This window comes from Trematomus bernacchii, unplaced genomic scaffold (assembly GCF_902827165.1).
Source record: "Trematomus bernacchii unplaced genomic scaffold, fTreBer1.1, whole genome shotgun sequence".
NCBI lineage: Eukaryota > Metazoa > Chordata > Actinopteri > Perciformes > Nototheniidae > Trematomus > Trematomus bernacchii.
In genome coordinates, this window is record NW_022987641.1 from 116,170 (window position 1) to 188,258 (window position 72,089).

The 72,089-nt window shown below is 40.6% G+C and overlaps 2 protein-coding genes and 3 non-coding genes across 6 annotated transcripts in view; 2 read left to right on the forward strand and 3 right to left on the reverse strand.

Annotated features, from left to right (window-relative positions):
• Nucleotides 1–8,938: 8,938 nt before the first annotated feature.
• Nucleotides 8,939–10,693, forward strand: LOC117484841 (5-hydroxytryptamine receptor 3A-like). Its single transcript, XM_034133277.1, has 5 exons — nt 8,939–9,010; nt 9,374–9,584; nt 9,694–9,852; nt 10,008–10,090; nt 10,424–10,693. The coding sequence occupies exons 1-5, from the start codon at nt 8,939–8,941 to the stop codon at nt 10,691–10,693; spliced, it is 795 nt and encodes a 264-aa protein (XP_033989168.1).
• A 6,390-nt stretch (nt 10,694–17,083) lies between these two features.
• Nucleotides 17,084–17,156, reverse strand: trnak-cuu. Its single transcript has one exon. It is a non-coding gene; the product is annotated as a tRNA-Lys (tRNA).
• Nucleotides 17,157–17,407: 251 nt separating this feature from the next.
• trnak-cuu lies at nt 17,408–17,480 on the reverse strand. Its single transcript has one exon. It is a non-coding gene; the product is annotated as a tRNA-Lys (tRNA).
• Nucleotides 17,481–17,790: 310 nt separating this feature from the next.
• On the reverse strand, nt 17,791–17,863 carry trnak-cuu. The gene has a single exon. It is a non-coding gene; the product is annotated as a tRNA-Lys (tRNA).
• A 51,010-nt stretch (nt 17,864–68,873) lies between these two features.
• The window catches only part of zgc:113263 (uncharacterized protein LOC503753 homolog), a 20,232-nt gene continuing 17,016 nt past the window's right edge, over nt 68,874–72,089 (forward strand). For both annotated transcript variants that reach the window (XM_034133652.1, XM_034133653.1), the window contains exons 1-4: nt 68,874–69,155; nt 70,344–70,546; nt 71,420–71,524; nt 71,765–71,860. In XM_034133652.1, the coding sequence (XP_033989543.1) occupies nt 69,128–69,155; nt 70,344–70,546; nt 71,420–71,524; nt 71,765–71,860 (432 nt within the window). In that variant the 5' untranslated portion in view covers nt 68,874–69,127. The remainder of the gene's footprint in view (nt 69,156–70,343; nt 70,547–71,419; nt 71,525–71,764; nt 71,861–72,089) is intronic.

The window sequence follows — 72,089 nt, forward strand, 5'->3', positions numbered from 1 at the left end:
ATAGGGATTATTTTATTAATGGAGTGATGTAATTAAACATAAAGAAAAAAAACAAATACCAGGGGGTCATTAAGATCTTTAATTTATTGTCAACCTCTTCAGAGAGACTTCGTTGCAGTTAATACTAGATTACCCCCTCCTTTCAATAAGAGAGCCCCTTACAGTTAGTAAAGTAATTAAACATTAGTTCACAATCCGTACAATTCAAGAGAGCATCCTTAGTTATTAGCACAACTCATATTTAAAAAAAAACGGTCTGGGTAGGAGGGGAATACGTGTATGTGTGTGTGTGTGTGTGTGTGTGTGTGTGTGTGTGTGTGTGTGTGTGTGTGCGTGTGTGTGTGTGTGGTGTGTGTGTGTGTGTGTGTGTGTGTATGTGTGTGTGTGTGTGTGTGTGTGTGTGTGTGGAGGGAAATCTCTCCGGTCAGAATGATATCCCCTTTAGCGCAATACCGCATCAGTTGCACCACTTATGTGACATACAAGAATAGTGTGTGACAGACAAAAGATGTCCTGTATGGGTTGATTGCGCGTTGATCTGCTGGTAATGCCTCGGGGTTCCGGTGGGCATGTAAACAAAATGCATAATGCTGTACTATACTTTGTGGCCTCAACCCGTTGCATAGTGACGCTTATTGTTTAGGTGTCTTTTAATAAGCAGGTAGTCATATCATTAGCTAGAACTAGCTAGATCTGATCGATATGGACATAAACGCGAGTAAAGTCTAATCTGACGGGAGAGACCAGCTGTTGCTGACGAGTCGACACGTAGCTCTGCATGATCCCCTGCAGCGGTGAGCGGAACAAAACACACGCTTCAGGTTAGAATATCACACGCAGCTATTTTAATTACCTCTCAAACTACCTAAACTAGTTATAGATATGTTTAGTTTTACTGTCGGGTCACTCATTATTGGATCCGCGAGCTGCATGATACTGGCGTGTTGTCAGGACAGGGGGAGAGCGCTCCGTTTATTATTCCCGTGTTATTGTAAATTACTGTACACGTTTGAATAGTTAATTAATCTACTATAATTAGTTTGTTTAATATCGAATCATATCAATTTGTTTCAAAAGCTCAATAAATAACATAGAAGACCTTTGACCGGCACTTTTCTAATTTTGTCCGTAAGATTTAAACTGTAACGGACATGTTGACTGGACAGGAGGGGGGAGGAGGAGGGGGGTGGGTTGAGAGGGGTGGGGGCTGAGAGGGGAGGGGGCTGAGAGGGGTGGGGGCGACAGGGCGGATGTGACACCTGTATGTGAGGGGGAGGGGGGTGGGCTGAGAGGGGTGGGGGCTACCGGGAGGATGTAACACCTGTACGCGATAACACCTCAAACAAAGGGGCTCATTAGCATATCAAAGGGGGGATCATTAGCATAATTAGGGGGCGGGACTTAGAAGGTGTGACCTGTCACTTTTGTATGCATACTAATGTGATTGAAAGGGGATTGGTAATACTACTCCTTGGCACTCAGACTTTAGAGGGGTCATTTTGTGATCGTGGGGCATCACCCTTGTATACAGCATCAGGAAAATATCATATGGAGTCAGACACTGGAAGTGTGCTGGAGGCGTTGACTGGGACTGATGGAAGGATGAGGCTGAAGAATCTGCGAGGAACGAACTAGCGGCAGAGAAATAATTATATATTAAAAGACAGCAGCATCATAAGAGGCCAACCAGAGTGACAGAGTGTGTTACTTTGCTGAAGGATATTTGTGACCAGCTATCCAGGCCAGACTCTAAAGACTTTCCAAGGTGTAAAAATGCTGTTGCCGGAGTACTGATATCATGTCTACCATCCTCTTAAAATACTCTGTCCAACAATATCAGTCTCAGGAAGAAATGTTTTTTAACGCTTAATAAAAGAAAAATATGCATTATTGTAGTCGGGAGGGGACATTGACAGAGGATTACTGGAAAAGTACACAATAAGTACTTCATAGTACTTGTGGGGGTAGTTTCAGTAGTACTGAGTCCCAGTGGCGAACCGTCAGGGCCTTCAAGGTATTCAGAGAATACCCTGGAACACTCAGATAAAACAAACAAAAAATCGATTTAATTATATGAATAAAATGTAATAAAATGTATATAACAGGGGTCGGCAACCTTTTTGATATGAGGTGCCATTAAAAAAAAAAATTGTTATCAGCGTGCCAACGATCGAGAATTATCAACGGGGGGGGGGGGCTGGGGCTTGAGGAGCTTGACGCTGGTGAACGATCAACAGGAGGGCGGGGGGAGCCTCGCTGCGGGGAAGCAGTGTGTGTGTGTACCTGTCAGCACAACTTACATGATGCCGAATTTAACAAACACATTTAAATATTTGGTTTAAACGGCATAATAATAAGGACGATCGTCCGTTCTGTGATTCTCCAGAACACACATGTTATGATATTAGGGTCATGCAGAGTGAGATGAGATCGCTGTCCCTTTAAGAGAGAGAGAGAGAGGGGTGTGGCGTGTGCATGTGTGTGTGTGGATGGTAGAGCGACAGTGAGGGAGCGTGTGTATGTTTCTGGAAGTGAAACGAGGCAGCAGAAAAACAGAGGGTGATGTATTGTGTGAAACAGAAGAACAGCTAAATAAATGCAACGGCCTCCCAAGAAGAGCTCGCCTCTCTCCAGTCATTTAAGCTAAAGTGGGTTATTGAACCTGAAGCTTGTTGCTTCTGCCCTCCTCGACTACGGTCTGGGAGCCGACAGGAAAGTTCAACACACAGATGGCCAGACCGCCCCTTTGTAGCATATTATTTCAATGAGAGATGAACAGATCGCCACTGGACTTTCAACTAAAGACACAGCCACGCAAAAACTGCGGCATTTGTACAGCTCCTTATGGGTACTGCAATTTGTGCTTTCCTCCGTGGTGAAACGATCAGCACTGCACCACGGAGGAAAGCGGCAGAAAGTCACCTGGAGTTAAACAGAGCGGGGCTGCGTTGCATGCATGGCTTCCTTCTGTAGGTAACAGGGAGACGCGCTCTGGCGGCGGTCTCGTTCAGGATCCGAAAATACAATTTAAATATTTTGCACACTTATTCCACTTATTCCTAGTGTGCCACTGGTTACGGAGCCGCATGCCAATGCTGGCACGCGTGCCAGGGGTTGCCGGCCCCCGGTATATAAAATGAATAAATGAGAATCGTATCTGTGTTGTTGATCTGTAATATTACAGTGTTATGTTGATTTGTTTGTCCTTCTCGGACCATGCACTACGCATTTCAGTGGTTTTGTGTTAGAAAAGAAAGCAACCAATCACATCTTGTTCTGGGTCTCTGGGTAGAATATCCTTCAACAAAGTATTCTATATCCTTGATAGAATGCCCTGGCCGTTGCACTGAATGAGAGCGTTTGGACTGACAGTTTGATCAACCAATCATATATTGATTTGTAGCCAATGGGCGTATTCTTTCAGAGTTTCCCTCGGTTCCAGGGTATTCTAGAAGACCCGGTAGTTAACTGTCTCGAGACAGAGGATCTAGATGAATGCGACGAAGCAATTCATGCCGTTTTATTGTTTTTAACGTTGAAATGACAAGTGCAACCGGTGAAGATGAAGTTGTTGCGGAATTGTTGTGAGTACCCTTTTCAAGACGACAATTCAGTGAAAAGACGGACATTATAACGCCGGGGGCGGCGGCGGGGGGTGTGTGTGTCTACAGAAGGTCCAGTTGTGATAGACACAGTTCGCCACTGCTGAGTCCAACAGGATCAATCTCACGAAGAACTAATGGCAACAAAAAATAATCCCCTCCTCAAAATTGGCTTGATTTTGTTCTCAGCAGGGGACTTTGACACAGTATTTCTCAAAAAATACACAGTAAAAGTACTTCAATGTATTGTTAGTAGTAGGCTTACTAATACAAAGTCAAACCGTATCAATTTCATTAAGAACTAATGGTAACATTTTATTTTTATCACTCATCAAAGATAGCAGAAAACATGCATTATGTACTACGGAGGGGACTCTGACAGAGGATTACTCACAAAGTACACAGTAAAAGTACTTCCTTTTATTTCTGGTAGCATTCAACTAGTACCGAGTCCAACAGTGTCAGTTTTATTAAGAACATGTGGTAACAAATATTTGTATCACTCATTGAATATAGCAGGAAAGAAAATGAAGAGCAGCTGATTTGAAAAGACAAACTCGAGAGACGGCTGAGTGACCGCAGTGCAGAATCGCTGTATAGTTTAAATCTCCTTACAATGTTGTCCATTTTACCCATAGGCTTATTATATTTACAGCCCTTAATAACATTCATTTTCTGGGTTCAATGTGTGTCTTGGCTGTTTTCGTTGTGATCGCTAAATTCACCTTATAATATTATCACTATAACACTGACCCAGATCGCTGGATCGCTAGAAACACCTGCCATCAGACTGGCAAGGGCTGTTCCATGCTCTGCTCAACCTCCCGCCTTCCCAATGGACTCAGTAGTGCCCCCTGCTGCCGTGGAGCATGTGTGAGTGAGCATGTGTGAGTGTGTAGGCTTGTTTGAGACGAGCTGTGGCTCGCCTCGAAAGTAGACGAGAATAGCCAATTGCCGCCGGGGGAGATCTCAAAAAGCTCGCCTGAAGTCGGACAGCTCGGAGTCGGCTTCTTCTTCTTCTCTCGGTTTTTGTCCTGTTTCACTCAAATACTTAAGAATGGCCTTCCTGGTAGCTCTTACCCCCTCACCTTCTTTTCCCAGTGTCCCCATCAGGCTCCACTCCCTTCCTGCCTCTCTGAGCTGTCTCTTAGTTTTTCCCTCTCTGTTTTGTACATGTTGCAGTGTAATATGATGTGTTCCACATTTTCTTTCACTCCACAACCCCTGCATTCTTCAACTTCGCTTTTTACCATTATACACATTGTGCCGTTTAATCCTGTATGATCCAGTCTGAGTCTAGTGATGATGATCTCCTCCCGTCTGTTCCTTTCTGTATAGATCTTTGTGATGACTGATTTCTGTAACTTGTGGTATCTCCTCCCTTTCTGATCTTCCTCCCACCTTTTCTGCCATATTTCCATACCCTTCTTCTTAAGTATTGCTTTTCCTTCTCCTTTTCCAAGTGAAACTGGTATTGCTATTTCCTTCTGTAACGCATCTTTTGCTAACTTATCAGCATGCTCATTCCCTTGAACCCCCTCATGTGCAGGCACCCAGCATAACTGCACATCTATTCCCCTCCTCTGAAGTCTCAGTAAGCAATGGTTAAGTTCAATAATGAAATCTTCTCTCACAGTTATTGTCGACTGTATGCTTTTCAAAGCAGATAGTGAGTCTGTGCATATCACCACCCTATCTGACTTCTTCAACCTATTGTAGCCCAATAATTGCTGCTAGTATTTCTGCTGTATAAACTGATAAGTTATGTGACACTCGTTTTGAGATTTATATTTTGAAATCTGGTATATACACGCCTATCCCCATGCATTCTTGTTTCTTAGATCCATCTGTATACATTTTAAGTAATTATAATACTTTTCGTTCAGGTACTGTTGTAGCAAACACCGTGGTGGTGGCTTAAAGCCCACCTCTGCTACGCGCCGTTCGTTAGATGAGCCTGGTTAGATTTAATAAAAGAAGGAATTCAAAACACCGGAATAAAGGTTATAACAATAATCTGATTTTACTGGTAAAAAACAAAACACTTATACAAGTTTACAGAGTACTCTGGACTTCCAGCTCTACTGCCGTGCGATACAGGTATCGGGACCAGCCAGTCAGAAACAGGAAGCATTTTGCATGAATAAACAACAGTATTCATAGACATTTTTGGGGCGGAGATGTGTTCACTCTTCCGTCCCATTTTACTCCGAAGTGAATCAGAGAGTCCGTAGGGAGGAGCTGTGTGAGCTGCTCACTCCCCCAGGTGTTTTTACTGGTTGGATTCACTTCTGGTCGGGTCCAATACAGCGAATCAGAGTTCTGGGAAAAAAGTATGTTTCTTCTGAGATCTTCGGAAGTACACAAGGACAGAGTCAAACTTTATCTCTGCACCTGTATTCACTCCTTTACTTTCCCAAGGAATATTTCACACAAACTATTCTTTCCCAGACAACCAAACATTGTACACAGATATATTGATGCCCAGAAAGGACCTTGAAAAGAATATGTGTGTGTGCTGGTGGGAGGAGGTGTATGTGTGTGTAGCAGGATATCTGGGTCAGTGGGTGTAAGTGAGAAGAGAATATATATAGGATTGCTTAAAACAGTTCAAACAATACATGTTCACTAAAATACAGTTCAAAATAATACATGTTTACTTCAATACAGTTTAGAACCATATCTGTTAACTTTAGTACATACTCGTTTTAATTCCCACTTCATTTATTTGCCACTCTTTTTTCCTTTCTATGATACTCATATCTATGTTAGCTTCTGGGAAAAGCCATGGGGGAACACTGCTAAATGGGGTTGCTTTGGCAAACGTTACGGTCTCCACTCCATATGTCCTCGTTCTCTCCTTACTCGTCCAGCCAAACCCACGCCCCTGGAAGTTTGTATATTCCCAGCAATCCTGTAGTATTCTGTTTGTGATATTTTCCTCTCCACTTCCTTGTAGCCTGACCCAGTAGGCCTATGACAGAGCAAGTTTCTCTCTTCTAAAGAATGCACAAATGTGTTTAATCGTTAATGTCAGATATGTACTAAGTAAATACATTTGTTCCTGCTCAAGATTAGATTCAACTTTATATTATACATATTACAGGTACTGAGACAATAAAATGCAGTTTAGCTTCTAACCAGGAGTGCATAAAGCAGTAAAGTGAAAAGTAATGTACACAATCTACAGAATAAAATATAGAATGAATTGAATGATGAATAAACAGTGAGGGGTATGAATACACTAGATATACACAGTAGCCTATGAGCAGTATGAACAGTATTAACAGTGTGTATGAATATGCAGTGTATATATAAAGTATGAAAACGGTAAGCAGTGCAAGTATAGTATAAAATATATAGATATTAATTTCATGATAAACATTGTGGAACAATGATGAAAAATGTGAATGGAAGTGGCGACGTAAAACTGACACAAAACAACAACAAACCTTTGCAGAGCCAATGGAGAGTTTCATCACCAGCACGGGGTAAAAACCACCAATGAGCGCTCAGCTCGAGATACCAGCGAGTCGTTTCCCATCAAGCATTTCGTTTCCGCAGCCCGTGGAGAGAAACTGCGCCGCCTCGCCGCGCCTCGCTCTCAAGTCTGCGGGCGTCTTTTTCCCGCGAGATTTCAACGTCTCATGTAGGCGAGCCTCCAGAGCAAGTCGGACAAAATGACTAACCATCATGCAACGCACTAGCAAGACGTTGATCGCAATTGCGCAGGTCTGCGTCGGTCTCGCTTGTCTCAAACAAGCCTTGTTTGAGCACAACCACGGCAGAATATTACTGCCAAAAGTCACGTGAGTGAGTCACGTGACTTTTGGCAGTAATATTCCGCCGTGAGAAGAAAAAGTTTTGTACTTGTAAAACAAAGTGTTGTAGTTGTAAAAAAAAGTTGTGTACTTGTAAAAAAAAGTTGTGTACTTGTAAAAACCTATGCTGAATTTGTCTCTGAAACATGATTTATTAGAAAAATGTTATGTGTTTGTTTGATAGATATGTTTTTTTTTTTGCAAAACTAAATGCATTAGTTTGTAGATGGTGTTTTGTATTTGCAAACCACATTGTGTTTGTTAGTGAATCATGAGGCATTTGTAAAACCTGTTTAGTTTGTTTGTGGAGTTATGGCAGGAAATTAGCTCCATATGTTCACAACATTTCTTCGGTTACAGAGGGAGATGGACCAGACTTTATTTTCTCTCATTCGGATTTATAAGGTGAGTTTGTTTTGAGAACCAATTTGTGATTTTCCTATACTGTTTATTATACTGTAGGTTGAAATGAGTTGCTGCAGATTGCATCTTAAAGCTCTTTATTTATATATATTTTCTTCCCTTCTTCCTTGTTTTCCTGTTTAGCAATGGGTTGATCCGCTTATTCATTGGGACCCAGATCACTTTGGTGAACTTAACATGATGAGAGTTCCTGCTGATTTGTTGTGGAAGCCAGATGTAATGATTAAAGAGATGTAAGTTGGAATGTTTGTGCATACTCACAAATCCACACACTCACAACAGTAACTGGTGATGGAGCCTGTTATTAAGGACATGCACAATAATTCATATGGATGTAAAAAGATGATGCAACAAGGTTTAAACATATTGTTTTTGTACACCTATGTATTGTGTGGAAAGCAGCTGTTGTTAGAATGCAATAAACAATTAAGCAGATACCCCAGAACTGACTTGAGCATATTTAAGATACAGAGATGTGTGATATTGTTATACTGTGTGGATAGTATTTCTATATTTAAAGTAATGAGAGTACATTTTAGGAAAATACAGACTTAAACAATAGTATCATAATTTAGATAAATGTTTCATTGTATTAAAGTATTACACAATGTGAAAATCAATTTGAAGCATAAAGTGTTTACTATAATTTGTACACAAGTATGTTTGTTGTCATACAGGATAGAGAATAACAAGGCCGTTCCAAATCACTTCATCACCATTCACTCGACCGGTTATATTGAACAAACCAGGGACCTTATGGTGGTCAGCACGTGCAAGATGCACGTTTACAAATTTCCTTTTGATACTCAGAGCTGCAACTTGTCTCTCAAGTCTATCATTTACTCAGGTGAGCTTTCAGAAGTTTCTAGACATTTTTCTAAAATATGTATGTTGTGTGTTAGATTGCACGTTTGTGGTAATTATCTCTTTAAAGGCTAATTGTCACATGAGCACACACCAGCACATGCGTTTATCCTGTGTTGACCTGATAAGACATCTCAAACTTGTATCTTCACTTTCACCTTAGAGAAGGAGTTGACATTTATATTCTTAAATGACAGTGAAGACATAACTGAAATTACTCACCAAAGCATGAGGAACCAGTTGGAGTGGCGGTTCATCGGCATGACAGTCACCAACCAATCAAGCGTTGTCATTTATACTGTAAGTGTGTTTTACATTTTACTTTTATTTATTTCTGCAAACAGTTGCATGAAAATGTCTGCAGCTCCACTTGCTGGTTTTATTTAGCTTGTATTCTTAACAGCAGAATGAAAGAGAGCAAACCCATTGACATTGTTGTTCCTTGGAAACATTGTAATCACACGTTTTTGATGGTGGCCACTTAATCATCCTTAACCACTGTGACAAAATATAAAATATAAATGAATTATATAAACAGGAAACTTCATATTTCAGTGGAGCGATATCTTTCATATTGCATGCAAAATAACTTAAACCCATAATCAATAATGTTTTTGATCATTGCAGCATTAGTGAACACTGTTTTTCCATCTTGGATCACAGATCAGGATGGAGAGGCATCCTGGCGTCTTCATCGCCAACTTCTTAGTGCCCATCATGTTCTTATACTGTCTGGACTTGGCCTCCTTCCTGATGTCAGACAGCGGGGGTGAGAAGGTGAGCTTCAAGGTCACTGTGCTGCTCGCTGTCACTGTGATGCAGCTTCTTCTCAATGAGATGCTGCCTTCCACTTCAGAAGACATACCGCTTATAGGTAAAGCAGCTCTGACTCAGATTCTTTTATTGGAATTTCATTTAATTCAAGCAGGAACCACAATGGCTTACCTTTCGTCCACTTTAATGACGTTGCCTTTTCTCTTCAGCGGTGTACTGCATTGGGATATTTTTTTTGATGATGATCAACCTTCTGGAGACGATTTTGGTGATGTATCTGATTGAGAAAGACTCTACATCTGAAGAAACAAAGGCAGATAAAAACCGCAGCCTGAAAGAGGACTGTGGAGACAAACAGGATGATGGAGGTGAGACTGAACACATTCTTTAAACCTGTGGGTTTTAACTATTGTTATATTGTATTCACTCATACTGTATGTTTGGAATACACACAGCAACATCTACAATTAATAATACATTCTTTTGAACATGCTACTGTCCGGTGTCAATAATTTATTTTCAGATGTGAAGAAATGGACTCACTGTGCTTGTGTGTGTAAGGTGTCTGATGAACCGCCATTTGAACTGCTGTCTGTGTCCAAAGAGGTGAGAGTTGGGTTCATCTGTAAAGGGAATGTTTTTAAAAAAACAAAGAGAACTCAAATTAGGGAAGTATAAAAGCAGTTCACAGTAACATTTTAAGATTACTCAAAGTTTCAGAGATTTTGTTCTGGAAAGAGATACAGTTGATTTATTTTAGATGAAACCTTTAAATTCTTTAAGCACTATGGACATTGTAAGTGAATATGTGTGTCTGATGAACTAACACTTTATTCTCACCATAATGGACACAAATAGGAATAGTACATGTGAAACGGTTTTCAATTTGATGTGGTCTATAAACTTGTTAATGATCACTCCACTAAAAAACTTCTGCAGGAAAAAAGAGGCGAACTGATGGAGGAGTCCAATTCCCCAGATGAGTTGAGTGAGGCGGTGAAAGGACTCTCTCTGTTCCTCAGCAGGAAGGAAGAAAGGAAGCGCAGGAAGGAAGAAAGGAAGCGCAGGAAGGAAGAAAGGAAGTCCTACTACTGGACCAGAGTGGCTAGAAAATTGGACATAATTTTCTTTTTTGTCTATGTCACAGTGTCCGCTGTGTTTTTGGTTGTCATCTTTTCAGTATGGACCGAAGAAGACGAGGAGTGGTAACTAACTAGGGGTAAATGAGTGGCGGTCCATTTTAAGAACTTGTTTTTCTTAACCCCCATAAAAGTCTGCTTTAACTCATCCAACTTGTATCTCAGCAAGTTTGTCGCTATAGAGGAAATTAGCAAGTAGATTAGGTACGTCACTTATTCAAAAGCCATCCAATGTTAAATAGGCGTATGCCAACCCATATCCCCAGGTAAACCGTCTTCAACACCGCAATTATATTAAACTGCAAGCCCAACGCAGAGCTCAGCGCCGCCATGTTGATGCACACTGAGTCAGCATAGAGTTTTATTTGTCTTAACCCTTGTGTTGTGTTCGAAAGCTGTCAACGTTCATGGTGTTCGCGGGTCAATTTTGACCCATGATTTATTTCATTCCAAAACACTCAGAAATAATGACTATCATCCAATATATTTTAAAGGGGACCTATCATGCAAAATGCACTTTGTGATGTCTTTTATACATACATATGTGTCCCCGGTGCGTCAGGGAACTCACGCAGAGTCAGAAAATAAAACCCTCTCTCTTTTCCTCCATACCCAAATCTTTTAAAAACGGGTGTACAACGAGCGGATACAGATTCCTTCCGAACTGACGTCAAATCGGCAGCGGACCCACAGAAAGTTGCTATCAGAAACAATGCCTGACGTGCTTTGGACGTAATCTCGTCTTTGTTTACATTAGCAAGCCTCGCTAACACTCAGAGCTAACCTGTACTGAAGAGCACATGTGTTTAAAAAGCAGGAAATAAAAAAATAACTCACCTTGTGATAAACCTGCAAGAGAAAAAGCATTTGAGCTCCATACTATTTCAGAAATAATCCTTGACGTGGTTTAAACAGGATGGCGTTTTATCACAACCGAATTTAACTTTATCTCCGGTAGAATTCTGATCAGGCATTAGCTCCGCCTCCTCTTCTTTCTTTTTTTTCAAGCTAAGGACCCAAGATCCGCGTTTCTCTAACAGGGCTTCAAAAGAGGGGTATGAGCAGTATGAGGGATTGCTACAATGGGTGATCTGTTTGGTATTTTGAAAAAAAAACTTCACAGACATGTTTTATATAGGTATGGCCCTACAATATATGTTTCAAATATAGCATGATAGGTCCACTTTAAACTACATCATAACTAACTTATAATGCATTCATAACCTTACAATCCTCTTGTTATTTTATGTTATGGCCCAAAAACACATCACACCACATATTTAAGTAAAACATTTTATTAAATTCACTCATTATATTCCCTGTAGTGAAGACAGTGGATAATGATGTTATCTGACTATAATAGACTTAATAGACTTACAATTATTGTTACAGTGGATGAAGGGGGTGGGGGGGGGGGGTGTCTAAAGTCAAAGATGAATCTTGATTGGGCCAAATTTGACCCCGAGTCAACCAAAACAATTCTGCTGGGTCTCCCCAGACCCCAACACCAAATTATACACTTTCTTTTAGAGACCTTCAGACTTGGCTAACATTGTAAAAATGAGTTTTGTAGTGTTTATAAAGCTGTTAGAGGATATCATGAAGCCTTGTTCAGATACAAAGTTTAAGAACTCCTGATTGTTTTATATAGGCCATAGAGTTCACAATGACTTGTTCTGGTATATACAGTATGGACCCTTAGGGAGAAATCATTAAACATCATTTATTTCTTAAGAATTACAGCAAGTCCTGCTACGCACATAACGGGTGCATTATGAATGTTAGAGGTCCCCTCTTCATCAATATATCACAGGTCCCCTATCATCTTCCTCTTCATCAATACATCCCAGGTCTCAGATATATCCAGAGCCTGTCTCTGATTGGCTGAAACACCAAACAGATCATTGCAGCATTACCCATAATCCCCTCGGTTTCAGCCCTGTTCCCAGAGTGCTGATTTTCTGTCTGGTACTTTAGATGAAAATAAGGAGCCCCTCCCCACGCCCCTCTGAGAGATATTTGCTTACCCTAACCCTAACCCTAACAATCATCTAAACTTTATATTGATCATAACAACACATTTTGACAAACTTTCAAACCTCTCTCAAGGCTGACTTGATTAGAACATTGCTTCAATGAACATGTTCTTTAACGTATCTGTAGTCAGTCGGTTGGTCAGAACCAAAGTTTTAAACAAAACTCATTGTTATTTTTAAGAGGGGGTCGAGGGTTGAACTGACTTGTTAGGAATCAATACATGAACCCCCAGGGGGAAATCATTCATCATAATGTATTTCTGATTAATGAGAGCAAGTTATGCTATGCTCAATAAAGAGTATGCAACCATATATTACTATTATAAATGTTAACTTAAAATGGGCAGACACTATGCATTGTAATTAATCTACTACATTGTGCTGTGTCACGTTACACATTTTAATCTGCCTTTAATGTTGATGTTCACTCATAACACTGCATGGATCACTTGAACAGCCATGGTGTAACCCTGAACATTAAGAGGTTTTCCAGTTCTGCAAGTGAGTGTTTCTTGTCTGTAGATCTTGTGAGAACTGTGTGCGCTCCCTCTACCTGTGCTGTCCTTTTCCTGTCAACTATGCACTCTTATATACAACCTTATGCATCTAATCACCAATCCTAAGTGTCTAGTGTTGGGGAAATAATTTCCAAGGCCCATAACTGTGACCCAGTTTATCAGTTCATGCTGTCCTGACTGAGCTCAGGCACCTGCTGTGCTCTCAGTGCTCTGTTTCCCTGTTCCTGCCTGTTGGATCAGCTGATAGAGGTGTTATGGTTCTCTGTTCCTGCCTGTTGGATCAGCTGATAGAGGTGTTATGGTTCTATGTTCCTGCCTGTTGGATCAGCTGATAGAGGTGTTATAATTATATGTTCCTGCCTGTTGGATCAGCTGATAGAGGTGTGTTGTAGCAAACACTGTTGGATGGTTGGCTTAAAGCCCCCCCTCCGCTACGCGCCGTTCGTTAGATGAGGCTGGTTCTATTTAATAAAGAAAGGGATTCAAAACACCGGAATAAAGGTTATAACAATAATCTGATTTTACTGGTAAGAAACAAAACACGTATACAAGTTTTACAGAGTACTCCGGACTTCAGGTTTCTACTGCTGTGCGATACAGGTATCGGGACCAGCCAGTCAGAAACAGGAAGCATTTTGCATGAATAAACAACAGTATTCATAGAAATTTTTTGGGCGGAGATGTGTTGACTCTTCCATCCCATTTTACTCCGAAGCGAATCAGAGAGTCCGTGGGGAGGAGCTGTGTGAGCTGCTCACTCCCCCAGGTGTTTTTACTGGTTGGATTCACTTCTGGTCGGGTCCAATACAGCGAATCAGAGTTCTGAGAAAAAGTATGTTTTCTTCTGAGATTCGGAAGTTCACAAGGGCAGAGTCAATCTTATCTCTGCACCGATATTCACTCCCTTACTTTCCCAAGGAATATTTCACACAAACTATTCTTTCCCAGACAACCAAACATTGTGCACAGATATATTGATGCCCAGAAAGAACCTTGAAAAGAATATGTGTGTGTGCTGGTGGGAGGAGGTGTATGTGTGTGTAACAGGATCTCTGGGTCAGTGAGTTGTAAATGAGAATACACTATGTATATATGTGATTACTTAAAACAGTTCAAGCAATACATGTTCACTAAAATACAATTCAAAATAATACATGTTTACTTCAATACAGTTTAGAACCATATCTGTTTACTTTAGGTGTTATGATTCTATGTTCCTGCCTGTTGGATCAGCTGATAGAGGTGTTATGATTCTCTGTTCCTGCCTGTTGGATCAGCTGATAGAGGTGTTATGGTTCTATGTTCCTGCCTGTTGGCGTCAGCTGATAGAGGTGTTATGATTCTATCTTGTTATGCTCAATGTTGATTATTCTCTCTGAACTAGCTAAATACATGGGTCTTCAGATTTGATTGTGGCATCTCAACCGTGTGGTCAACTCGTGGCCCGTGACATGCCTTGTGAATTCTCCGGCCGAAGCTCCAAATAAACCGTGTTTGCCATCAAAGCTCCAGCTCTCCTCGTGTCTCTCTTTGAGTCCTGACTCCAATTGCTTCAGAAGTTTCCCCCACATCTAGAATAATACTGCATATATCTATCATAATAATATGACATGCCAACAATTAACATAAATATCTCCTACAGTAAAGTTCTAGTAATATATGACTTTATATTATATATTGAAAACTGTGAGTGTAGCTTCTTTGTGGAAATGCTATGGAAACACTACTATTGATTTCTCCACCATACTAAACAAGTATACTTTTATTAAGGCTTTACATTAGTATTTTCTTCCATAGTTCAAGTCATTTTAGCTTGTTGTGGTTTTAAGTATATCTGCATGTGCATTTCAGTACATAATGTATTTACATGAAATATTAATCATATTAATATTACGTAACACTGCCATCTTGTTCTAAAACATGTTAGACTTCCTACTAATCAAATACAAAATACATACAAAATGTTTTCATCTATCTGTGTATGTGTTCATTCTTTGTTTGTTAGTGTGTTTGGTTGTGTGTGTCCTGCAGTGAGTATATTTAATGGTGCAAGAAAAATACTGGACCCAAAACAACCAGCTGTCCCATTGAATCTAAACCTTTATTTAAAGGAACCTTTCATTCGTATGCACAAATGTGTTGGATCGCATCCAGTGATCACCGTGATTCCTTCTCTCTTTTATAATGTGTTACGCCCAATCAGGAAACACTTTGAGTGATCGGCATTGCAGTACTGTTTCTTGGCTAGAAGCGGTCTCTAATACAACAACGCCCACGAATGGCTCTAGCCTGGAGTTTGGCATTTTGGCTATAGATATGTTTTTTTGATAGGTTACACAAGGGTGGAGCAGATTGCTGAACGACACATTTTGAGTCAACCAAAATGTAACAACTAGCTTTCATGAACCAGAAACACACTTTAAAAGTGTCAAAGTTATAGGATGGTTATGCTTTTACAAGAGCCAGTACTTAATTGATTAACATTTATTGGTGAATTGGTTTGACAAGAGATAGGAAAGAGAAGAAGAAGGGGCTGGACACACTCAATGACCATCACAGATATATTTTACTGTGAGGTCAAAACGCAGACCAAAGTCCCTGTGCCTAATCCAGGTAAGGTTTCTCTTGTCTTCATGCCCACTCGTTCTTGATAACGGACATCTCAAAGCATTGACAAATTAACTAAAAACGGCCTGAATAGCTGCAGCTGAGTTATTTTTTTCTTTTCTTTTGTTGGACAAACTGATGATACAACCCAGTCTCACGGCATTTCGTGTTATTGTCACGAAATTAATTGAATCTATTTATTCGTGTTCGCCAACACGATTTTCTCATTTTTTTTTAAAAGCAATGTATTTCTATCGGTAGTATGTTTCGTGCCTGCACCACGTCTTTTTGTCCAGTCGGGTCTTGGAAGACCGGAAGCTGTGGGGTTCATAAAAACATTTTCTTACTCAATATCTTACCCTAAGCCTAACCCTATCCCTTTTATTTTAAATTGTATAATGTCGGAGTTTTTTTGAAAAAAATACAGATTGCAGTATTCTGAGGCTCTGAGCCCCATTTCTTTTAAATCTGTTTTTCCTTCTAATTTGTTATTATTTACATTGCTTTTAAAATCGTTCTGTGTGACACGAAAAAAATGGGGAAATCGTGTTGGTGAACACAAATCAATAGATTAATTTTGTGACTATAACACGAAATGCCGTGAGACTGTGTTGGATGATATGGCTTGTTAACTGATTGTTTATTTTGAATTTAAGATAGACACATGATTACATAGTTCTAATAGTTATTTTACCGTATTTTCCGGACTATAAATTGCAGTTTTTTTACCTGTCTGGCTGTTCCTGCGACTTATAATCCGAAGCGATTTATATATTGAATTTTGTCTGACTGCGTTCAAATTCTGGCCAATAGATGCCACAATATACAATCGTGATAACTGAAAACTGCTGTACCACCGAAGAAGAAAAAAGTCACGGCAACTGGGAGGATGCATCACGTAACTTTCCAGGATGTTGTGGGACGGATCGACACGCTCTTATTATACATCCATGATCGACACAGCATGGACTTCAGTGACGACCGACACCATCCTGTCGTGATTCAGTCGGTCTAATCGGAGCTGATTCTGGTGGAGAGTCTGACGACAGGACAGGACATGCTGCTTCATCGACACCGGAGTTGGCAGAAGTGTTAAACAATCCGAAACACCCTTCTCTAGGCTTTCTCATTTTGCCCTAGAGTTTGATTGAAGGGCAATCCGAAACACCCTTCTCTAGGCTTTCTCGTTTTGCCCTAGTTCTGCCGTGTTCACATTTAGCCAAACCTGGAGGTGAGAGGTGAGAGGTTTTGAAACAACTGGTCTGATTGGTCTAGGATTAAGACACCCTAAAACACTACAGCCCAACGTGGGGCTCGAACCCACGACCCTGAGATTAAGAGTCTAATGCTATACCGACTGAGCTAGCCGGGCTAACCACAATGCTAAAATAGGCCAAAGTTTTGAATTTCAGATGGAAGGGCCGATTACATACCGCTTACAAAAAAAGGGGTACAGAGTTTGAATGAAGGGCAATCCGAAAGACCCTTCTCTAAGCTTTTTCGTTTTGCCCTAGTTCTGCCGTGTTCACATTTACTCAATGAACCAAACCTGGAGGTGAAAGGTTCAAGGTATCGAAACAACTGGTCTGAATGATCTAGGATTAAGACACCCTAAAACACTACAGCCCAATGTGGGGCTCGAACCCACGACCCTGAGATTAAGAGTCTCATGCTCTACCGACTGAGCTAGCCGGGCTAACAACAATACTAAAATAGGCCAAAGTTTTGAATTTCAGATGGATCGGCCGATTACTTTCCGCTTGCAAAAAAAAGGGGTACAGAGTTTGAATGAAGGACAATCCGAAACACCCTTCTCTAGGCTTTCTCATTTTGCCCTAGAGTTTGATTGAAGGGCAATCCGAAACACCCTTCTCTAGGCTTTTTCGTTTTGCCCTAGTTCTGCCGTGTTCACATTTACTCAATGAACCAAACCTGGAGGTGAAAGGTTCAAGGTATCGAAACAACTGGTCTGAATGATCTAGGATTAAGACACCCTAAAACACTACAGCCCAACGTGGGGCTCGAACCCACGACCCTGAAATTAAGAGTCTCATGCTCTACCGACTGAGCTAGCCTGGCTAACAACAATACTAAAATAGGCCAAAGTTTTGAATTTCAGATGGATTGGCCGATTACTTTCCGCTTGCAAAAAAAGTGGTACAGAGTTTGAATGAAGGACAATCCGAAACACCATGACAGAGCAAGTTTCTTTCTTCTGATCTCCAGAGGTGTCTCTCCTGCTTCTATCAGAACTGCATTGATAGGGGATGACTTTATCGCTCCAATACACAACCGCAATGCTTTATATTGTATTCTATCAATTTTTAAAAGCGATGTTTTTGCTGCTGCTCCATACACTATACAACCATAGTCTATTGTGGACCTCATAATTGATCTGTAAATGTCTATTAATGCTTGTTTGTCTGCGCCCCAGTTGCATCCAGCTACAGCTCGCAATAAATGTAATACTTTTTTGCATTTTGTTTCCACTTGTTTAATATGCATTTTCCATGTATATTTGCTATCAAACCACAGTCCTAGGTATTTGAACTCATTCACCTTTGTCATTGGACAATCATATAGTGTTAGCTGTTGGCCATCAATCTTGCGTTTCTTTGTAAATACCATGTAGCATGACTTGCTTTCTAACATTTTGACTCCCCAGTTATATGACCACCTCTCCACTTTTTTAATCGCTCTAGCTATATTCTCCATTACGTATGGGGCATTTCTTCCCCTCATCCAAATAGCCCCATCATCTGCGTATAGAGCCGATTGAATGCATGTGTCTAAACCAAGCGGCAAACTCTGGGGAAGAGCCGGGACGCCAATACGGAAGTGCCACAAACTGCAGTTCATATATTGGCCGATAGGCGATGACTGCAGAAAGGAGCAATTTCCATAGACCCCCATGTTAAAATGCCCAATTTCACAGCAGAAAAAAAACGTTTCTAGCCCTGGCTGCAATACATTTTATTATGTATATAGTTAGATTCCACCTTCATGATTATGGATCTGTGAGTGAATTGTTTTCTAACATGACCCTTTTATTTATATTAGGTCTTAAAGTTTTTGCATAAATTAGGGCGTGGTCACATTGAGTGACAGCTCTGTCAAGTGACTGCTGCTGTTAGCTTCTTGTCTCTCTGCTAGCTGCTCCGTCCGTGAAGCTACAGGGACTCTGCCTGCCCAGTTCATCCAGGGAACACAACTTGACCCCGGCCGTGTTTGTTTGTTCTTCATGCTTATATATCGGACTATTGTGACTCGCTCTGCGGTTAAAACAGACGGTGCATGAATGCCGTTTTACAGTAAGTGAAATTCGAGTACTTATGTGTTTATGATTTTAATCAGCTACGTAATGAATGTTAAGGCTTGGGTTAGCGTGTAAGCGAGTGGTAGCTACATCGGTGCTAACGATGCTAATCGTAGCCTCCAAGTTAACTTAAAACCATAGACCGTATATATAAAGGTTAAAACGAAATAGACAAGTGTTAAGTGGGATAATACTGGAGAACAAAAGGCTTCTGTTTGAGGTTGATAAAATAAGGTCATCCTTGTAACTTAGAGAGATATTTTATTATGTAGGTAGGAACTGTATGCATGCTAAGGTTAATTTAAATTGGCTATGCTCGAGTATGTAGACAAGCTAACGTCGAAGTAGTGTATGTGAAATCAACCTCACAATAAGATGTGTGTATATTACAATTATTAATGTCATATTTCAAGATGATTACTTAGATATTACAATATGGTTGGTTGAGCTGGAGTTCATTATTGAGCTTACACATTAACATCACAGTCATCTGAAGAACGAACCCAAACCTTGTTTTTATTAATTGCATTACCAAATTGGTATCAAATAAACAGTAAGCATTGGTAACACAACTTCCAAAGTTACAGTAAAATAAAAAGGACCCTGACTCGGACAATACACAATCCAACATGTTCAACAGAAGAGAATAAGTTATATTGTTTGTACACATGGTTCTTTACATATATATCTGTTTGTTTAAATTGTGCAGGTGATGCAGACAGGCTGGACCAGAGAGTGAGAGACAGAACTGGACTCCTCACAGCAGTGAACTTCAGCACAGGTACAAATACTCTTTTTTCATACTGTACAAAGAATCAAGAAAGATATTTGTTTAAATAAATGAAGTATTGACTTTAATACACTGATATACATTCCATTAAACAATACTAAATACTAGATCACCTACACATCAGTGAAGTTGAGGGTTTTTTCCATGCAAAGGGTTACATTTAGATGTTAACAAGCAATATGACTGTCAGCTTTCTAATTTAAGGTATTGAAGGCAAAGATATTTAACGCATAGTGAGAACTGCTATTTATCTCTCAATATTGTCTGTGAAAACGTGGTAAAAGTTATTCTTTCAGTGAGACAACAGAGCAAGCTTCTACAGTTGCACTAAGTTTTGATAACAGTTAAATATTATTTTGATAATAAAATACATTTCAATGTTGATGAATTTCATACTGTTCATTCATAATCTGATTGTCTTTGTAGCTCACTGTTGAAATAAAAAAAAACATTACAATTACAAAATAATTATATCTACAGCCCCTAAACACACAAACACACCTCTTTCATAAATAACACACTTGTTCTGCAATAATATGTTTTATGTTTCCTGTAATTTTTTTAGGAAAGGACATACCTGAAAGACACGACTCAGCATCTCCTCTTTCTCCGAGGCTCAAGAAAAACATCCAATAGGAAAATTAAAAGCTGATGTTATGAGATGTTAAGACCAGTACAGGACATTCACGAAGAAACAATTTTTATTGTGAAAACACAGTCAGCTGATCGAATGCACCTATTTCCACATCTACACTCCATCAGCTGATTATTTCTATTTGCCTCACTTTATGAGCTTCACAACATGTACCTTGTACCGCAGAGTTTGCAACGCAAATAAATGGGGCCAATCTTCAGTCGGATGTGAATGTGTAATCTAACATTTTCAGTAAGAATAATGGACAAAAGGAGTGTAAATTAAATGTATTGAAATGTGAACCAAAAGTTAATCAAACATGTTTTAAATAAAAAGCACATATGGACAGAAGGTGTAAACCTATTAAATGTATAAGTAAACACATTTAGTCAAATAAAGTGACAGACAAGGCCTGTGCAGGTGGTATCAGCTATGCATGGGCTTCTCCATCAGGTCTGATCCTCCTCACAGAGGAAACACCCTCAGTCCTCTCCAAACCAACAGACAGGACGTCCATCACACGGAGGTTTCTCCCTGAAGTCTCTGCAGCTCTCTGGACACCACGCTGTCTCAATCCGTCCACACTGAATATGAGAGGGGAAAAATGAAAATAATAAATGCTTTAGACAATAAGAAATATAAAAGTGAACCGTTGAGTTGCTCAGTTTTTTTAGATTGTCAATACTATTACTGTATAACTAATATCTCAGGTTAAGAGGCACCTTCAAATAAAGATTGGTCTTTAAATACATTTTGTCTTTTGAATTGTTTGTCTAAAGTCAAGGATCTAGAACTGGTACTTATAGTTTTAATGATACAGTCTGGTTATAATGCTGTTTGGAGGAGGCCTCACAGGTAAGAGCACTAACTAGCTATCATCACATGCACCTTAGCTTAACTTAAATGTATTAAACGTATAATTAAGTGATGGCAAAATATAAATAACTAATGTCATGCAAACATATTAATATTTGCTTGATTCCAGTGTTGCATTTAGCACATTGCATACAAACGTTAAGGGATTTTAAGATTCTGAAGTATTATGCTAAAAACTCAACTTAGATTATTATTTATAGTTTTGCTGAATAGTCTCATGTACCTTAGAAACGTACAATGCGACGGCAATGTGCAGATGGGGAGCATGTTAGCTTAGCTTGGTAGCTTGAGCTAGCTCTGGAACTTCCAGCCCGGAGGCAGCAGGTCCCGCCTCGGCTCCGCCTCTTTGCCCTTATTTGGAGCAGGCTGGAGCAGGCGGGAGTGGAACTCTGACGCCACTGTCGAGCCGTTAGTGGCCGACTCCGCCTACTAAGGGCTTCTCGGCAACTCTGCAGAATCCTATGGGTGACGTCACGGACCCTACGTCCATTTATATATACAGTCTATGGTCTAAACATGTAAATATATCATTAATCATGATGTTAAATAATATTGGACTGACTGCACTCCCTTGGGGGATACCATTTTCTATTTCAAAATAATTGGAAATATCTGCTCCAACCTTTACTCTATCTATCTGTCCTGTCTGTTAAAAAGGCCCTTACCCAATTGTACATTCTCCCTCCAATACCCATTCTACTCAATTTGATCAGTAACCCATCCCTCCACATAGAGTCATACGCCTTTTCAATGTCAAAGTACACTATTGCCATTATCTCTTTCATTTTCAATGTTTTTTCCACATCATTACTCACTCTTACTAAAGCATCTATTGTGGACCGCCCTTTACGAAATCCGCTCTGAAAACTACTCAGCAGCCCTTTCTGCTCCAGTACATGTGAGAGCCTACGGACAATGATCTTTTCCATCCATTTACATAGGTGTGTTGTAAGAGCTATTGGTCTGTAGTTACTAGGGTTAGCTGTATCTTTCCCTGGCTTATTGAATGGTAGCACGACTGCTGTTTTCCACAAACTTGGCATATCTCCTTCTCTCCAGATTTCATTGAAAAGACTCAGCACCATTGTCATAGTTTCCATAGGTAACTGTCTAAACATAGCATAACATAGCTGGTCTTGTCCTGGGGCTGTATATCCTGTACCTTGTAAGGCTATTTTGAGTTCTGACATTGTAAATTCCACATCAAGAGCTGACCTATTATCCTGTCTCTTCTCCTTCACGTTTTCATTCTCTGCTAGTAACTGCTGTTTTTGCTGCCTATGAATATCACTGAGATGTTCCCCGCTATGTACTGCTGCAAGTGTCCTTCCTAACATATCTGCCTTCTCTTTATCTGTCACTGCTGTCCTCTCCCCATCAACCAAAGCTGGAATTTTAATGGATTTCCTTTTCCCACTCATCCGCTTAAACATGGACCAGACATCACCTAATTTTACTCCTCTGCCAATGGTAGAACAAAATTCTCTCCATGTTCTCTTTTTTGTAGCAGCTGCCCTTTTCCTTTGAAACTCTATAACATTATTTTGTGTCATGTTTTTCTTTAATTCTCTAAATGCATTATTTCGCTCTTTAATAGCCCTGCTGCATTCCTCATTCCACCATGGCACCACTTTCTTCCTACCCTTGGTTGTTGTTTTGGGTATACTGTTCTCTGCTGCATTTAGAATATATTGCGTTATTTGGCTTGTAATTACCTCTATGCTTCCCTCTGATGTTAGCAGGTGTACCGACTCCTCACACCATATCCTACATTTCCCCCAATCAGCTTTAGCAAAGCACCACCTGGTTCTTTTTTTTTAAATTTTTTTTTACCTTTATTTAACCAGATTGGTCCCATTGAGATCATGGATCTCTTTTTCAAGGGAGACCTGCAGCATATAGGTTCCACATGAAACATAAAACAATAAAGGACATCATACATTATATTTACAGGATACATTTACATAGTTATAGACATTTACAAGTACCCATAGTATCAACGAGCATTTCATTTAGCCTAGCTTTAAAAACATGCAGAGGAATGAGATTGCTCAGTTTCAATTCTTGCTGAAGATTGTTCCAAGCAAGTGGAGCTGCGCACATAAAAGCTGTCTTACCTAAGACCAGGGGTGGACATGTTACGGCCCGCGGGCCACATCCGGCCCGTTGGCCGGCCTTGGCCGGCCCGTGTGAGGTTGATCATAAATTATAACATAATGAAAAAAAACAGCAACCTTTTCAAAAATAAAAGCAACACAGCTGTATTGCTTGCATGGCGTAAATACTTTTCTAACTGTGTTGCTTTTATTTTGAAAAGGGCGCTGCTGTTTTTTAAATTTATTTACGTAAACGCGCATGCCGTGAACAGCTACGAGTGATGCTGGCCGGCTAGTCCTCGAAATGTCCGCTAAGGACAAAAAAAGAAAGATCGATACTGAATGCCGCGTTTTCAACAAGACATGGACCGCTAAGTATTTATTTACAGAAGTGAAAGGTAAAGCTGTGTGTTTAGTTTGTGGTGCGCAGGTTGCTGTGTTCAAGGAGTACAATTTGAGTCGCCACTATGCTACCAAACACGCAGATAAATACAAGAACCTGTCTGAGGAAGAGCGGGCAAAGGGGTCGGATGCTTTGCTAGCTAAGCTGCAAAGCCAACAACACATTTCCACAAAACATTCCACATCCAGAGATGCAGCTGTCAAGACGAGTTATGTCTTATCCCACACAATTGCAAAAAAAAGTAAACTGTTTTCGGACGGAGAGTTCATTAAGGAGTGTTTGTTGGACTCTGCCGCACTAATATGCCCGGAGAAAAAGGAGGCATTTGAGAAAGTGCCGCTCTCGCGACGCACTGTTACGAGGAGAATTGAGGACATCGCGTGAAATCTGGAGCTTCAGCTGCAGAACAGAGCGGTCAACTTTGACTTTTTTTCCTTGGCTTTGGATGAGAGCTGCGATGTACGTGACACTGCCCAGCTACTCATCTTCCTACGTGGGATAACTACAGACTTCAAAATCACGGAGGAGCTGGCAGCCATGCAGTCAATGAAAGGGACAACAACAGGGAGTGATTTGTTCACGGAGGTAAATGCATGTGTGGAAAAGTTGGGACTGAAATGGGACAAGCTGGCAGGCGTGACAACGGATGGTTGTCCAAATCTGACAGGGAAAAATGTTGGACTATTGAAGAGAATGCAGGATAAATTGACAGAAATGAACCCTGAGCAGAAATTGGTATTTTTGCATTGTATTATACATCAGGAAGTGTTGTGTAAGTCAGTGTTAAAAATTAACCATGTTGTTGATGTTGTAACTAAAATAGTTAACTTCATCAGGGCAAGAGCATTGAATCACAGACAGTTTGTTGCACTTTTGGAGGAAAGTGAGACTGAACATCGTGACATACCCTACCATGCAGCTGTCAGGTGGCTCAGCCTCGGCAAAGTGCTGAAAAGAGTATGGGACCTGAGAGAAGAGATTCAAGACTTCTGTGTGAAGAAAGGAAACGACATCCCACAGCTTTCAGATGCAGACTGGATGGCAGACCTTGGTTTTGCTGTAGATGTGACTGCACTAATGAGTGAACTAAATGTCAAACTGCAAGGCAAGGGCCTTTTTGTGCATGACATGTACAGTGCAGTGAAGGCTTTCATGAGAAAGCTGCAGCTTCTCTCAAGCCAAATGGAGGACAACATTCTCACGCACTTGCCAACACTGAAGGAAGCCACACCATCAGCTGATCACCTCCAGAGGTACTCATCCATGTTAGAAGCACTGCATGGTGAGTTTTCAAGGCGATTTAAAGACTTCAAAACAGTTGAGAATGAAATGAACATGATCTTTTCCCCATTTACATGCCATGTGGATGATGCACCCAGTGATGTTCAGCTTGAACTCATTGACCTGCAGTCTGACACACTTCTGTCAGAGCACTTTAGGTCAGTCTCACTGCCTGAGTTTTACTCTTCCCTGAAAGAGGAGAACTTTCCACACATCAGGAGACGTGCTCAGAAGATGATGGTCCTCTTTGGATCTACCTACATATGTGAACAGACATTCTCAGTGATGAAGTTCAACAAATCCAGATACAGATCCTCTATCACTGATGATCACCTCTCAGCTGTCCTTCGCATATCCACTTCAGACATTGAACCAGATTTCCGTGCACTTGTTCAAGCCCAAGACAGACTGGATTCTTTTCACTGAACAAGTAAAATTAACTGAAAAACAAAAATCAAAAGCACTCATTTCTTTTTGTATAAAGCTGATTCATTTCTTATCTTTAACATACTGTAAAACACCTTTTCAGTATTGGTATATTGAGCAGAATTAAGTTCAACTTATTTTTGATTCGGCCCCCCAACACAGCTCGAGTTTCTGAAGTGGCCCCTTGTAAAAAATAATTGCCCACCCCTGCCTAAGACAGTCCTTGCTCTTGGCACATCTAACAATACTACATCATGCGATCTCAGACAATAGCTGCTTGCAACTCTCTGTGTTATCAGAGAGCAGATATAATACGGGAGTTTACCCAACAAAGCTTTATAAATAAACGTGTACCAATGACTGAGCCTCCGTACAGTAAGTGATGGCAAACCTGCCTTGGCATACAGGGTACAGTGATGTGTAAGTGCTTTACAATTTGTGATAAATCTCAGTGCGCTGTGATAGGCGGCATCTAACTTGTTCAGGCAATGGGCAGGTGCATTCATATACAACAAATCACCATAGTCCAGCACAGGTAGAAAGGTCACAGTGACTAGCCTTTTCCTGGCCTCAAGTGAGAAACAGGACTTGTTTCTGAAAAAGAAACCTAGTCTAACCCTCAGCTTTTTAAGCAGGTTATTGACATGAAGTTTAAAAGTAAGACAATCATCAAGCCAGATACCTAGGTATTTATAACAGGCAACCACTTCTAGTACTTGTCCTAGTAACAATATCTAAAATAGGCTCTGGTGTCTTTTTAGCTTTTGAAAAAAGCATTACCTTGGTTTTATCAACATTTAAAAGAAGCTTAAGCTCAGAGAGCTGAGTCTGAATAATATTAAAAACAGCCTGTAATTTAACAACCGCCTCCTTAATGGAGGGACCTGCACAGTACATCACGGTATCATCCGCATAAAAATGCAAAGTAGCTTCGTCCACATTTTCACCTAAACTGTTGATACATTACACCTCCTTCCTGCATATATACATTAGTATTCATTTTAGTAAGCACTGGATAATGGTCCCTTCCTACTGTGGAGTTATTCAAAACAAACCATTCGCATGTATGAACCAAACAGTTTGACACTAATGTCAGATCCAGGCATGAGACTTTCCCCCTGTGTACATCTACTCTTGTGCCATGTCCATCATTAAGGCATACTACTGTTCTTTCCTCCAGCATTTCTTCCACTATATTTCCGTTACTGTCTGTATGGTTGCTGCCCCATAGACTGTTGTGTGCATTGAAATCACCACACCAAACTTCCTTCCTATGTTTATTGCCTGCTATTTCTTTAAATATATCAGTGGTTAGATGTTTACATGGGTTGTATAAATTGATTATCCTAATGTTATCTTGTTTCCTAGGGTTGCAGATTTCCACTATAATACACTCTATATCATCAGGAGATTGCACCTCCCTACAGTATATGCCACACCATCTTTGAGAAACGTGGCACACCCTCCACCATTTTGATTATTATCTCTATCATGCCTTATACAGCTGAATGACAGCTGAATGACAAAGTCTAATTGAGGTCGTAACCAGGTTTCTTGCACACATATTACCTCAGGGACTACCTCTAGATCATATATATATTTCTTGAATTCTTGACCATTAGCTATGAGGCTTCTTGCGTTCCACTGTAGTATGTGCAGCACCATGATTAAGGATCTAACCCTCATCCTGATTTTCATTTTCCCCAGCTCCATTTATAGTTAGCATTGCATGTATCTGATCTGCTTTCATATCTTTCATGTCAAGGAATTTTCCAGCTGCCTCCACAATGGCTTTGATTCTATCACTTTTCTTTTTGAACTGTAATGCAACATTTACAGTATGGCATATAAATACCACAAAATTCACCTTTTTCACTCCTAGAACATCATCATCCTCTTTACTCTTGGTGGCGCTGTGGGGTTGGATTTGAAGATTACTTTTTGGTGTGTTCCTGACATTTTGTATTGTAATGCTCTGTTCCATTCCACTAGGGGTCTTATTGATTGTTACTGTTCCCCTTACTTTCTTTATTGCTTCTGCATATGACACTTTGTTTGTAATCTTAACTCTCTGCACCTCTCTGGCCTCTCTCTGCACTTCACAACCTCCAAACGCAGCACTGTGATCTCCTCCGCAGTTACAACATTTAACCTTTGCATCCTTTTCACATTTTCCATACTCATGTTGTCCTCCGCATCTCGCACACCTTAGCTGTCCTTTACACTGCTGCGCTGTGTGCCCCATTCGTTGACATGCGTAGCACCTCAGAGGTTTGGGGATGTACTCCCTAACCATGAAGTTCAAATATCCCATTTGTACTGCCTTAGGTAAGGTTCTCTCAAACTGAATGAGAACTGATAATGTTTCTTTGAGTGTGCCATCCCGTTTGCTTTTAAGCCTTGTGACTTCCACTACTTTGCCTCCTTTTAATTCACTTTTAACATCTTCCATTGACATGTCCAATGGTACTCCTGAGATTACTCCTCTCAGTTTTGCCATTGCTCCTGGGACATGCGCCTTCATTTTCTACTTTAGGTTAAGGTCTTCTTTTGAATAAGCAAAAAGCTTTGGGGGTATAGAAGATGAATATGGAGGGATGAAACCCTCTTTGATGGTCACACATGCAGAGCACACAGCACACACAGTGAAATTTGTATCTACAGATAAATATTAAGCCTGACAAAGTACTTAACGTCTAATATATTGCTTTCCTGCAATGTTAACTATGTTTAAGCACTTATTTTAACTGATATTATACATATGTATTATACTCTTATAAGATGTATGTAGATAGTATAAGAAATGTGGAGAATATGACAATGTAATGGTGGAGGTACACACATATTGATAGATGTCTTGTAATGCACTGTTGAGGAACCTGCGACCCAAGTTTTTCATTCATTGCATAACTACACCGTAGTTGTGTATAATATGATATGTCAATAAACCTTAGAAAATCTTGAAATCTTGAATGGGATGTGCAAAATAGTCATTATATACAGTCTTTAATTAACTATTAGTAGAGAATAACGACGAGTAAAGAATATACTTTATAGGGATCCTATTAATATCTGATAATACAATTATAAAATGCAATAACGTGCTTTAACCAGTAGGTGTCCCTTTCTATCAGCTGTGCACCGTTATGGCGTAAATACAGCATATCTACCAATTGGATCAAATATAAAAGTCAGCCGAATTAGTGTTGATACTGCAAGGAGACGTATTGTGTGAAAAGAAATGTAAGATGTTGTTTAATTGCTTATATATTTAAGATCCACGTCAAGTTTTCAGTTTTGGCGGCAGTTCCTGTTTGTCTAGAAGTCTTGTCATCAGGACAGAGTTAACTACGGCAGATATGTCATATTTAATGCAGCCGAAACGTGTATTACAATGCCGTTATGTGATGACTTTCAAAGAGAAAAGCAAGCACACTCGGAATAATGTATTATTTAATTTTTGTATACAGTCTATGGTTGCTACAGAGGATTGTGGGTAATGTAATGTCTTCGGCCATCCAAAACTCATAGAAAACTACTTGTTTCTCAGAATTGAAGGGGAAAACGTGACAAAAGCATTGTACACACACTAAAACCTATCAATGTCGTTTAATTAACAAGGATAATCTGGTGTTTTTGAGTTGATGAGTAGTGGAGATATCACTGTCAAATCAATCGACAGTAAGGGGAATACTTACTTCTGGGTGTACAATTCTCCGTTATCCAATGGGAATGGACGCTCACATTGCCTTTGACAGCCTCCGACACAAACGAATGCCGTGCTTCCCTAAGCGTCAAATACCGCCGCCGATGGGAATACATTGCAATCAGTTGAAAGCTCTTTGCGTCCGTTTATGAAGCTGAAGGAGCCTCGGCGCGTCACAACTGGACGCCACGGGACCCTGACCAAGCGTCGCTCCTGGACGCTTAGGGAGTGAGAGTGTGTTGGTTTTGTATATGTTTAACTTTTGTCCAGTTTCTGAACAGATATGAGGAGCTGGGAGCTCGGAGTGTGTGCTAACAGCTAACGGCTGATGTGTTGGGACATGTTGCGCTGTCGGGTGCTGACCAATCACAAAGCGTCTTTTCTTGACTGGCAGCAAAAACAACCAATCACAGCAGTGCTTCTCTGGCTGGCTCTGTCCAATCACAAACAGCAATCAATGCTGTTGTGTTTTGTGAAATGCTGTGGTGTTTTCTGAAATGCTGTTGTGTTTTGTGAAATGCTGTGGTGTTTTCTGAAATGCTGTTGTGTTTTGTGAAATGCTGCGGTGTTTTCTGAAATGCTGCAGCGTTTTCTGAAATGCTGTTGTGTTTTGTGAAATGCTGTAGTGTTTTTTAAAATGCTGTAGTGTTTTCTGAAATGCTGTTGTGCTTTCTGAAATGCTGTTGTGTTTTCTGAAATGCTGTAGTGTTTAGTGAAATGCTGTGGTGTCTTGCACTTCAGGGCCACCGTACAAACCTAATCAATATTACAACAAAATGCACCCCTCTGTGAGTTGATTCATAATAATAATAATAATCCTTATATTTATTATAGCGCTTTTTCAATGACTCTCAAAGCGCTTTACAAATACACATTTCACATACAGATCATACATACATGTAATGGGCATCTACTGTGGACAATACCCACAGGAGCAAGTTCAGGTGAAGTGTCTTGCCCAAGGATTCATGGCTCGTTCAGGACCATTTATTAGTGAGGGTTCGATCAGTTTTAGGGTTAATTATTTTTAGATGTTTGCTGGGCTCTATACGTTTCTGTACAGTACATGAACGCTCCAAATCAAGATGTGTAAAATATGTTGAAAGTACTTTCTGTTTAAGGTCTGGGCCCTTATTCTCCTCTGAAAGCTTAATAGCGGTTTCCCCGGTTTTCTGTGCCAAGGAAGCTCTTAACATTTCACGGCAAGTGTCATAAAAATTTGACGTTGCAAGCTCTGCTGATTCCTTTTTGGCTAATTTGATGGGCAGAAAAATGGTGGTGATATCAGAGATATGACAAACCATCACTGTATCAAACTGCCACTATTCCTGCCTGATCATAATGAAGAAGATACAATATCAATATCTGCTAATTCACAGCACCAAATGTCTGACCAGCAACAGAAACTGCACCTTTTACCCATCTTACCTCAGAATGTACATTCCCAGTGATATTGATATTGAAGTGACTGTTATTTTGTATATATTGATTGTTGTGCTTTTATCTTAATGTGTGCATATGTGTAAATGTGTATATAGGATATACATATTTTATACATATTTGTATACATACGTATATTGTATGATTGTATTTTTGTATTCGGGATTGTTGGAAAGTAATTTCGATCTCCCTGTCTGTACACACTAACTGAGTAAGATTGACATTAAAGTTGACTTTCACTTTGACTTGACTTTGACTTAACCCAACATAAAACCAGATTGCTGATATCAGTAAATCAAGCTGAGTTTCTTTAAGCAGCTATCTGAATGACTCCTGACTTATAATACAACAATAAACGGTAACAACAGTACTGTAAAAGGTGATCAGCATGTGAAGGGATGGTCAGGAGCACCATATTGTAAAAGCACCTCTGAACTAACTCCATCGGCATGTTTACATCACACTGAAACTTTGGTAAGGCAAGGCAAGGCAAGGCAAGGCAAGTTTATTTAGTACCATTTTTAGTACCAGTATTTAGTATTTAGTACCATTTAGTTTATGGTAGACTTTTAAGTGGAAGAAAACAGATCCTCTGTGATTCAGTTGAACAAATAAAGTAGTAAATAGATTGTATTTATATATAACTTTGTATCCAGTCTTTAGGACCCCTCCAGCTCTTTACATTTACAACTCATCATTCACCTTTTCACACTCCAGAGACTTGCTCAAGGAAGCATTCACACACATTCACACCGCGTTGGCAAATTGTGGTTCAGTATGTTTCCCAAGGACACGTCAACATGATGACTTATCCAACCCACAGTAATGAACTGTTAGGATGCGTGGAAGGGTAGGACCCAAATGCAGACTATCAAAAAAGGTAAAAGGTCTCGAAACAAAAAGCGAGCTTTATTTTAAAAGCTGAACAAAAACATGGCATGAAACAAATAGGTTGTACAAAAACTGACCGTGACCAACATGGAGGGAGACAGGAGAGACAACCGTGACTGACATGGAGGAAGACAGGAAAAACCAACAATGAACCGACAGGGGAACAAAGGAAGAGACAAGACTAAATACAGGGAGAGGTAATCACAAGACAAGACACAGCTGGGGTAAGGGAGGCAGAAACACAAGGGCAACAGGTGAACACAATCAGACAATCAGACACACCAGGGAAACTAACGACAGGAAGGCAAACACAGGAAGAAGGAACAGAGAAGACACAAGGAGGAAACATTTCAAAACAAAGGTGGAAAAAAGAAAACATAAATACAAAACCCTAACATGAACTGCAATAGAAAAGGTTGTTATTAAAGTTTCTGGCATTACTGTTAAACCCTAACCATCTTAACTTCTGAACAGCTCATTCTGAAACTCTTTTTTACATTTTCCAATAAAAACGTAATTGAATCAATGTCAGGAGTTTCCCATCATGCACCATTGTCAGTGGAGAGAAGCTGCAGCCTTTAATAAGTGACTTCAATATAAAGCCTGAGGGACTTAAGTATAATGAAGTATTGAATGATATCCCCTCAGTGCAGAGTTCATGTTTTATCTGACACGATGCTGATCTTATTTCAGAATCACAGTTGTTACCAGAAGCTTTCTGTCCTTTTCAGGTTTTTAATATCTACTAATGCACGTGGAATATTTGGGATGAATTCAGATTCATGGGTCAAGAGGAAGTTGAAACCTTAACATAATATAATAATAAATAGCTACCGTTATCTTTCCTGTGAGTCTGCAACAGAAAACATGATTCACTGAGAATTATTATTTTTTTATTTTATTTTTTTACACCTATTATGCTATTTTTAGGCATTTGTATATATAAAAAACATGTCTATGATGTGTTTTGCTCAAAATACCAAACAGATCATGCATTTTAGACATCCCTCATACCTAGGGATGCATGGGTATCGCTAGGATTTTATCGATACCGATACCGATACCGATACCGATACTGCTTATCGATACCGGTATTTTTCGATACTCTTATCGATACTTTTCAATAATTTGGTGCTCAAAATTATAGACATGATTACAAGATGTGAAGATTAAACAACAGTCATTTTATTGTAATTTATTTGTATTTATTATTTAATGTAACTTTTTCAATGTCATACCAAGCAGGTATGAGTGTGTTTGACAGTGTGTCTCTGGAAGGGGGGCGGTAATTAGGGGCAGTTCATAAATCCATGTAAACATGACCATTATTCAGTTAAAACAAGACGCTGCGTGCGCACCTCCTAAACCGGAAGCTCAGGTCGGCTAACCATCATTGCGTTTATTATTTATAATTGTAATGATGGATTATCAGTAATCATTTTAAAGTTACACAGAGACATTGGATTAACTGTTTTTATGCCCTTAAACACAACTTTTGATCACAAAACAGCAAAGGTAAGACATAACTATCATCATGGCTACGTAAAGTGAAGATGTTTTCTTGCTCTTTCCTGGCTGCTAGTTCAGTGAGTTTTGGTCGTTCAGTGAGTTTTGGTCGTACAGTGATGAGACTTACACCAATGGAATCAGCTTTCATGTGATATGTTGTTTGTGCAGATAAAATGACGTAGAAAAGATCGCTTTTGCCAGTTATGTGCTAAAGTAGCCGTTAGCCCTGTTAGCCCCGTTAGCCCGTTTTGCTAAGTGTTGATTTAGACTCTTGGTGTTGGACTTCTGTTCCGTGTAGGTAAAATGGTTAATATCGTCTGTTAGCTGAGTTTTTCCCGTTAAGTGGGTATGCATCATTAATAGGTTGTTAAATGTTAAGAAGCCTTGAGACGCTGTTTCTAGCAAGATGTTGCGTCTGCCCCTATGGTCTGCCCCGGGAGTCTCACAATAATAAGAGCGCTGTTAGGAGAGATGACGAGTGGCATTCACAGTGGCCAATCAGTGGTACTCAAGCCGGATACGTCACACGGGATGAGGGTTCCTAACCAACCAGAATTGTTTAAACTAAGGAAGTAGCGTAATTCTTATACCGATAGCAGCACCGTTTGTCCAGCGGCTTAACGGTATACCAATACCGTCCAATCAGGTACCGGTACTGACTTAGTACCGGTTCTCGATACCCATCCCTACTCATACCCCTCTATTCACTTATTCCGCGGGTCCACATTTCAGATATTACATCATATCGCAGCAAATCTGGATCAGCTCCGTTGTTCCCCCATTTTTAGAGATGTGGGTACGGAGGAAAAGAGAGAGGGTTTTGTTTTCTGACACTTTGTGAGTTCCCTGACACACCGGGGACACATATTTATGTATAAAAGACATCAAAACGTTTGTTTATTGTGAGATGTTTGAAAGCCATGTTGTTTTGCACATTTAAAAATAAATCTTTTAAATATACAGAGTGGTGTAATGTAACTTAGAACATATACTCAAGTACTGTACTTAAGTAAGAAATGTAGGTACTTGTACTTTGAGTATTTTCACATTATGCTATTTTATACTTTGACTCCACTTCATTAATTTAACAGATTAAGTTACTTTGCAGATTTAATTAATTAATACAAAATATAAATCAACAGACATTATGTTATATTATTATAGGTTGAGCTACCCAGTAGTCAGGGTCGGCTCTAAAACAAATCGAATGGGGGAGGGGCAAACCATTTACTTTGTATGATGACAATAAAGATATATTCTATTCTATTCTATTTGAGATCCAACCATTAACTTCTCTTGACAAATGTGAAAGCTGGATGGCAGCCAACTTTCTACGTGGTCATTTTCGAGGTCACCCGATAACGATTATAAAAGTAAAAGTCTAGTTGTGTTATGCAAACTGTAGAGGCGTGTGGCACAGTGGATTAGTGCGTTGGTGTTGGGATCAGGGGAGCACAGGTTCAAACCCCACTGCAGTCAGCATGTCGTTATGTCCCTGTGACACTTCACCCCAAATTGCTCCTGTGGGGGTTGTCCACAGTATTGAGTATGTAAGTCGCTTTGGATAAAAGCATCCAACAAGTAACATGTAATAATAATAATGTGCTGTTGGTGTCAAACTCAAGGCCCGCAGGCCAAATCCGGCCCGTGGTGGATTTAATTCCCTACACCTTCACTCAATCCTGAGGATTTCCTCAGATCAGAGCCTGACCCCAAACATTGATGAACTTGCACCCAAGATGAGATGCCAAGTATCTGGCTTGAGTTAGCATCACAGAGCAGCAAACTGAGTTTCAATAGATGTTTCCTTCTGCACTTTTTTTCTCACGACAACAGGGCATGTTTTTTTTTTTTGTTGAGGGAAATAGTTTTTTTTAAGCTGTTGTTGGCCTGTGCAAAAATGTAATCATAAGAAATGACTCTCCAGATAGAGCCATAAGAAATGAATGCAACTGATTATTTAATGTTTAATGTTGTTTTTATAGGCAACAATTAAAGCTTTGTTAGTTCCAGGTTTAATATGTACAATAAATTCATTTCAATAAGTTCATTCAATAATCATTGAACCAGTCCGGCCCTCGACTAGTACCCATTTTTTCATTTTGGCCCACTGTGTATTTGAGTTTGACCACCCTGCTCTAAGTGGTCATCAGGAATACAGACCCTCTCATTCACTCAACAGGTGATTATTTAACTATTAGGGCTGTCTATTAGTGACCCAGCTCAACCCAACCCATATGGATCACACAATGATAAATTATAATATTACAAACGCTGACCAACACCAAAATAAACCACCACAAACCTAATTAACACAATTCATTGTTGATTCATGGCTCGTTCAGGACCATTTATTAGTGATGGTTAGATCAGCTTTAGGGTTAATAAATGTTAGATGTTTTATGGGCTCTATATGTTTCTGCACAGTACCTGAACTTTTTAATTCAATATGTGTAAAATATGTTGAAAGTACTTTCTGTTTAAGGTCTGGGCCCTTATTCTCCTCTGAAAGCTTAATAGCGGTTTCCCCGGTTTTCTGTGCCAAGGAAGCTCTTAACATTTCACGGCAAGTGTCATAAAAATTTGACTTTGCAAGCTCTGCTGATTCCTTTTTGGCTAATTTGATGGGCAGAAAAATGGTGGTGATATCAGAGATATGACAAACCATCACTGTATCAAACTGCCACTATACCTGCCTGACCATAATGAAGAAGATACAATATCAATATCTGCTAATTCACAGCACCAAATGTCTGACCAGCAACAGAAACTGCACCTTTTACCCATCTTACCTCAGAATGTACATTCCCAGTGATATTGATATTGAAGTGACTGTTATTTTGTATATATTGATTGTTGTGCTTTTATCTTAATGTGTGCATATGTGTAAATGTGTCTGTTGATTGTGTATATAGGATATACATATTTTATACATATTTGTATACATACGTATATTGTATGATTGTATTTTTGTATTCGGGATTGTTGGAAAGTAATTTCGATCTCCCTGTCTGTACACACTAACTGAGTAAGATTGACATTAAAGTTGACTTTCACTTTGACTTGACTTTGACTTAACCCAATATAAAACCGGATTGCTGATATCAGTAAATCAAGCTGAGTTTCTTTAAGCAGCTATCTGAATGACTCCTGACTTATAATACAACAATAAACGGTAACAACAGTACTGTAAAAGGTGATCAGCATGTGAAGGGATGGTCAGGAGCACCATATTGTAAAAGCACCTCTGAACTAACTCCATCGGCATGTTTACATCACACTGAAACTTTGGTAGACTTTTAAGTGGAAGAAAACAGATCCTCTGTGATTCAGTTGAACAAATAAAGTAGTAAATAGATTGTATTTATATATAACTCTGTATCCAGTCTTTAGGACCCCTCCAGCTCTTTACATTCACAACTCATCATTCACCTTTTCACACCCCAGAGACTTGCTAAAGGAAGCATTCACACACATTCACACACATTCACACCGCGTTGGCAAATTGTGGTTCAGTATGTTTCCCAAGGACACGTCAACATGATGACTTATCCAACCCACAGTAATGAACTGCAATAGAAAAGGTTGTTATTAAAGTTTCTGGCATTACTGTTAAACCCTAACCATCTTAACTTCTGAACAGCTCATTCTGAAACTCTTTTTTACATTTTCCAATAAAAACGTAATTGGATCAATGTCAGGAGTTTCCCATCATGCACCATTGTCAGTGGAGAGAAGCTGCAGCCTTTAATAAGTGACTTCAATATAAAGCCTGAGGGACTTAAGTATAATGAAGTATTGAATGATATCCCCTCAGTGCAGAGTTCATGTTTTATCTGACACGATGCTGATCTTATTTCAGAATCACAGTTGTTACCAGAAGCTTTCTGTCCTTTTCAGGTTTTTAATATCTACTAATGCACGTGGAATATTTGGGATGAATTCAGATTCATGGGTCAAGAGGAAACCTTAACATAATATAATAATAAATACCTACCGTTATCTTTCCTGTGAGTCTGCAACAGAAAACATGATTCACTCTGAGAATTATTAACTGAGGGCATGTGCTAAACTCCCCCTCAGATTGCTGTTGATGTGCTGTTAAATTGACATCATCAAGTGGCCAAAATCTGATCAGCTCATTTTCAGACAGGTTTTTATATAAATGGATCAGGACAAAAAGAGAGAGAATCTTTTTTCCTGAAACTTTCAGAGTCTCTTTACACATGTTGATGTAGAAGAGACATGAAGAAGAGGGGACACATGTTGATATAGAAGAGACATGAAGAAGTGGATTTTGCATCATAGGTGACCTTTAAAGGTCTCCTATTATGCTATTTGTCGGCATTTTATATATAAAATATATAAAAAACATGTCTATGATGTGTTTTGCTCAAAATACCAAACAGATCATGCATTTTAGACATCCCTCATGCACTTATGCACTTATTCCGTGGGCCCATATTTCAGATATTACGTCATATCGGCCGCAAATCTGGATCAGCTCCGTTGTTCCCCGTTTTTAGAGATTTGGGTACGGAGGAAAAGAGAGAGGGTTTTATTTTCTGACGCTGCGTGAGTTCCCTGACACACCGGGGACACATCTTTATGTATAAAAGACATCAAAACGTTTTTTATTCTGAATGCCTATTTGTTTATTGTGAGATGTTTGAAAGCCATGTTGTTTTGTACATTTAGAAAATAAATAAAAATAAATCTTTTAAATATACAGAATGGTGTAATGTAACTTAGAACATATACTCAAGTACTGTACGTAAGTAAGAAATGTAGGTATTTTCACATTATGCTATTTTATACTTTGACTCCACTACATTAATTTAACAGATTAAGTTACTTTGCAGATTTAATTAATTAATATAAAATATAAATCAATAGACATTATGTTATATTATTATAGGTTGAGCTACCCAGTAGTCAGGGTCGGCTCTAGAACAAATCGAATGGGGGGGCAATCATTTACAACGGGGGGCACACACTGCCGTCAACAACCAACACACAAATACCAACGCAACTTCCATTTGAAAACATGCTGTAAAGTCTCTGGTCTTTCACACGCAGCCTGTAATGGTTTGTTTTTAGTAATCCAGCAGACCATGCAGAATCAATGAGAGCAGCTGCTACAAGATATGTGCATTTATTTTATTTAATCAGGAAAAAACATGACAGGATTCCTCAAATTAAACTTAAAGGTAGGGTATGTAACTTTGAGAAACCGGCTCGAGATCGCTATAATTTGAAAATACACGACCGGAGAAAATCTGCCACTTCCTTACAGAGCCCCTCCTCCAACACACACGAACGCGCACATGACCAATGAGGGCACGAGATAAGTTTGTGCACAGATGGAAGGCTGACAGGCAGGTAGGCCATCCAGTTATTTTAGCCGGGCCGGCTAAAATGATTGGTCGTGCTTTTTACAGTATTACGGCTTCCACAGATGACATTTTTTTATGGATTTTTTGTCAAAGCACTTAAGATATTCATTGCTATCGGGATGTTAAGAGCATTCCATGGAATATAACAAAAAGTGTATCTCGAGCCGGTTTCTCAAACTTACATACCTTTAAATTCTCACTGGATATACATGAATATACAAGTAAAATACATTTTAATGTGATAGAAATGACACGAATGCACTGAAGCAAACGTTTTAAATCTCCTAGATCAAATAAATCTGTGTGATCATCAGAGACTAAAGAGGTTTAAATAATCTCAGCTGGGCCAGTAAGTAAAGTTTTTCTACACCTGTTCCCACATTAACATATATTTACATAACTTCAGCTGCACTTGAATTTCTTCAACTCCACCTAACTAGATTTAATGCAGCTACATTAATTTCTTCCTACAAAGCATCTTTTCTTCTAACATAGTGTTAAAATATACAATCAGCACGGATCAATCCAGTCAAGGATCAATTAGTTAAAACATGGTGGATAAATCAGAATAATTTCCAGTGATCTTTTAAAGTGTCTTTCACGTTTGTGTAGTGCTCACAGAATGTAATGTGATTACAGCAAACAGTGAATACATCAATAAACACTATATATCACGCTTTGTGTTTATTTTCATAATAGCTTCTGCATTCAAATATATAATTTGTATCAAAAGTCGTTTTCTGACAGTTAAATCAGAAGATGATGAGAGGCTTTTCATTCTGTAATCTATCTTGACCTTTTTTACAGCATTCTTTATAGACACACAGTAGAAATACTGCCAGTCCCACTCCAACGCAGATCAAGATCTTTTCCCAGATCTCTGGTTGTGGACTCTCTGTTGGTCTCTGAGTTTGGATCTCCTCAACAGCTGTAGAAAATACACAGTTAGTAAGATCATGTAGACATGGAGAAAACCTATTTCCAGTGAAAATAAAGAGATATATATAATACTTTCGTGCATACGAGGTTGCATTGAGCTTGCATCTGTATTTACCATTATAATAGACAATATATCTACTAGAATCTGCACATTAAAGAAGTGAAGATGGACAGTACATACAGCACTTCTACTGAGGTTACTCACCAGTGACGCTGAGCCAGCATCTCCGAGAGTTACTCCCATCAGGTCTGAGTATCTCACACTCATAAAACCCAGAGTCACTGGTCCTGAGTCTGGAGACATGAAGTCTGAGGCGTCCTTCTGTGAGGACGTCTTTGTCCCACTGGACTCGTCCTGCAAACTGTGGATCCTGAGACTCTGGGGATTCAACACCTTCACGTAGTTCAAACAGAACTGAGGGTCTGGTCCCAGTAAACAGTAAACAGAGGGTAGAAATGGATCTGAGGGAAGTGTCTCTTCTGGTGCTGAAGGTCCACTCCAGGGTGATGTTCTGGTTCTCCTCTGCCTGATAGGAAGCCTGAGTCACATTCACTACAAATGTTCCTGTGGAGGAGACACAGAGGGACTCTTTAAACTGCAGCTATGTTTCTGTGGAGGAGACACAGAGGGACTCTTTAAACTGCAGCTATGTTCCTGTGGAGGAGACACAGGGGGACTCTTTAAACTGCAGCGATGTTTCTGTGGAGGAGACACAGAGGGACTCTTTAAACTGCAGCTATGTTCCTGTGGAGGAGACAGAGAGGGATTCTTTAAACTGTAGCTATGTTTCTGTGGAGGAGACACAGAGGGACTCTTTAAACTGCAGCTATGTTCCTGTGGAGGAGACACAGGGGGACTCTTTAAACTGCAGCTATGTTCCTGTGGAGGAGACACAGAGGGACTCTTTAAACTGCAGCTATGTTCCTATGTTGCTTTACTGAGAACAGCTTTAAAGGTCTCCTATTATACTGTTTTTCATCAATATATCACAGGTCTCAGATATATCCAGAGCCTGTCTCTGATTGGCTGAAACACCAAACAGATCATTGCAGCATCCCATAATCCCCTCTGTTTCAGCCCTGTTTCAAAAGTGCTGATTCTGTCTGTTACTTTAGATGAAAATAAGGAGCCCCTCCCCACACCCCTCTGAGAGAGATTTGGTTAAAAAGAATACAATGGTGCTCTAGGAGGAGATTCAGATGATAAGATGGGGGGGGGGGGGGGGGGGGGTTACCTTGGTTGCTGATTGGCTAATGGTTACACAAGACAAAACATCGTTATGACATCATAAAGTGGCCAAAATCTGATCAGCTCATTTTAAGACAGGTTTTTATATAAATGGATCAGGACAAAAAGAGAGAGAATCTTTTTTCCTGAAACTTTCAGAATCTCTTTACACAGAGGGGACACATGTTGATGTAGAAGAGACATGAAGAAGAGGGGACACATGTTGATGTAGAAGAGACATGAAGAAGAGGGGACACATGTTGATGTAGAAGAGACATGAAGAAGAGGGGACACATGTTGATGTAGAAGAGACATGAAGAAGAGGGGACACATGTTGATGTAGAAGAGACATGAAGAAGAGGGGACACATGTTGATGTAGAAGAGACATGAATAAGTGGATTTTGCATAATAGGTGACCTTTAACCTCTTAAGCACGGCGGTCCCCCCATTGGACCCCTCCCACCGTTTTTTTTTCGAGATAATGTCTCAGGGCTTCTTAACATTTATGAAACTATTAATGTGTAGCACCAGATTAACGGGAAGAATCTCAGCTAACTGAAGATATGAACCATTTTTACCAAAACAAAACACAAGTCTCATAAGAAGCGTCTAAATGACCCCTGAGCGAAAAGATTCTAACGCACTGCGGCACACAATTCAAGATAAAGATACCCTTATTACTTATCGTAGCTGCACATACAATATAGCAGATTAAAGCTGAGACTCCACAGATTATTTAGGTATAGTATCATCACTGAGCGATCCGAACTTGCGACAGGGGAAGCAAACACAGACATCACAACACGTACCTTTACGGAGCATTTACGGCAGATCGTCTCACCGTAGCTGTCAATTAGGTCAAAAGACGTGTTCAATGGCATTAAAACGAAAAATAAAAATGCTACAACTGTTGATCCATAGGTTGATAATATACCTGTGCCTTTGGAAAAATTATTTATAATCCATAATTCCATTTTTATGTAAAAATCGGAGCGGAAAAGTTAGCTGCTAATGGTAGCCACCAGAGTGTATGCAGCTTCCGGTTTTGGTAACGCGTCACTCTCACTCCTTATTTGTTAACGTTTTGGTGTGTATATAACTTTCCCTCGATTCCATTGGCTCTAGCGGTTATAAAGAGATTTCATTCATCAAAATCGAGCAAAGGGGGGCCAGAGATAGGTGAAATCCACCCAAATGACCCCAGAAGTGGGGTTGTTTGGCTAAATCTCTCTAAAAAGGTCAAATTTCACTTGTTTTGCATCAATCTTGATACAGGGTACTTATTATATGTTGTACTTTGGATTCCTAAAGCTGTTAGTCTACTAACCCATCATCCAAGGGTAGTTTTCACTATAAGTAAAAAAGAATTTTGGACGGACACTATAATTTACAGTTTATTACTATGTAAAATCTGAATTTTCTTTAAAATAAAAAACATCTATATTGATTCTGACTTTTCTACATCCAACTCACAGGTTTATCATTACTTTGAGAATAAAGATTATTAATTTAACCCTTTTAGAAGGGAAGATATGGTCATTTGTTCTGGGAATGTCATTTTCGAGCCTGAGACCTGAAAAACAGGCTCAGGGCTTAAGAGGTTAAAGAGACAAACTAACCAGAGACACAGGAGGTGAGGAAGAGGAGCAGCAGGATGAGGAAGAGCATCTTCTCGCTGTTAGAGGAAACACACATCAAGGGTCAGAGGTCAGACTTTAACATTTATAGGAAAATAAAAACGGTCTAAGCTGCAGTAATGGCTTACTTCTGGCAGAAACCCATCAATGCAGTTTAGACCTTTTTATTTCCTAATCTCAAAGCTGCTTGTGGAAGGGAAGAGGTGAGTTTAATTTGTAATCCATCAGCAGCAGTTTGCTTCAGTTAGTATGTTTGGTTCCACACGTCAACAGGTAACAACACAGCATTTCACTTTAAGTATTAAAAAAACTATTATTTTTGTATTTTGTTACATTCAAATTATTATTTAAAAAGCTGGAGGACAACAGTTATTCCTATTTTATGTGACATCACATGTCTGTTGAATTGTGCTTTTACTGAGTGAACCCACCACATAATAATCCAGTAAGACTTTGTCTGATCCTCACATTGCAATCTGATTTAATCATAATTAAAAAAGACATTTATCTGTTACCTTTTTTAGTCTACAGTCCAGTAAAATCCAAACGGAGACGAGAGACGTGTCCTGTCTTTGTGTCTGAAGTCTTCAGAGCTGCAGGAGTACAGGTGCAGGTGCTGAGGTGAATAATATACTGAGTCCTCTTTACAGGAAGAGTTTCAACAGCAATCTGAGGAGGAGTTTAAATGTGCCGGTGAAGATGGCCGCATTGTCTTTTGGCTCCTCTCCAACTTTGCCCTTTTTCGTATTTTGTGCGTGTTTATTTACTTTTTGCCGTTTTACTTTTAACATGGTTCGCAACATGCAAGCCGACCGCACCAACTCTGCTATACAATATAGCAGAGAGGAACTTCTTCACATCCGAAACTTCTCGGACAATAACCCAACGATAGACAATGGAGATTCGCCATGGCTACCTGTTACTGTTCCTGAGAGACGCAGGAGGAAGACAAAGCGAGGGTCCTGCCCCGGGTTGCTGGTCAGACTGAGGAAACGAGAAAACCGTCCCCCTCTTCCGAGTATTCTTCTGGCTAATGTTCAATCCATTGAAAATAAACTAGATTAACTCAGAAGTCGGATTGCTTTTCAACGGGACATTAAGAACTGTAACGTGTTAATTCTCACTGAGACTTGGCTCAACCCCGCTATCGCGGACTCCGCCATTGTTCCTGATGGATTCACTATTTTTCGTCAGGACCGGACTGCTAACTCGGGGAAAAGTAAAGGTGGCTGTGTATGTGTAATGACTAATAACAACTGGTGCACAGATGTGAAGGTTATTTCTTCAGACTGTTCCGCTCATTTAGAGCACCTTATGATCACATGCCGGACTTTTCACCTGCCGAGAGAATTCACATCTGTTGTGATAACAGCAGTGTATATTCCACCACTCGCCGACAATAACACGGCACTCGATCAGCTGTTTGGGATTATCGACAAGACCGAGACTTCACGGCCAGAGGCGGTGTTCATTGTGGCCGGGGATTTTAACACCGCTAACATGAAGAAGGTCCTGTCGAAGTACTACCAACACATCAGCTGTCCGACACGCGGGGAAAACATACTGGACCATGTTTATTCCCCTTTTTCGACATGGATATAAGGCTCTCCCTCGCCCTGCCTTCGGCAAATCAGACCACGTCTCTCTGCTGCTGCTGCCTGCTCACAAGCAGAAACTTAAACGGCATAGACCGGAAACTAGGATTGTACAGCGATGGAGCGAGGAGTCAGACTCAGCTCTGCAGCACTGCTTCGAATCTACAGAGTGGAATGTGTTTGAAGACAATAACATCAACACACACACGGACACGGTCATCTGCTACATTGGGAAATGCATCGATGACGTGGTACCGAAGGTTTCTGTACGAACATTCCCAAATCAAAAGCCCTGGATAAACGGCGAGGTTCGTACCAAGCTGAAAGCGCGCACCATTGCGCACAGAGCTGGAGATTTGGAGGAGTACAGGAAATCTAAATATGATCTCCGGAGAGCAATCAGCAATGCAAAGAGACAGTACAAAGAGAAGGTGGAGTCTGACTTCAAAGGCTGTAACACCCGGAACATGTGGGCGGGACTAAGAACAATGTGTCAACACTGTGTCAGATAAAACATGAACTCTGCACTGAGGGGATATCATTCAATACTTCCTATACTTAAATCCCTCAGGCTTTATATTGAAATCACTTATTAAAGGCTGCAGCTTCTCTCCACTGACTGAATGATGAGTTGTGAATGTAAAGAGCTTGAGGGGTCCTAAAGACTGGATACAGAGTTATATATAAACACAATCCATGTAACACTTTAATACACAGTTGTTCAACTGAATCTTGATATTATCCATACTCTTACTTTAAAGTCTAACAAAATAACCAAAGTTTCCCTGTGATGCTGATCGAGTTAGCCGTTCTGTAACGCTCTCCTCTAATATCTAACCAGGACCCTCAGACTGCTGCAGTAACACAACAACAGTGTGTGTTGAATTGTGTACAGGTGTGCATTTCTGTTGAGACATCCTGCATGATGGGAAACTGTCCGCTCTCCAATAATCTAATGAAGAGCCGACTGTATTTTCTCTTTTAGGACAATACATCACATGTGCTTTTACAATATGGAGCTCCTGGCCATCAATCACATGCTGATAACCTTTAGTACTGTCCTATAATTTATTGTTTTATTATAAGTCAGGAGTCATAGGGATGGCTAATTTTCTTGTAAAGAATCTCAGCTTGATTTTCTGATAGCAGCAATCTGGTTTCATATTGGGTTAAGGTGCATCTTCTGTTGCTGGTCAGCAAACTAATTTGCTCCTGTGGGTATTGGCCACACAGTATTCACTGTTACATGTCTGATATGTGTAATATGTAATGTAAAGCGCTTTGAGCATTTGGAAAAGCGCTCTAATAAATGTAATTAATTATTATTATTATTATGATGAGACAGTCAGTAGGATAGTGCGCTGGTCTTCGGATGAGTTGTGTTCCTGGGCAAGACACATATTTATTAGGTTTGCAACGGTTTCTTTTGGCATTGGCCCGTGTTTGTAATATTATAATTTATTCATTTATCATTGTGTGATCCATATGGGTTAGTGGAGCTGGGTCACACATAGACAGCCCTGAATGAGAGGGTCTGTATTTCTGATGACCACTTTAGAGCTTTGATTATTCAGATCACAATGTTGTGCCTTTAATATAAGCTGATCATTTTTACTCACTAAAGCTAATAAAGTTATATCGAGTCAAGTCTTAAAGGTCCCATGTCATGGCCATTTCTACTGATCATAACTCCATTGTTGAGGTCTACTAGAATAGATTTACATTGTTCAATGTTCCAAACTCACATTGGTTTCACATACAGCATCTCTGTATACTATGTTTATTCACTCTCTGTCCTAAACGGCTTGTTGGAGCTCCTGCCCCCCCCCCCTCCCTATGAGCCCACTGTGCTCTGATTGGTCAGCTCGCCCACTCTGTTCTGATGAGTCCACCACCGTTACAGCGGAACATCAGTGATTATGTGTTACAATGGCGTTTGTTAGCAACCAGAAAATGACACATTACATTTTTACATTACATATCACTTGTTAGACGCTTTTATCCAAAGCGACTTACATACATTCAGTACTGTGGGGAATCCCCACAGGAGCAATTTGGGGTGAAGTGTCTTGCCCAGGGACACAACGACATGCTGACTGCAGTGGGACTCGAACTTGCTACCCCCTGATTCGAAGTTACACTATCTACTGAGCCACAGCCTCCCTGTAATGACACCAGTAATGACAAACAGATGAGAAGGCTGCGTGGGGTCTGGGTGCCGTGTTGGCGGGCTCGCTGCTCCGCCCTTTGAGGCTCGAGGAGCGGACAGTGTGAGCTGGATTACTGGTGTCGTTTCCAGGTTGCTGCGTGGGGTCTACGAGACAGCGAGACACCGCAGAGTTCAGCCTGAGCACACACACACAAGGAGATCTGCTGAGCCGCGGCTGAGAAAAGATAAGGCTGAGTGAGTGTGTGTGCGGAGCTCCGCGGATTGGTCCATTTGGACCAATTGGTCCATTTGGTCGGCGTAACGTCACTATGACGAGGAAGGAAGAAATGGAAAAAGAAAAATCTCCAACGAGGCGTTCTGGGGCAGCACAGGTCTTTTCTGTGTTAGAGTTTTACTCGCTACAGGGTGTACTTTGAGGGTTTGTGACTTTGCAGACCGTTTACATGCAGAAAAACCTTAATAACACACAAGGGGACGGGTAATAACCAGAAAAGCATGACATGGGACCTTTAAGGCATTTGTGGGTTGGTAACACAACGGACACCATCCCCCTGAGTATGTGTGCTCAGCCCCCTGTTCTTCACCTGCTGACCCCGACTGCACACACAACTACAGCTGCAACACAACCTGACTTTGACTGACTTTTATGATCGTGAGCAGATGAAAATGACCTCATAGACAGTTAGCTGCCATCCAGCTTTCACATTTGTCAAGATAAGTTAATGGTTAGATCCCGAAGCAGCGGACATACAGAAAGTAATAAAGGCCAATCGAAACAAGGGAGAGCTGATTTTTAACCTTTGAACAACTACTCATGTTTCACAGGTGTAATTGTTCCTTAGTGCCTCTAAAGGGAGAGTCAAAACTACACTTTAATATTTTAAACATTTGGAAACTTTTAAATTGACCTTAAGTTTTGTACATCATCCAGATCCAACAGTGACCCTTTGAGAGGCGGTTTCAGTGCATGGTTATTCAGAAATTGAGCAGTAAAAGAGGAGATGTGGGTTGGTTCCCCTTGGACTATCTTACAAATATTCAACATGCCAAATCTGAGTTTTATAACTTCTGGAAGCCTCACTTTAATGTCTTTGGTCTGAAGTGGTCCTGTAACTCTGGAATAAAACCTGAGTGTTATTTTTCCCTGCATGAATCAGAATCAGAAACAGGTTTATTTTGGGCTCAGAACAGTCTCATAATACACACATGCACACAGAAGGATTCACACTTGTATTTCATGATCCGCAAAAGGATTCACACTTGTATTTCCAGATCCACACTTGTGTTTTTCAATGCACACACAAATGTGTTCCGTTTCATATACATGTAAATAAAATCCAAATACAGAAAAAAGTTTTACATATGTATTTTTGATCCTCACATATTTGTTTTCCGTTTAAAACCGCTGCACTTACAAACACAAACCGCTTTCTGTGCATGGATCGCTGTGCATTCGTGTGTGGGTTTTTTGAGACTCCCCTGACGGTCACCCGATTCGTACTTGTAATTGTTTCTATCTATAGCCAATCAGATGTCTCCTTCATTCTAAGCCAATCACATGAGCGCGTCCCCACGAGGGTATGATTTATTGCGTTCATGACACTTCATATACGCATTTTGCGCTGTCCGGAGCAGGGTTTCCGCGGACAGAATTTATTTTACCGGACAAATTTGAAACTTACCGGTCATGTTTCAATGATAATAATAATAAGAAGAAGAATTGTGTAACAGAGTATCCGTTAGCAGGTAATTACCGGACTATGACCGGATATGGCTAATAACACGGGAGTAATGGATCATCTCTTTTTTCCTCTCTCCCTCCCTCTCTCCTGACAGCCCGTCAGTTTCTCATGCAGCTCGCTAAAACTTCACTCGCGTTTATGTCCATATCGATCAGATCCAGCTCTCCTGATCGGCCTTTATAGAGAGCACCGATCAAACTATTAAGAGTGAATATCGGCCGATATTGACCGGCGGGGCTCCCCCCGTTGACAGTTCACTGTCTAGCACTGGCTTCGTAGTGCACTGATCGATTAGGCTAAGCTAACCTATAGCTGCTCCCTCCACACTCACAACAACTTCATACAGACATAAATAAAGCAGCTGTATTCGCCATACAGGAAACACACATTTAAAACAGTTTTGCCTGCCGTTTTTGTGTACACAAGCATTCATTAATGGTTCGGAAAATGGCACTGTACCTTAATAATATAAAGGCTTGTATTTGCGTGCATTTCCTGCTCGGAAAGTGGCAATGTACTGAAAGTGGAAGTGTCCTGAGATTAGCGCCTGCAGGCAGGCTCCATGGACCTGTCAGCTCCGGAAAGCGCAAAATGCGTACATGAAGCGCTACGTCATGAACGCAAGAAATCTACCCTCGTGGGGGCGCGCTCATGTGATTGGCTTAGAATTGAGGAGACATCTGATTGGCTATGGATAGAAAAAATTACAAGTACGAATCGGGTGACCGTCAGGGGAGTCTCAAAAAACCCACAAACGAATGCACAGCGATCCATGCACAGAAAGCGGTTTGTGTTTGCAGGTTCAGGGGTTTTAAACGGAAAACAAATATGTGAGGATCAAAAATACATATGTAAAACTTTTTTCTGTATTTGGATTTTATTTACATGTATATGAAACGGAACACATTTGTGTGTGCATTGAAAAACACAAGTGTGGATCCGGAAATACAAGTGTGAATCCTTTTGCGGATCATGAAATACAAGTGTGAATCCTTATGTGTGCATGTGTGTATTATGAGACTGTTCTGAGCCCATAGTTTATTGCCAGGTAGGTTCGCACATACATACTAGGAATTTGACTTGATGTCATGCCGCATACATAAAATATAAAAAACAAGAAATCTAATATAAAACAAAAAAATATTTTACACCGTAATAACATATAGTTAAATAGCAATAAAAATAAAAATAAAGCAGTCATTTACATGGAAATAGAATGCTATGAATGCATTTTAGAATATACACTATGAAATGTGAAATAAGAATAAGAATATGTGCAGTAAGGAGTATGAACATTGTCTGCATTAATGTAATGCATATAGTCTATGATGTGGCAGAGGTAAAGTGTCAGTGGGGGGGCCGGGCCTTGTTTAAGAGGCCGGTAGCGGAGGGGAAGAAACTGTTCAGGTGGCGAGAGGTATTGGTCTTGATGGAGCGCAGCCTCCTGCCAGAGGGGAGGGGGGTGAACAGTTTGTGTCCAGGGTGGGAGGGGTCGGCCACTATCTTCCCTGCCCGCCTCAGTGTCCTGGAGGCATGCAGGTCGTTGAGGGATGGCAGATTGCAGCCGATCACCTTCTCTGCAGAGCGGATGACACGCTGCAGCCTGCCCTTATCCTTGGCTGCGGCGTACCAGATGGTGATGGAGGAGGTGAGGATAGACTCGATGATGGAGGTGTAGAAGTTCACCATCATTGTCATTTGGCGCGTTCACACCGGAGTACTTTTCCCACAATAGTTAATCAAAACTACGGTATATTTGCGTTCACACCAAAAAGCCCCCGGAAATAAATTAGTTCATCAGAACCATGTTTACCCGCTTTTCTAGAGAGCAGGGACTTTCGTGGGAGAAAAAGGTTCATATGTATGATTGGCTGGGCGGAATGCAAACCACGCCCTGTAAAACTCCCAACAACGTTTGTGAAGCCTGTAGTGCCGAGAGATGGGAGTCGGAGGCGGTGCATTGAAGGTACAAAGTGGTGCTTTAATGAGCAGCAGAAAACCACATGTTGTCGGGTCGCAGCCCGGGAAGAGAAGAGAAAGCGAAAGGGAGGGCACGCAGTAAGTACCAACAACATATGTGTCCGTGCGGAAACAATACCCCCAACCTGTAGTTCCATGAGTGAATTATGTAACCTAGTTAATTAGTGATCACTACAAGCCGCCATTTTATTTGCTAGCATTAAAATCTTTTCGCAGCGCACCAACGAAGAGATTACTTTTGTGAAAGCAGTTATTATAGCAACACTAAATAAATCATCGGAGCGGTGGAGTGATGATGATGTGTCGGCGCTTCTGGCGATTTACTCAGAGGACGCGATCCAGAAGCTTCTACTGAAGGCAGTTTCAAACTGCAAAATGTAGGAGCGTTGTTCAGCAAAGTTAGCCGACCTGGGAACCGTCCACAGCGCAAAGTCATGCCGGGACGACGACGAAGGTAAAATAAACTACATGCACTGCACTGTTTTAATCTGCACAATACTGGTCTCAGATGTACTTTTATTTGCTCAGTAGATCGAGCTAGCCATGCTAGCTGAACTGGCTATCATAGCTCCAAGCTGGCTAACAACATCTAGCTAGCTAGTGTTAGATATTCTTGAACCCCGAGAGCAGGAGAGACTGAAAAGAGTCAAGGCAAGCTTATAAAAGTTAACAGCATTTAATTACACAAAAGATGCGGTGGTATACAAATGAAATGTGCTCGTTGGTGGTTTGCTCCTGCCAGCTGTTTGGTCCGCGTCCACGCCGGGTCAGCTCGGGGCAAAGAGAGAGAGAGATCCTTCTTGGGTCTCCCGGGTAAGACCTGTAGTCTTCTCCTATTGGCCGGCGTCGACGGGGGCGTGTCCAATGCAAATCCTGTCGGTTTCTGCTGCTGAATTACATCAATCTGATGTCTGTGGTCATCTAAACATTCCCTAATAAACCTCATTCCAGCGTCAATAAATGAGTGTTAAACTCAGGGTGTTTAGTGTACAACATCACGTTATTTCACCTTCAATTCACGGTTTGAAAACGTAGCATTTCGCCACAAGCTAATGCTAACCGGAAATGACGAAATTCACCAACGGAAAACCGGAAGTCACATGTGAATCTTCGGTTTTCAGAATAAAACAGATTTAAATGAAATACAGTGTATTTCATTCAAATTACGCCACATCAACATTGATTTTAATTTCTAACAATCCCTCCTTTCACACCTTTTAAGGTGTGAACACAATACTGAAATCAATGAGTTCTTCATCTGAACTTTGCATAGTACATAACTCATATCAAAAACATACTATCAAAATGGAATGGTTCAAATAACCGTCATCAAAAATACAAAAAATACTTTGGTTGGTCTTCAACATAAGTTTTCCCTTGTGCTTAAACTTCTAGTTTTAACCAAGCGGCAAACTCTGGGGAAGAGCCGGGACGCCAACACGGAAGTGCCACAAACTGCAGTTCATATATTGGCCGATAGGCGATGACTGCAGAAAGGAGCAATTTCCATAGACCCCCATGTTAAAATGCCCATTTTCACAGCAGAAAAAAAACATTTCTAGCCCTGGCTGCAATACATTTTATTATGTATATAGTTAGATTCCACCTTCATGATTATGAATCTGTGAGTGAATTGTTTTCTAACATGACCCTTTTATTTATATTAGGTCTTAAAGTTTTTGCATAAATTAGGGCGTGGTCACATTGAGTGACTCTGTCAAGTGACTGCTGCTGTTAGCTTTTTGTCTCTCTGCTAGCTGCTCCGTCTCCGTGAAGCTACAGCGACTCTGCCTGGTCAGTTCATCCAGGGAACACAACTTGACCCCGGCCGTGTTTGTTTGTTCTTCATGCTTATATATGGGACTATTGTGACTCGCTCTGCGGTTAAAACAGACGGTGCATGAATGCCGTTTTGCGGTAAGTGAAATTCGAGTACTTTATTTATGTGTTTATGATTTCAATCAGCTACGTAATGAATGTTAAGGCTTGGGTTAGCGTGTAAGCGAGTGGTAGCTACATCGGTGCTAACGATGCTAATCTTAGCCTCCAAGTTAACTTAAAACCATAGACTGTATATATAAAGGTTAAAACGAAATAGACAAGTGTTAAGCGTTAAGTGGGATAATACTGTAGAACAAAAGGCTTCTGTTTGAGGTTGATAAAATAAGGTCATCCTTGTAACTTAGAGAGATATTTTATTATGTAGGTAGGAACTTTATGCATCGCTTAGGTTAATTTAAATTGGCTATGCTCAAGTATGTAGACAAGCTAACGTCGAAGTAGTGTATGTGAAATCAACCTCACAATAAGATGTGTGTATATTACAATTATTAATGTCATATTTCAAGATGATTACTTGGTATCAAATAAACAGTAAGCATTGGTAACACAACTTCCAAAGTTACAGTAAAATAAAAAGAACCCTGACACAGACAATACACAATCCAACATGTTCAACAGAAGATAATAAGTTATATTGTTTGTACACATGGTTCTTTACATATATATCTGTTTGTTTAAAGTGTCCAGGTGATTCGACAGGCTGGACCAGAGAGTGAGAGACAGAACTGGACTCCTCACAGCAGTGAACTTCAGCACAGGTACAAATACTCTTTTTTCATACTGTACAAAGAATCAAGAAAGATATTGGTTTAAATAAATGAAGTATTGACTTTAATACACTGATATACATTCCATTAAACAATACTAAATACTAGATCACCTACACATCAGTGAAGTTGAGGGTTTTTTTCCATGCAAAGGGTTACATTTAGATGTTAACAAGCAATATGACTGTCAGCTTTCTAATTTAAGGTATTGAAGGCAAAGATATTTAACGCATAGTGAGAACTGCTATTTATCTCTCAATATTGTCTGTAAAAACGTGGTAAAAGTTATTCTTTCAGTGAGACAACAGAGCAAGCTTGTTTTAATAACAGTTAAATATTATTTTGATAATAAAATACATTTCAATGTTGATGAATTTCATACTGTTCATTCATAATCTGATTGTCTTTGTAGCTCACTGTTGAAATAAAAAAAACATTACAATTACAAAATAATTATATCTACAGCCCCTAAACACAAACACACCTCTTTCATAAATAACACACTTGTTCTGCAATAATATGCTTTATGTTTCCTGTAATTTTTGTTAGGAAAGGACATGCCTGAAAGACACGACTCAACATTTTCTCCTTCTCTGAGGGTCAAGAAGAACATCCAAGAGGAAAATTAAAAGCTGATGTTATGAGATTTTAAGACCAGTACAGGACATTCACTAAGAAACTACTTTTATTGTGAAGTCAGCTGATCGAATGCACCTATTTCCACATCTACACTCCATCAGCTGATTAATTCTATTTGCCTCACTTTATGAGCTTCACAACACCTGTACCTTGTACCGCAGAGTTTGCAACGTCACAAATAAATGGGGCCAATCTTCAGTCGGATGTGAATGTGTAATCCAACATTTTCAGTAAGAATAATGGACAAAAGGAGTGCAAATACAAATTCAATTTATTGAAATCTGAACCAAAAGTTAATCAAACATGTTTTAAATAAAAAGCACATATGGACAGAAGGTGTAAACCTATTAAATGTATAAGTAAACACATTTAGTCAAATAAAGTGACAGACAAGGCCTGTGCAGTTGGTATCAGCTATGCATGGGCTCCTCCATCAGGCCTGGTCCTCCTCACAGAGGAAAGACCCTCAGTCCTCTCCAAACCAACAGACAGGACATCCATCACACGGAGGTTTCTCCCTGAAGTCTCTGCAGCTCTCTGGACACCACGCTGTCTCAATCGATGCACACTCCACACTGAATATGAGAGGGGGAAAATGAAAATAATAAATGCTTTAGACAATAAGAAATATAAAGTTGACTGTTGAGTTGCTCAGTTTTTTTAGATTGTCAATACTATTACTGTATAACTAATATCTCAGGTTAAGAGGCACATTCAAATAAAGATTGGTCTTTAAATACATTTTATCTTTTGAATTGTTTGTCTAAAGTCAAGGATCTAGAACTGGTACTTATAGTTTTAATGATACAGTCTGGTTATAATGCTGTTTGGAGGAGGCCTCACAGGTAAGAGCACTAACTAGCTACCATCACATGTACTGTACCTTAGCTTGACTTAAATGTATTAAACGTATAATTAAGTGATAGCAAAATATAAATAACTAATGTCATGCAAACATATTAATATTTGCTTGATTCCAGTGTTGCATTTAGCACATTGCATACAAACGTTAAGGGATTTTAAGATTCTGAAGTATTATGCTAAAAACTCAATAACTTAGATTATTATTTATAGTTTTGCTGAATAGTTTCATGTCCGCTTACCTTAGAAACGTAAAATGTGACGGCAGTGTGCAGATGGGGAGCATGTTAGCTTAGCTTCTTAGCTTGAGCTAGCTCTGTTACTTCCCAGCTGGAGGCAGGAGGTCCCGCCTCGGCTCCGCCTCTTTGCCCTTATTTGGAGCAGGCTGGAGCAGGCGGGAGTTAGACTCAGACGTCACTGTCGAGCCGTTAGTGGCCGACTCCGCCTACTAAGGGCTTCTCGGCAACTCTGCAGAATCCTATGGGTGACGTCACGGACCCTACGTCCATTTATATATACAGTCTATGGTTTTAACATTCAATATCACTTTTCAAAATAGCAGCAATTAGCTTGGTATTTAACAATCCCTCCTTTCATACCCTTTAAGGTATGAACATAATACTATAATAATACATTTATTTTATATATATATATAATACTGAAATCAATGAGTTCTTCATCTGAACTTTGCATAGTACATAACTCATAAAGGGTAGAAAATACAAATAGTAACAATACATATTCATCATAAATGCGAAGTTTTTCATTTGTGCATAACTTCTAGCTTAAACCTTTAATATCACTTCGTAAAATAGCAGCAATTAGCTTGGTATGGAAAACGTCGAACTCCCTCCTCTCACATCATATATATCATCTTCATACTGTATCTGGTGTAAAGGCACTTGTTCTTTCACAAAATATAAGAAGGATAAAACTATCTGAAAATATTACTCTTTATTTAAACAATCCTATCCTCTTCAGTGTTGCACACTCCCTTTTTCAACTAATGTCTAGCGCTATTCTATCGGTCTGTTTTTATGTGACTGTTTGTGTCATCCTTTTACTGTGTCTCTGGTGTGATTTAGGAATCTCTGCTGGTTATATCAGATATAGTTCTCCCCATCCACATTATTGTTGGTTGTGGGACAGAGGAATAATAATTCAGAACCTGCTGATATCTGAATCTTAATACTCGGCATATGTTACAAACAAAATAAAACATCTTCATGGTGAACTAAATAACATATTTCAATAGCTCGGAATGTCTGATGAGCATCTGTGTTTCTAACACTAGCTATTCTCAGCCGCGCTATGAAAACGTTTTGACTTGTGAATAAGTGTGCAATGTTCTGTAATTTGCTTCACTAACTCATGGCACTAATCGTGTGTTTCAGGCGAGGTGTTTCTCTCTGGATTAGAAACTAGTTTTCCCCTCCGGGATAAAACGATAATATAGCGTTAGCAATTAGCATGCTAGCTGGACATAATGCTACCTCTGTGGCTACACTGAATGAATAGAGAGGTAAAAAATAACTTACATGGTAGTTGCTATAATTTCATGTGTCATTTGCAACATTCATTCTACATGTTAATGGTAAAAGCTTAAACAGTTGATTACCTGCATGCCACAAAGACTGATGTTCTTATATTTTGCACATTTAAGTAAAAATGTAATTGAAATTCAATTTATTTTTCCTTTTTTTTATTGATTGTTATCATTTTACTCAGCCATGTTATGTTAGATGTCAATCCACTTACACTGTAACTACTCTGGCCTTGAAAGAAGGTTACGCATCAAACTGATGTCCACTAATCCCTATAAAACAAAGTTCAAGCATACATTAACTCCTGGAGTGAGTCTCGCCAGATTTCCCATTCTCTCCGTTTCTCCTCTGGGAGCGTAGGAGAGCTCTTCCTTGTACAGTGACTGGAGCGGCCAGACCAAGGGGATCGAAGACACTGTTCACTGTTGACAACACACCACGTCGAGTGAATGGCTTGTCACCCGCTGACACGTTGAATGTGAATGTGTCATTAGCTATCTCCCAGCATGATCCCAGACTCCGCTGTACAGCTGTGGTGTCACCGCTTAGGTCTAAATCCTTGATGCTTTGAGCATGATCCTCTGGTGGAAAAGCCTTCATTACAACTGGGCTGTTGGAGACGATCTTGTGGAGGCGGAGGTTTGACTCCGCAAGAGATGCTTGGGTTCTCTGGAGAAGACTTATAGCCTTTGTTTCAGTTGGCAGGGACACAAGCCCGTCGTCAACGTAGAAGTGTCTTTCTACAAACTGTCGTGTGTCAGTACCATGTTCGTGTTCACCTTCTTCGGCGGCAAGCCTAAGCCCGTAGATGGCGATGGAAGGCGAGGGACTGTTGCCAAAAACATGAACTTTCATCCGGTACTCGACAATGTCCTTCGTTGGATCATTGTTCCTGAACCATAAGAACTTCAAAAAGTTGCGGTGGTCTTGTCTGACGAGAAAGCAATAGAACATTTTTTGGATATCAGCCATTATTGCCACTGGCTCCTTTCGAAATCGGATCAGGACTCCCAATAGGCTATTATTGAGGTCAGGGCCAGTCAACAGGACATTGTTGATGGAGACGCCATCTTCCTGTGCGCTGGAATCAAACACCACCCTTATTTGGTTGGGTTTTTGAGAGTGGTAGACGCCAAAGGTTGGCAAGTACCAACACTCCTCATTTTCCATGAGAGGGGGTGCTGGCTCTGCATGGTCATCCTCAAAAACCTTTCCCATGAAGGCGATGAACTGTTCTTTCATCACAGGTTTCTTGTTGAGGGTTTGAATCAGTGAGTTAAGATGATTGAGCACTTGCCTGCGGTTGTTTGGGAGCCGTCTACGTGGCACCTTGAACGGCAGTGGAGCAACCCAGTTGTTATTCTCATCCCTGTACACCTCTGAGTCCATGATCTTTAAAAAGGCAGCATCCTGGATGGATGAGGCGAGCTTGTTGTCGTTTTCGGTTGTTTCGAACATGCGTTGACCCATGTTATGCTCCGTTACTTTATCCATGTTGGCTTTGTGTGTGCTGATGAGGCTATTGATTGATTGATTGAAAAGTTTATTAACAGCTTGTATATTGGGTACAGTACAGTACAGCTCAAAACATACAATTGTTAAGGGGATGCAGACCAGAGAAAGACTTTCGTCTTGTTTACATCAGGGTCCCCCATTTCCAATTCATCATATCATTTAAGACATATAAGACATATTTGACATACAGATGGCTTATTTACAATTTACATACAGGTGGTTTTTTACATACAGATGGCTTATTTACAATTTTCATTTTAGATTTCGTTCTAATACATCCTAACCGGACATTTAAGACATACCAAGTCTACAGATATACAGTTAGTAACAGAGTCTAAAATGCGAGTATATATACATAGATGGGGGGGGGGAAGCTGTCCATTGTACGACAGGTTGAGATTTGTACCATTACCGGGGCCAGTTTTGCAATGCTTTCCCCCGAAGGTGCTCTTTAAGAGAGGTTTTGAAGGTAAGTATAGTTTTACTTTCCTTTACAGTTGTGGGAAGAGCGTTCCACCTTGATGTGGCATAATTGCGATATGTGTATTCCCCTTTTTTTGTGCCAAATCTGGGTTTTACATGATTTGTGGAGCTCCCTCTGGTGTTATGATCATGGTATTCCTTGACCTTTGGGAAGAATTTTGACATGTACATGGGTACCATAGAGGTGTAGTGGATCTTGTAGACCAGGCCCATTGCAAGTAGCTGTACTCTGTCGTCTACTCTAAGCCATCCTAGGTTGTCAAAGTGGGCAGAGGTGAGGTGGGTTCTAGATGAAAGGTCAAGCAGTAGTCTGACCAGTTTATTTTGCGATGTTTGAAGTTTTATTTTTAGCGCCTTGGAGGTGCTATGGTACCATGACGTGCAAGCATAGTCATAGTACCCTTGAATGAGTGCTCCTGCCAGAGTTTTCAGGGTGTTTTTGTTTACCAGAGAGGAGATCCGGTATAGGAATCTAGTTCTTTGATTGACTTTTTTTATTACATTGGATGCCATTTTGTCACAGGAGAGGTTTGCCTCAAGAATAGATCCTAGGTATGTGATTTCCTTCTTACTTGTGACAATAATGTCACCCACTGCAACTGAGAAGTCGTCGGATTTGCTGAGATTATGTTTCGAACCGAAGAGAATGGACTCTGTTTTACCCAGGTGTAATGATAATTTATTATCGGCGAGCCAGGTGCAGATTCTGCCGAGCTCGGAGCTGAGGGTTTTTTCAACCTGCAATCTGCTCCTGTCAGAGACCAGCAGGGCTGAGTCGTCCGCGAACAGGAACAAGGCTATCTCGTCGCTCCCCGCCGTAGCACACTCTTTTTTTCAGGTCTATGAAGCTGTCGCAGGGTGTCAAGTAGGAAGGTCGTCCATTCTCCAACACTTGAGTCTTGTAGGTGTTGATGCTTGGTTTGTGGGCATTACCGAGGCACACTTCCTCAACCACAACCGAAGGGAGCACTGTGAGGTCCGTTGACCTGCTCTCTCACTTTATGCACTCTTATAATGTCTCTCCCTAACAAGAGGAGAATTTAGGCGTCCGGATCCAACTCCGGGATGTGACCTGCCACGGCTTTCAGATGGGGGTAGAAGAGAGCTGCTTTAGGGGTTGGTATCTCTGACCTATTGGTTGGAATTTGATTGCACTCAATCAGTGGTGGTAAGGTGAGGGTAAGTCCTCCATACACTGGCTCAATCTGGAAACCTTCGGCTTTTCTGCCAGACATGTCGATGACTCCAGCGCATGTTCTTAGTGAGTATGGAGTTGAGTGACTCTGAAAGAACAGTTCATTGCCTTCATGGGAAAGGTTAAACAGCTCAAATAATTTTGGCCTTGCTAAAGAGCGGATGCTCTGGTCGTCTAGCACGGCGTAAGTGTTTATTGCTTTGTCTCGTTGCCCTTGGGGAAACACACAAACCAGACATATTTTAGAGCAGGACATAGCAGGCTGTCCTTCTCCACAAATATCTGTGCACTTTGAGGTGACAGTAGGTGCAGGGTAAGCTATTTTCCCTCCTCGCTTTGCTCTGGTGCTAGGGTTGGAGCTATCGATGCCTGATGTGCTGGACCTGGATGCATGGCTGCGATATGCCGATCACTTTCACACTCGGTGCATTTCCAAGCAACTTTACAATCTCCGGCCATGTGGAATGTCGATGCACAACACCTGTAGAAAATCCTGTTTTCACGGAGAAAACATTTCCTTTCATCTAGTGTTTTTGCTCTGAATCCACGACACTTGGATGTGGTTTGTGATGGATAGGACAGCTCTTTGCTGGATCCTCATCTTGCTCTGGAGTGTTGTTTTTGTCATGTTCTACGTCAATGGAAATGTCTGTCTTGTGGACTGTTACTGGAAGTTTCCCTGGTTGATAAACTGGTTTATCTTTTGCAGGAGGGTTGCTATTGCTGAAGAGAGCGAAGCTTGGGTCGTTCCTGGTGCATGCTTCGTGGCAGATAACGTCAACAAAGAAGGAGAACGGGGGAAAGAGGCAGTGATGTTCCTCCTTGAACTGGGAGCCTTTGGAAATCCATTTCTCCTGTAGTGCATTTGGAAGTTTCTCTACAATGGGACCAATGCCGCGAGCAGTGTCCAGGAAGGCCAACCCAGGCAGATATCCATCCTCCTTTGCTGACTGAAACTCCATGAGAAGGTCTCCAAGCTCTCTGAGTTTTATATAGTCTTTGCTGGAGATCTTAGGAAACATGTCCAATTTCTTGAAAAGAGCATTTGCAATTACTTCTGGTGCAGCATAACACTCCATTAATCTGTCCCATGCTTTTCTCAGTGCCGCCTCAGGATTGTTAACATGCACTTGACGGATTCTCTTGACGTGGTGGGACGATTCTTTCCCTAGCCATTTTGGCTCTCTATAGCGTTAAGCTCCAGCTTTACTATGGACTCAATAGACATGCCGTTACAGCAAAGGAGTAAAAATAAAATAAAACAGACATATACATTGAATTAGTTACACACAGTGGCGTTTTTATATGTACAAAAGTGGTGGGGCACAAAAAACTTAGATGTCTATATATAAGCTTCTGCAGTGACGTGCAGTGAGGTTCATGGCTGGTGAGGCACTGGCACTGACTCTTCAGGTTTACAAATATTATATTTTGACCTAAACCAAAATATAATATTATTTTCAAAAGCTTTTTTTGTCTGATGCTTCGATTAATTTTAAACAGACAGTTCAACAAAAGGATACCCAAAAAATGTAATTTTATCATTTAAATATTGAATTGTTCTCTCTTAGTAAGATCCCATTTTCAATAAAATGGCGGTCTTACCTTGACTTGAAGATGAAGTCCATTTTCCTATCCTTCTGGACAAACATTTCTATTACTTTTTTGTAAAAGTCCTCCTTATCTTCTTGTAGTTTCAAAAGTCTATCATAAATCTAATCCATAGATTTATGATAAAAAAATTATAAAAGTAGGGTAGACATGTGGATGTTATCCGGCTAATCAAAACGTGCATTTATCTAACAGGTACGTTTCCCACAGATCTTATTTTGAGCTATTTTCTAAAATCCTCTGGAGAAATCTCATTGCTTTTTTGTGCTTACTTCCTGGTTTTAGGACGCGCCACTGCAGCTCTCTCGTCTCCTCTTCACACAGCACACTTTTCGCGGCACACGTACTTACAGCCAATCAGCTCTGAATGATTTGAGATGACGTATGGTGGGGATGGTAGCTCCGTGCCCCTCTGGTCATTATTTTTTTGCCACACACATTACATTACAAAATACTCTGAGCATGCGCAGTGTAGTTTTTACAGTCACGTTCACTTCACAGCGAGAGGAAGGGGCATAATCAGGTTTTGTCCCACATGGCTCTAAACAGCTCAATAGGCACACACTGTGACTGTAGACACACTAATTAGAAGAACACAGACTAAAACAGCAATGTACAGACGAATCAGATGATTAAACATGATCTTAAAATATATTTTATATATTTTTTTATTTATTTTTTTGCATTTTTGTAATCATTATTTGTAATACTTTCTGCTGACACTAGGTGGGGCTGTGCCCCACCTGCCCCTAATGACCAGTCGCCACTGGTTACACAGAACGGATGACATGCTAAAACATCCAAACAACTCAAATAAGCTTTAAAACTAGAAGATATAGTTTTAAACAACAAATAATTACTCACAAGCAATGCGTACGATGAGCCAAATCAAAGGATTGCACTGGATAGTGAACACCATGTGGCTCTGCTGGGCTCTCACATAAAACTGAGCATGTGGCCTGATAGACTTTTAAAGGGCCCATGTCATGCTTTTCCAGTTATTACCCGTCCCCTTGTGTGTTATTAAGGTTTTTATGCATGTAAACGGTGTGCAGAGTCAAAACCCTCAAAGTACACCCTGTAGCGAGTAAAACTCTAACACAGAAAATACCTCCCCAAAACGCCTCGTTGGAGATACGTCACTGTCCATTTGATTCTTCCGGGTACCCGGAACAAAATGGACCAATCCGGAAGAGCTATGGCCACACCCAGCGGCGCTGGCCGCACCCTCTGCCAGCCTAACATTTACTGTTGGAAGCTCTGGTTCAGTTCACAATCGATCCAGTCATGCCAATGCCAAGGACCTGTTTCCTGAAATGTGAGGAGAAATCTGAGCTGTTTGTCCTACCGACGGAAGAACCACGACGAAGTCAGTGGTTGAAATTTCTTTTTAACACTGTTCCTTCAGAGGTTCGAAGAACGTTACTGTGTGCGCGGCATTTCACAGACGAAAGCTTCCAAAACATTGCCCAGTTTGAGGCCGGATATGCACAGCATTTTAAACTGAAGGACGATGCTATTCCTAGTTTGTTTGGACCGTTTGGAGCAGGGGAAGATTCGGGTACACAACCTGTAAGTTTGCATTGTTATTTGTGTATTTATCAAACAAGACTGTTTAAATGTGTAAACTGTGTCAGACTGCTAAGCCATTGACACAGTGCTAACTGTGCTAACTAAGTTGCTAGCGTTTCCATATATCAACTCTAATATCAGCAGATGGCCTTACATACATGTATCTCATAGCAGGAGAATTTATCAGCACACTCATTCCCTTTTACCACCTCATGTGCAGGCACCCAGCAGAACTGAAGATCTATACCGCCTCTGAAGAAATTCCCCTATTACATACACGTATATCCTATATCCTATAACCGCAAACAAACACAGGGGGGCAGTATACACAATGCAAATCAACCTTAAAGGTGGGGTAGGTAATTCACTTCAGAAACACTTTTTGTTATATTCCATGGAATGCTCTTAACATCCCGATAGCAATGAATACATTAAATGCTTTGACAATAAATACATAAAAAAATGTCATCTGTGGAAGCCGTGGTGCTGTAAAAAGCACGACCAATTATTTTAGCCGGCCCGGCTAAAATAACTGGATGGCCTACCTGCCTGTCAGCCTTCCATCTCGTGCACAAACTTATCTCGTGCCCTCATTGGTCATGTGCGCGTTTGTGTGTGTTGGAGGAGGGGCTCTGTAAGGAAGTCTGAAGGAAGGGGCAGATTTTTTTCGGCTGCATACTTTCAAATTCAAGCGCACTCGAGCTGGTTTCTCCATTCTTACCTACCCTACCTTTAATGATTTATATTGAACGGTTTTACTTTGAAACTAATATTAATCCTTAAAGAAAGGCAACACAATGGTTGAATCTGAATGGTAAGTTTCCCGGGTTGTAGTTCTGATTTAAAGATAAGCAATACTGTGTAATGTAGAAAATATTACACTATAGAGAGCCAAAGTCCGTCCCTTTCCGGTGGAACTCCATGGGACCTTATTTCGGAAAAATTATGTATGTAAGTCAATGGCGAGAGAAAAGTTATCTTTCGATCCCGTTTAAAGGTAGGGTAGGTAAGAATGGAGAAACCAGCTCGAGTGCGCTAGAATTTGCCCCTTCCTTCAGACTTCCTTACAGAGCCCCTCCTCCAACACACACGAACGCGCACATGACCAATGAGGGCACGAGATAAGTTGGTGCTGTTGGATTGTGTTCGTTGTTCTCGCGTCCAGGAGGAAGGTAAAATAAAATACTAATGGAGTCTCTGAATAGGTTCAAATTGGTACTTTAATTAAGTAGCGTGGTAATGAAACAAACAGAGAGGTATTGGAGACATCAGCTGTTGTCTCGAAGTTGGTCCGGTGGAAAGAGAGCAAGTACACGTTGTTTCTCCGTCTGTGGGTGTTTCTCAATCGCGAGTACGCTTGCTTGGTAGCACATGTCTGCCGAACATCTTGCTTCAGAAGCGAGTCAAGAATACTTCCTGACATTTGGAAAACAAAGAGTGGAACAGGCTAGCAAGTGTGCAGGTGTGCGTCATATGAGAGGCCCCGCCTTACATCTTCCGCCACAGATTTGGGGAAATTGGTCCATGCGCAAAGCATTGTGGGGATTTTAAGACCGCGGAGTCTACTCATGTGCAGCCTCGATATTTCTCCAAACGGAGTATGCCGGGCTCGGTAGATTTCCAAGTATGCTGGAGATTGGAACGGTACTTCGGCGGCACTCGATGACGTAGTATGCTTGAAATAGTGGCTCTGCAGCAGCTTTACTCGTGATTGAGAAACACCCAGTATCTGATCCAGCGCTCCTCCTTTCAATGGCGGCTGTGATGTAGGGGGTCCGCCCTCTTTTCTCTCCAATGTCCGATATCGCGCATAACAGAGGATTTAGACGTTGTGTGTTCATTGTATAACTCCACCCGCCTTTTCTCCTCATACACTCATTCATGACTTTTTATTTAATGCATTTTAACGTCTGTAATCGTTGTTAACGTAAAACCGGAAGTGACGTCACTGTTGACAACGGCAATGCCTTTCAATACAGCTTTTCAAAGTAAACTTAACCGGAAATGTTTTCAGAATAAAACCATTTTAAGCTTACTGTGTGTTTAAGCTAAATTACGTCATTCAATATTGATTTTAATTTCTTACAATCCCTCCTTACATACCTTTTAAGGTATGTAAATAATACTGAAATCAATGAGTTCTTCATCTGAACTTTGCATGGTACATAACTCATATCAAAACATACAATCAAAAATGGAATGGTTCAATAACCGTCATCAAAAATACAAAAAATACTTTGGTTGGTCTTCAAACATAAAAGTTTTTCTTTGTGTTAAAGGGCCCATGTCATGATTTTCCGGTTATTACCCGTGTGTGTTATGCATAGACTGTATATATAAATGGACGTAGGGTCCGTGACGTCACCCATAGGATTCTGCAGAGTTGCCGAGAAGCCCTTAGTAGGCGGAGTCGGCCACTAACGGCTCGACAGTGGCGTCAGAGTTCCACTCCCGCCTGCTCCAAATAAGGGCAAAGAGGCGGAGCCGAGGCGGGACCTGCTGCCACCGGGCTGGAAGTTCTAGAGCTAGCTGAAGCTACCAAGCTAAGCTAACATGCTCCCCATCTGCACACTGCCGTCGCATTTTACGTTTCTAAGGTAAGCGGACATGAGACTATTCAGCAAAACTATAAATAATAATCTAAGTTATTGAGTTTTTAGCATAATACTTCAGAATCTTAAAATCCCTTTACGTTTGTATGCAATTGTGCTAAATTCAACACTGGAATCAAGCAAATATTAATATGTTTGCATGACATTAGTTATTTATATTTTGCCATCACTTAATTATACGTTTAATAAATTTAAGTTAAAGGGGACCTATCATGCAAAATGCACTTTTGTACGTCTTTTATACATGAATATGTGTCCCCGGTGTTCCAGGGAACTCACCAAGTGTCAGAAAACACAACCCTCTCTATTTTCCTCCATACCCAAATCTCTAAAAAAGGGGCTGCAACGGATCTGATAAAAACTGATCCAGATTTGAACACTGTCCTGACGTCAGGACGGTGGCGCTACGGCTATTGGGCCAACTCCACCAATCAGGAGGAGACAGCCACGGCAATTGCCGTTCGAAAGCGCTGGAGACGCTGTAGTACATATGCCAGGCCAGTAGATGGTGCTGTTCTCACTGAATCTGCCCAGAGCTAGAAATTGTCAAATTGAGCAAAATGAGGCATGGCTAAAATGCATGATCTGTTTGGTATTTTGAAAAAAAAAAAGTATAAATATGCCTTATATAGGTATGGTCCTACACTATATTATTCAAATATAGCATGATAGGTCCACTTTAAGCTAAGGTACATGTGATGATAGCTAGTTAGTGCTCTTACCTGTGAGGCCTCCTCCAAACAGCATTATAACCAGACTGTATCATTAAAACTACAAGTACCAGTTCTAGATCCTTGACTTTAGACAAACAATTCAAAAGACAAAATGTATTTAAAGACCAATCTTTATTTGAAGGTGCCTCTTAACCTGAGATATTAGTTATACAGTAATAGTATTGACAATCTAAAAAAACTGAGCAACTCAACAGTCAACTTTATATTTCTTATTGTCTAAAGCATTTATTATTTTCATTTTTCCCCTCTCATATTCAGTGTGGATGGATTGAGACAGCGTGGTGTCCAGAGAGCTGCAGAGACTTCAGGGAGAAACCTCCGTGTGATGGACGTCCTGTCTGTTGGTTTGGCCGGAGAGGACTGAGGGTCTTTCCTCTGTGAGGAGGACCAGGCCTGATGGAGGAGCCCATGCATAGCTGATACCACCTGATCAGGCCTAGTCTGTCACTTTATTTGACTAAATGTGTTTACTTATACATTTAATAGGTTTACACCTTCTGTCCATATGTGCTTTTTATTTAAAACATGTTTGATTAACTTTTGGTTCACATTTCAATAAATTGAATTTGTATTTGCACTCCTTTTGTCCATTATTCTTACTGAAAATGTTAGATTACACATTCACATCTGACTGAAGATTGGCCCCATTTATTTGCGTTGCAAACTCTGCGGTACAAGGTACAGGTTGTGAAGCTCATAAAGTGAGGATGACCACTCTGATGCCTCGTCCCATAAAAAGCCCCGGCAGCAGCTCACAAAGCTGCGATAGGCAAGATGCCGAAAACGCCTATAAGGGGAGGAATGGATGATATACAGTGTATATATGTATGTTTACACATATTCATTTGTACATTTCTAAAAATAAAGTTTGATGGAAATACTTAGTAGCCTTTCTTCCCTGAATTATTTGCTCCTATAACATATCATTCATATATATATATATAGCAAACCATGATTTGATTTTTCATCAAACAGTAGTAGTTTATTACAGGTAAAAATAACTTACTCTTCTATAACAACAGTTGTAGGTGCAGTTCGGTTAGTTAGCGTATAACATATACGGCTGTACCGACGCTATTGTAAGACTGATGTTCCGCTCAGAGCGAGCCGAAAAAAGCACTGTTAGACATGGGCGGAGCCTCTCTGGTGGTTGACTAAACAGAACAGAGTGGCCGAGCTGACCAATCGGAGCACACTGGGCTCACAGGGAGGGGGGGGGCAAGAGCTCCAAAGAGCCGTTTAGGACAGACAGTGAATACCGGTGAATACACATACTTTACAGAGATGCTGTATGCGAAACCAATGTGAGTTTGGAAAATTGCACAGTATAAATCTATTTTAGTATACCTCAACAATGGAATTATGATCAGTGGAAATGGCCATGACATGGGCCCTTTAAGGCACTTGTTTTTACAAAGTATAAAAGAAACTAACCATTCGAGAATAGCAACAATAATAACAGAATACACTATTAGAATGGTGAAACATAAAGTGAAATGAATTTACTCTATATTAGAATTTTGTAACATAGTTCATCATTCAAATGATTTCATATTTGAAGAATCTCATAATTTGGACATCCTTTGGACAAAATCATCATTTAAACCAGGTTCTGCAAATGGGAGTGGGTCATCTTGTTCTGCTAGCATTTGTAACTGTTTCCTCATGAGAAATGTACCCTCCCTCCTTACATACCTTTTAAGGTATGTAAGTAATATGTTCTCTAGAAAGGGCCGTGGTGATCAATCGGTTCGTTAGGGCACCCCTATGCTATCCTTGAATTGCATCACTTAAAAGTTCCTACTTCAGTACCTTTGGGTGGTCTGTTATAATGCAGTGATAAAATCCCTGAAATGGTGTGAAAACCGGTGGAATATCAATAACTCATTATACTCATTTATCTTCAATTCTGGTCTATTTAAAGAACTATGCAAACCCCTTTAACAGTGTGTGGAACCTTGGGTGTCCGAACATGTGACAATTACTACCTCCTTTATCAAGGATTTAAAAACAGAAGTCATTTCATCAATGGTTTGTAGTTGAATTTAGGAATTTTCACTTATGGCAGATATGTTTTACTTTAAATAACATCTCTAAATTTCAGGTCATCACTGATTAAATGGATGACCATCATAATTTGGTGCCGTGCACTCCCTGTGAAGCTGCAAGTACGATTTAAAACAACTGCAGGGTGGGTTGAGTGACCCCTTCTCCCTAAACGATATGGGTTGTCAAAAATATGCACCATTACAATGAGTGATCCAAGGCCCCGCATGTTTTACTCCCAATTATATTGCTTTTTCCAAAATTAAATTTGCAATCGCTCTTTGCCCAGTGTCTTTTTAAAAACTCTACATCTTGGACGACAAACAAATGTTATTTCCACCTTAACAGTTCTCCTATGGTAATAACTATGCTACAATGGTGAAATCAATACTTTAGATTGGAATACTATATTTGGTTTCGTACTAGCTCTCCCTTTTAAAGGGGACCTATCATGCAAAATGCACTTTTGTACGTCTTTTATACATGAATATGTGTCCCCGGTGTTCCAGGGAAAACACAACCCTCTCTATTTTCCTCCATACCCAAATCTCTAAAAAAGGGGCTGCAACGGATCTGATCAAAACAGATCCAGATTTGAACACTGTCCTGACGTCAGGACGGTGGCGCTACGGCTATTGGGCCAACTCTCCACCTATCAGGGGAATGTGGGGTTGGGCCACGGCTGGCCATTGCCGCTCGAAAGCGCTGGAGACGCTGTAGTACATATGCCAGGCCTGTAAGTGGCGCTATTTTTCTCCCCCTCTTCTGACTTGATCAGAGCGCGCTCCCCTCTCCTGCAGGGGGGCGTGGTCAGCTGCAGCTCACAGAATCAGCCCCCTGCAAAAACAGTGCTGGAGAACAGCAAATAGAGCGAAATGAGGCATGGCTTAAAATCATGATCTGTTTGGTATTTTGAAAACAGAAACGTATAAATATACCTTATATAGGTATGGCCCTACAATATATAATTTAAAGGGGACCTATCATGCAAAATGCACTTTTGTACGTCTTTTATACATGAATATGTGTCCCCGGTGTTCCAGGGAACTCACCAAGTGTCAGAAAACACAACCCTCTCTATTTTCCTCCATACCCAAATCTCTAAAAAAAGGGGCTGCAACGGATCTGATAAAAACTGATCTAGATTTGAACACTGTCCTGACGTCAGGACGGTGGCGCTACGGCTATTGGGCCAACTCCACCAATCAGGAGGAGACCGCCACGGCCATTGCCGTTCGAAAGCGCTGGAGACGCTGTAGTACATATGCCAGGCCAGTAGATGGTGCTGTTCTCACTGAATCTGCCCCTGCACAAACGAAGCTATAGATTATCAAATTGAGCAAAATGAGGCATGGCTAAAATGCATGATCTGTTTGGTATTTTGAAAAAAAAAAAGTATAAATATGCCTTATATAGGTATGGTCCTACACTATATTATTCAAATATAGCATGATAGGTCCACTTTAAATATAGCATGATAGGTCCACTTTAAAGAGCTGTACAACCATCCACCCGTCATTACACTGGGCGGAGCTTTGGCGCCCTCTGGTGTTGTAAAACAGGAAGTCCGGATCGCTTGGTAGATCCGGTCTTCCTCAGCCAACCAGGAAAGAGGGCTTGTCGGGATCTGGACTGAGGCGGATGAGACCAGAAACCTTTGTTCTGTCTCCTCTCGCTCCTCGCCGTTAAACAGCAGCCTGTCAATGCTTCCGGACAAACTGCTCGCGGTTCTGTGAGTGGGATACCTCAGAAGGATGCTCTCTGAATGAGACATCAGCAGCTACTATTGACTCGGTTTTTCATATTTTTCCTGCTCGCTACAGCCCGAGGGGGACGTCTGCTCGTGTTGTTCCTGTCAGCTGCTAAATGGAAATAAAACGGGGATCTGATCGAGGTGCGTGCAATGAAAACCCGCGTTGTAGTGATCTCTGTGATCAGTGAGTTTACTCTGACCTCAAAATAATTCTGTATACACACTGTAGGGTTTCTATGCATGCTAACCTGATCCACGGTGAACTGTAGCGGTCTGTGCTGTCTTATGTGCATCCCGCCACCAGGGACCGAGCTCCTATAGTTAGCCTAGTCCTGGCAGGGTTGTAGTTCTTCTGAGCTTCCTTCATCAGAAATGCAATGGCTGCCCGGCGGATGTGAGTTTGTTTACAGCCTGATGGATGCTGTTGTCAGGGCACCTGAGGGCACCTCTGTCCTGTCAGTGTTTCAGCAGACACTTTGCCAATATAAATCAAATTCACTCATGCAAAGAGTGCTCTCTGCCAGCATGCACAGTGTCAGGTGTTGTTGGCACAGTTTGCTGATGAATTATAGGCAAAGTAGTGAGTAAACTGCCCCTTGTTTAAACAACAACATTGAGCTTAAAAGATTGAAAACTGCCTCTACCTGTGTCTTGCCAAATATAAGAGTTTGTTTCCTTTTTCCCATGCAACATAATCATACCCAACCTCTGAACATGTGTTGATGCATGTTAGAGAACCTGCATTATGTAGCCGTCATCCTTTTTAAAATGTAGTTTACTTGATCAAAGCTGAATAATTCTCATCCACTAGCAGGAATGGTCATTCTAGATTGTCTAAAACAGCATATAATAACATTTTGTGATATTATTACAACATTTATGTTCTGGAAGTGGCTTCTTATCTCACCATCTCGTCCAGCTGATGGGGTTTTATCACTAAACCATATGAGAAATTGTTGATTTAAATAAATACTAGGGGATCATGTCTGTTTGTTTGTTATTGGCAAAAGTTAAATGAATCTGTATATGTTCAAAATCATTATTTTTTTGAAACAGTATAAGGTCATATTGCCCAGTACTATGTGTTTTTAAGGGAAATTAACTATAAACGTGTAATGCAACCAATGGAGGTGTTTTATGTTTACCTGCTCACTGGGTCACCTGTGCTGTTTACGCCTGTTGTCCATCAGGTTGGTTTTAAACACTCTCTTGTGCAGAACAATGCAGAATTGCCTGTTATAATCCTCATTATAACAGGCTGAATCAGACAAGTTTGGAATGGATGAAGTGTTGATAACATCTCTGCCTCCCCCCCCCCCCCCCCCCCAGGTAATGGTCTCCCAGCCCACTATGTGCGCCTCCTGGCCCCGCCCCTGCAGCTCCTGTCAGCCGCAGTGTGGCAAGTAGTGCAGCAGGGACATGTGGATCGCTATGGGATGCTGGAGGAGTTTGTTACCATGGTGACAGAACTGGTCCCAGAGCTGATGAGCTACAGTCAGAGGGCTCAGCTCATCCTGGGCCTCAGGGCCAGGGTCAGTAACAAGCACTGTTCAAAACACACACACACACACACACACACACACACACACACACACACACACACACACACACACACACACACACACACACACACACACACACATACACACACACACACACATACACACACACACACACACACACACACACATGCTGATTTTGCTTGTTTGTTTATTGTCGGAAAAAAATCCAAAACTCTAAGTGGAAAAAAAACATACTAAGGAATAGAGGCAGCAGTTGAACAGCAACTCCAAGTAACTCTGCCAGATAAGATATGTTTTTGTAAACAGAGTCTGGTGGCGTTAAGGAGATCATAAAAACACAAAGCGTACACCTTAAATCATCTTAAATAAGCTGTAACTCATGTCTGTGTCTCCAAACTGAATCCTGCCGACCACATCTACTGTCTATAAGACACTGACTATGGATAAATACCTCTTACATCTCCACTTAGAACAAACCAAATATCCTTTACCATTTACAAAATGGAAAAAGAGAGCAAAGATAAAACTAAGTTCTCCATTAGCTGTTGTCAAGTGTTTCTCACGGTGTGTGTGTGTGTGTGTGTGTGTGTGTGTGTGTGTGTGTGTGTGTGTGTGTGTGTGTGTGTGTGTGTGTGTGTGTGTGTGTGTGTGTGTGTGTGTGTGTGTGTGTGTGTGTGTGTGTGTGTGTGTGTGTGTGTGTGTGTGTGTGTGTGTGTGTGTGTGTGTGTGTGTGTGTGTGTGTGTGTGTGTGTGTGTGTGTGTGTGTGTGTGTGTGTGTGTGTGTGTGTGTGTGTGTGTGTGTGTGTGTGTGTGTGTGTGTGTGTGTGTGTGTGTGTGTGTGTGTGTGTGTGTGTGTGTGTGTGTGTGTGTGTGTGAACTCAGCTGGTTCTGGAGATGTGTCGGGGTGAGCACCCAGTGGACATGCAGAACATTCAGCCCCATCTGGACAGAATTAAAGCCCCCGTCAGCACTGCCAAGGATCACCATGTAAGTAAACTGTCACTGGAACACACACATCTGTTTTCTCTCTGGTGTGGATGTATATTGGTCACTTAGGATTGATTGAGGGTCCTGACTGTAGGGTTGTTTAAACCTGCTAAAACCTTTTAATGTCAAGAGCACACAGTTGATTTGGGGGATTTGATGTGAATATAGTCAAGGTGGGATAAAGTTCTGTTTTCAGTTCCTTTGATTTGAGCCTTCTTGTGTTCATATTGCTGTGTACAGGTAACCATCAACCAGGTGGAGGAATCTGAGGTCAACTTTGTGGAGTTGGTGCATTCATTACTGGAGGATCCGTCGGAAAGAACATATTTTTTCCAGGTGAGACAGCACTCACTTTTGTTTCAGGGTATTTCCTCTTAGCTGTTAGATGGTTGAGAACATTTCACCGGTTACAATGAAACAGTCTTGCAGTTAGCTGCAATAAAGGAGCAGTATGAATTGAAAGAACCCTTCTCATTTTTATTTGCCTCTTATGCAGTTTTCATGACCTATATACATTACGAGAGGGATGTATAGTAACATGGGACAATCCAGCAAGTTTTATAAC

What these genes read in the sequence shown, in the direction of transcription:
- LOC117484841 (XM_034133277.1), top strand. Translation starts at nt 8,939, where the DNA reads ATGAGGAACCAGTTGGAGTGGCGGTTCATCGGCATGACAGTCACCAAC. An exon ending in CAAGCGTTGTCATTTATACT is followed by an intron (nt 9,011 to 9,373) that starts GTAAGTGTGTTT and finishes CTTGGATCACAG; the next exon opens with ATCAGGATGGAGAGGCATCC. An exon ending in AGAAGACATACCGCTTATAG is followed by an intron (nt 9,585 to 9,693) that starts GTAAAGCAGCTC and finishes TTTTCTCTTCAG; the next exon opens with CGGTGTACTGCATTGGGATA.